Source organism: Pteropus vampyrus, unplaced genomic scaffold (assembly GCF_000151845.1).
Source record: "Pteropus vampyrus isolate Shadow unplaced genomic scaffold, Pvam_2.0 Scaffold339, whole genome shotgun sequence".
Taxonomy (NCBI): domain Eukaryota; kingdom Metazoa; phylum Chordata; class Mammalia; order Chiroptera; family Pteropodidae; genus Pteropus; species Pteropus vampyrus.
The window spans coordinates 1,998,043-2,063,206 of NW_011889120.1; the positions used below are offsets into that span (position 1 = coordinate 1,998,043).

At 37.5% G+C, this 65,164-nt stretch overlaps 3 protein-coding genes across 4 annotated transcripts in view; 2 read left to right on the forward strand and 1 right to left on the reverse strand.

The window, feature by feature from the left end:
* Positions 1-11,951: 11,951 nt before the first annotated feature.
* On the reverse strand, positions 11,952-43,177 carry KLHL15 (kelch like family member 15). Of its 2 annotated transcripts, XM_011378457.2 has the most exons (4): positions 42,972-43,052; positions 42,736-42,791; positions 30,819-31,530; positions 11,956-17,217 (listed from the first exon to the last, which is right to left on the reverse strand). In XM_011378457.2, exons 3-4 carry the CDS (start codon positions 31,521-31,523, stop codon positions 16,105-16,107), a joined length of 1,818 nt encoding a protein of 605 aa, XP_011376759.1. In that variant the 5' UTR covers positions 31,524-31,530; positions 42,736-42,791; positions 42,972-43,052; the 3' UTR covers positions 11,956-16,104. The 2 variants fall into 2 exon arrangements, with proteins under 2 accessions (XP_023378109.1, XP_011376759.1); XM_023522341.1 differs by lacking the exon at positions 42,736-42,791 and having other exon boundaries at positions 11,952-17,217; positions 42,972-43,177.
* On the forward strand, positions 42,731-43,654 carry LOC111730895 (translation initiation factor IF-2-like). The gene is made up of 2 exons (XM_023522334.1): positions 42,731-42,790; positions 42,971-43,654. The coding sequence occupies exons 1-2, from the start codon at positions 42,758-42,760 to the stop codon at positions 43,652-43,654; spliced, it is 717 nt and encodes a 238-aa protein (XP_023378102.1). The 5' UTR covers positions 42,731-42,757.
* A 9,244-nt stretch (positions 43,655-52,898) lies between these two features.
* The window catches only part of EIF2S3 (eukaryotic translation initiation factor 2 subunit gamma), a 16,076-nt gene continuing 3,810 nt past the window's right edge, over positions 52,899-65,164 (forward strand). Inside the window, exons 1-11 of the mRNA XM_011378459.2 lie at positions 52,899-53,226; positions 53,733-53,796; positions 54,747-54,874; positions 54,963-55,084; positions 56,940-57,034; positions 58,398-58,556; positions 59,521-59,655; positions 61,091-61,185; positions 61,692-61,836; positions 63,127-63,296; positions 63,711-63,883. Of these exons, the coding sequence (XP_011376761.1) occupies positions 53,158-53,226; positions 53,733-53,796; positions 54,747-54,874; positions 54,963-55,084; positions 56,940-57,034; positions 58,398-58,556; positions 59,521-59,655; positions 61,091-61,185; positions 61,692-61,836; positions 63,127-63,296; positions 63,711-63,883 (1,355 nt within the window). The 5' untranslated portion in view covers positions 52,899-53,157. The remainder of the gene's footprint in view (positions 53,227-53,732; positions 53,797-54,746; positions 54,875-54,962; positions 55,085-56,939; positions 57,035-58,397; positions 58,557-59,520; positions 59,656-61,090; positions 61,186-61,691; positions 61,837-63,126; positions 63,297-63,710; positions 63,884-65,164) is intronic.

Below are 65,164 nucleotides of genomic sequence, written 5' to 3' on the forward strand. Positions count from 1 at the left end.
TGCAAAGGATGTAATTTCTGGGCTGAGAGGATATACCTTTTTAAGGATTTCGATCCAGATTACCAAGAGGTACCTGAGAAAGATTCTACAAATTTATGTTTCCAGGAGCAGTTCATGAAGAGGCCTAGTCCCCCTAGATCCTTACTGACACTGGATATGAACATTCTTATTAATTTTCATCAAACTTATAGTCTAAAAAAAAAAAGCATCTTGTTTTAATTTGCATTTTGATTACTTCGTATTTATCATATTTATTCGTTTTTGTTTTTTTTTTTTGAATTGTGGTCCAAAAATAGGGTTTGTATGGTTTCGGCGTTTTAGAGATTACTGAGATAGATTTCTTGTTTTGCTATTGTGCTGTAAAGCTTAATAACGGCAGGTCTGCAATTAACCTGAGCTGTTTGGTTAAATTAAAGCTCCTGCCTGACACTGACTCCTGGTCAAAGCATGAAACAGTGATGTATAGTGTGTCTGTGTAACCACCAGTCCATAGAGTTTCAGGGGCGTTTGACCCAGTTTGTCAGCATTGTTTATTAATAACAATGAGATTGGAGGGGAGGGTTGCACCTGGTCTGGGTGCGATGCTCCTCAGCACCCGCCCCAGGGTCCTGCTGGGTCTGCAGCAGAGATAAGCCTAAGAGACCAGCAAAATATAAACAACCTCAGCAAAGACTTCATTTCTGTCTCCCTGGTTCCCTAGTATTCTGCGCACACCTCAGGGGTTCCCCATCCAGGAGACATCTGGCCTGGCCCTTACAGAAAGAGGACAATAGGAGCCTGCACCTGTCCTCTGCAGACCCCTGCTGTGAGTCACGTGCAGTGATGTATATTCTGACTTTCACAATTTTGCTGTAGTGTGTCCTTTCCCCGTAATAAACTGTACATTTGTAAGCTTTGTCGTTTTGGATCCCGTGAGTGTTCTTCAGCAATTGAACCCTGTTTAAGTGCCACTGTTCATGCAGCTATATATTCAATTTTTGTTAAGTGTTCTGTAGGCACTAGGAAAAAAAAGGTATATTGTCTAGTAGACATGCTTCTTCCCAGGAAGCAATTAAATAAAGCTCATTAATTGTATTATTAAGTGACTATCCTTATTTTGGTTTTATACATCTCAATGCCGTTTCATTCAGCTTTTTGTCTCAAATTCTACTAATTTAAGTACCTTGATCTTTGCTTCGCCTTCATCTATGTCTGTCTTGCATATTTTCCCCATTTTCTTACATTGATCTTCTTGTACCATTGTGCGATTCTTTTAAATATCATAGAATTGATTTTTTAAAATCCAGTCTGGGAAATTTTATTTTTAAACATAGGATTAGATTTCGTTTACATTTATCATTATAACTAATACATTTAGTTCATGTTCATTTTTTTAATGCCTCTTTGCCATTTCTTTTGTCTTATGATTTGTTTCTTATCAGTATTTTCCTTGGTTTTATCTTCTTCATCGCTTTGGAAGGCATATGTACACACCTTTTAGGACTGTAAATATAACCTTTAAGCATTCTGTGGGTCTGGGGAAGGACATAGAGAAGGTATTTTGATAGCAATAAAGCTTTCAGGTCATGGCCAAAGGACTCAGGAATCAACTTAAAGTTCCCACTACTCACAGTTGGCATAATTTGAGCATCAGTAAAGATAATTTCATGGATTAAACATGTCAAATAAGTTTGAATCTGTGAGTTCATATTACCAAAACAAAAAACAAAAAAAAAACCCTACCGTTTACCTTTAAAAAACAAACCTTATATTTCTGTAGGGGAGTTTGTGGTAGCAGCTATATTTAGAAAACTGCTAAATAAAATATTCACAAAGAACAACAATTTTAAAAGCATTCATTCTATGGCTTGTATTTCTTATATTATCAGAATTTCTGAACTGAAATGGTAATCATTTAGTTCCTTCTGATTCAGTCAAGGTGAGCTCACTTCTACTTTCCTTCTTCTCTTTGTTAATCTTAGATTTAGATACAGATGAATCATTTAGACTTAAAAACTATCTATAGTTTTCACACGATTATCTTATTTTTTGAACTTTTTTTTTTATCTCTTGTCATCATGGTGTACATTTTTATTAAATTGTTTTCAAGAAGTTGGCATTGATGATATGCTTTTGAACCCTGGCAGTATGGAAGAGCGATTCATAGCATGAGCTCAGAAGATCAGATAGCCTCGGCGCCATCCTGGCTCCTAGATAAGTTACCCCTCTGGGCTTCAGTTTTCTCAAAGTCTGTAAAAGGAGGATAATAACAATTCCTGAAGTGCATGATTCAATATATATGAAGCACTTAGAACAGTGCCTGTCACACAGTGTGTGTTTAATATTTGTTAACTGTTATTATGGAATTCGGCAGAGCTTACAAACCTTTGGTTATAGTCCTTTTCTCTAAAAAGTCTAGCCGTTGCCCCATTTTCTTCTGAAAGCTGATGTTGCAGAGAAGTCTGAAACCAAACTAACTTAGTTGTCTTATAGCATAGTGGTTGAGAGCTCTAGTCAGACTGCCTGGGTTTGTATTCTGGCTCCTCAATTTATACTGGATGTGTGATCTTGGGCAAGTTACTTGACCTCTCTAAAAGATCCTTCATTATGCATCTCTTGGCCAGGAACATGGAATACCTGTAATCTGGTGTTCATTGTCTGTTCATATCTCTCCTCCCTCTCATCATTTTCTGTCTCTGAACGTTGAGTGCCTGGGGGCGAGGACGTGGGTGATAGTGCTAATGCCGACAACTGTTGACTCTCTCCTTGTTCTTCTCCCAACCCTTCTGGGCCATATAATGTCCCCAAGGAGGACTCTAAGCCTCTTCCTGCTACAAGTCCAACTCCTTTATGTGAGAGGGTTTCTGAGGGAATGGGATTCTGCCATGTCCCTGGCCCATGTCCCATTTTCTTTCCAGCAGCGCTGCCGGCAGGGGCAGGTATTTGCGCTACAGAACTTCTCAGGGACAGACTTCAGGCAAAGTCCGAGGGAGGAGTAACAGCTCTGCAGATCTCAGAAGGCCCTGCCGAGTCAGCATTGCGCTGGAGCTTGTTGAAAATGCAGACAGACCCTCGGGCCCCATCCTGGACCCGCTGTATCAGAAGGAGCGGTTTCACAACATGCCCAGGGGATTTGTGTGCACAGTAAAGTTTGAGAGGCCCTGCTCCAGAGCTCAGCCTCAGTTTAACCCTTTTTATTCACAATCCGCTTTTTTTTTTTTTTTTTTTTGGTCTACTCACGAAGTCATTCTTTACAGCAAAAACCTTCCCAAACTCCTCACCAGACCAGACCATGTAATGCTCTCACCCTTTATTCCTTGCTCCATTTTCATGTGAATTTTCCTCAATATAATGTTGTTACCACAGAGTGGGGCCTCCATTGCCAGGGCACCGAGGAGTCATATGCACAATTCGCATTTTATCGAAATAGGTCTAGTTGCCCTCTCTCACTGTGTCCTCAGCTTGCCTCATCTTTGCAAGAATTCCAACATTTGCCATAGTTGTGTCAACAGCTTCTGTTTTCTTCTCTCCATAAAAGCGCAATGATTTGAATACTTTCTCCTGAGTTTAGAAACTTTATTTATTTCTACCCACTAAGCTTGATATATTTTCTTTCTCTAGTATTGGATCCATATTGTCCACCCCAAAATAACAGAATAATAACAGAATGGCTAACATTGGTTACTGCACACCGTTGACATGGTTAATCTCCTTTTATATTTTCACCAGGACTCCATGAGATCGGTTAGAATATTCCTATTTTTCCGATGAGGAAACTCAGACTAGAGAAATTGGGGTCTTTCTCTTTCTCTAGGAGACTTACCGTTCTCATGACAAAATATAATTTGGACTATGATGAGTATATAGACATTCAGTATGCTATTTTGTCTACTTTTGTGTATCTTTGAATATTTCCATAAAGAAAGGGTACATAAGACCCAGATAAATAAGTACTATCTGTAATAGTGGATGACCATCCAGTTCTGGCCTCTCTTCTGAGCTTCATCCAGATTTATATACCCAGCAACGTTTTTGACCTCTCCACTCTTGAGCACCTCACAAGCTGTTCCCTCCCCAAGTCATTCTACCCATATTTCCTATCATAATTAATGGCATCATCACATGCGCTATGTTCAAAATGGGCCCAGGAGTTGTTCTGGGCTATCCATTCTCCAGTGTCTCCTGTACCCGATTCACACCCAGGTTCTGCCCCTTGTCACCTCCAGCTCATGTCCTGACTTCATTCACTTCTCTGTCTGCAGTGTCAGCCACCATCGTTGTCCAAGTGATCATCACCCTTCACACTGCCCTGGCCCCCTCAGTGAGCTCGCCAGTTTCATCCTTACCCCACTTCAGGGACCAGACGATCTCTTAAAGCATAAATCACATCAGCCACCTACTTAGAACCCTTCAATAAGTTCCCATTTCCCTTAGGATAAAATACAAACTTTCCACGCAGCCTTAGGTGGCCTTGTGTGATCTGTCCCTGGTATCTCTCCCGTCACATCTTGCACCACATTCCACATCTTTCTCACCTCAGCCAGATGCCCTGGTCTTCTTTCAGTCTCTGCTGCTCCACATACTTTTCTGCTACGAGGCCACGTGCCCCTGCCCATCTTGTATTTTTTGGTTGTCTCCCATCCTGTACATCTCCAGCTACCTGTTCCTTCATTTGAGAGACCTTCCCTAACCACCCAATCAGAACTGGCTTCTGCAACACGGGCAATCCTTATTAGTGCCAGTTTTTAGTGGAGCGAACCTTCACAATTTGCAGTTATATGTTAATTTGTGTTTAAAGGTCTAATGGCTGCCTCTCACGCTCTGAGGATCGAGAATATGAAAGCCTTTAGAGCCAGCATCTAGCACAGTGACTGGCACATAGTAGGTGTTCGTGAAGCATGTGATGAGGAACCGAATCTCTGTCATTTTCATCTGCACTCTGGGAAAGCATCTCAAGGACGTCTTTCACATGAGCAGGTGAATTTTCTACACCGTCTTGTTTATTCTCTACTGACTGCATACAGATTTTAATTCTGCTGTTGCCGTTGGAATGTTCTTACAGTTTTTGAGTCAACTACCTTTTCAACTTTTGCCCTTCACCTACTTATGACCTTTTGCTTCTTGTACAATCTTTTGAAAATGCCTAATAGTTTGACTTTTTCTTCTGGCTCCAAAAGCCAATAATTTTCCAGAAATATCTTTCCTTTCTCTGAGTCTTCCAAGTATTTCTTTTACCCCATGGTATTTGTTTGTAGACCCCAATTTATTTTTTCTCTTAATGCATACACAAACGAGGGAAGACCCTTCCAGACTCACTGTGTCAACAGAACGTGTGGGTTGCCTTTAGTCCCAACTTCTATCCATTTGGGTAGTGGTCCCACCCCCTTGACAAGTCTGCAGCTGGAAAGGGGGTGAGTTGATGGGCACAGCGTCCAGTCCACATTTCAGCTTCTAATGGGCTTTCTGTTATTGTGCCTCTCTGTATGTACTCTGGTGGTTATCGTCCTCCTCTCATCATCTCCTTCTCTGGTACTGGAAGCCAATGGCAGTAAGTGAAATTGTTTGTCCTATGGCCGTGGTCACCTATAGTGAGTAATGGGGGAGGATATGCTTTATACAGTGGCCAGTCTGCCCTTACTTCCTGCCTAGTTGATTACTGGGGTTGTTCTGTTTCAATGTAAAAATGTAAAAAGACAGTGGGTAGACTGGGGGGGCGTGGTGAGGGCTGAGGGGTGAGAGGGAGGTGGAGGACGGGAGCTGAGAGGTTTCCAGGCAAGAAGCAAAATTCAGGAACAAAATCGCCTCCTCATAGTAGAACTCCTTGATCAGGAGAGATGAATACCCAAACCTCTGGCTAGTAAACTGAGTCAGGACACAGTTGGTGGAGCAAAAGCAACAATATACCTTTAAAAAAAAATCTTTCTCCACTTCCTCTTTCATGAAAGGAAGCCTGAGTATTCCATAAGGTAAAGAAGTGTGGATCTATTTTTTTAAAACTCCACTTCCCTTAAGATTATTTTCAAGGCTGCTTGCAATCGTATATTATGTTGTCTGTCAGTCTCTCATTTTAATGCATTTTTATTCTTTTCCTGTAAGGTCATGGGATATTTTAGCGAAAAGTTGTGAAGAGTTACACTGGAGGGCTGTAAGATCCAATTTTTCTCTTATCCTCTTTCAACAAAGAAATCTGCAGATCCACAGAATATTCATGAATATAATTTTTTTTTTTTTTTTTTTTTGCTTAACATCTGCTCCCATAGCTCTGTCAGTGAGGAATTCATCATTCCCAAAGCATTCCATATGCTTTTCCACTCTGCATTTACCCATGCAATTTCCCCTGGCACAAATCCTCTTCATTTTTTGGCCTCTAGCAAGTAAAGAACAGGATGTTTCGATCCTCCTCTTGTTTTGAGCCTGAGGACACTGCGACTCCACGTTTGCGAATAAAAACATTCTAATCAGAATCATGCCAGCATTGATGAAATTTTATGAAGAACATATTTTCCTGAGCAAATTCAAATCAATTTAATTCCTTGATATCAATTTACTATATAATTCAGGTAAAATGTTTCTAGTATTTTTATTTGCTTTTGTTTTACTGAAATCATTTTCATCTGGAAAATGTTTACCCATAAAAATGTCACCAAAAAGATTTGTTTTAAAATTTGTCCAAATAAAATTTTTTTAATTTTAATTTCTTACAAGTGAGTTTACTTTTATGGTAATTATGTCTACCAATTTCCTGCGGTGTAAATTTCATGGGACTTAATTTTGTCAAGAAGATGCGATTCTTCCAATAGCTTTGAGTCAATAACAAATGTAGCAGATAGTAGTGGTGGCCTACCCATGTCCCCTTGGCACTCATCCTTCAGTATGCAAGAATGATGGTTGGCTTCTGAATACAAACACCTGCAACTCCCCACCTGAGGGCTTTCTCTCAGCCAGATACCGAGGGCCAGAAGTGTTGGGAGTTAATGTGCCAATGACAGATGGCAGTTGGCGGATAAATACCCCAGCTTCCTCATCCTCTGGTGAGATGACTCTCAGGTATGTTCTACACCATTTTTCCCAGTTTCCTGAGGAGTGGGGATTGAACCCATTCACCCCCAGTGGTAAACTGCTCGATGATGTACCCTTTACTGTTCCTGTCTTCCCCCTCCCTACAGGTGCTTTCTGCAACGATCTCTCAAATAAATTACTTATGCTGTCATTCTTGTCTCCGAGTCAACTTCCAGGGAGCCCAACCTAAGACTACAAGTTTCATTGTATAAAGTTTTTGCTATTGTCAATTTTACTGTGTTGATTATGTTTACAGAGTCTAAATTTTCCATAGTCAGTGTTTCTTAAGTGATTTTTAGCTGCTTATGTTTCCTCATTATATTGAGAGCAGAGTAGATCTTGTTTTTTTTTTATTCCCATCTAACTTCATTCCCACTAATACACATAGCAGATATTCAATAAAAGTTTAAATGCATGTTTTCATTACAGAAGATGGAAGCCTACAAAGAAACTTCTCCTACCCCAGATCTCAGGAAACTGCTGTTAGCTTTTGAATAGGGTTTCTTTTCAATCTGTAACGTATACCATGCCTTTCTCAGTATCTTTATCAGTTTCTCCTCTCTCTTAAATACATTTGATTCTTAATCATTTTGCTCCATCAGTATAATACACTCCCATCCCTTTGGTTTTCTCTAAATTGTTTTATTCACTTTCCACATTTAATGAAATTTGATTGTACATTTTTTTAATCGCCCTAATAATTAAAGACACCTAGTCATCGTTTGGGATACTCAAGTGTGACAAATCATAGTTGATGAGGAATCCTTCCAAATCCATTATGAAACACCAAAATACCCTTGAAAATGCATAAATGACATGAACAGGAATTCACAGAACATATGTGGCAAATAGATGTGAAAAATTACCCAACATTATCATCAAAGAAATGAAAAATTAAAATACAACTTTCACCTAGTAGGTTGCTAATGATTTCTTTAAGTATAGGGTGTGATAATAAACTCATTCACTGCTGACTTGGTTCTAATATTGCATAATTTTCCTGGAGCTTAATCTAGCAATATTTGTTAAGAACTTTAAATAGTTCATTTTTTTATTCCATCTTTAGAAAACTACATTCAAGAAATAATCAGAAGTATAGATAATATGTTTTATAAATATATATGTATAGTTCTTTGATATATATATAAATCAAAGAACTACTTCGAAAATGTAGTTATGTCACAGTAGGGGCATGATTAGATAAATTATGATATAGCCATATTATGGAACACTAAGCAATCGCTAAAAATACTATTTTCAAAAAAATTTTAATGACTTCTGAAATCGTTTCTAATAAAATTTTGTGTGAAATACAGGATACAAAACTATATACTGTTCTCCATAACACTCTGATCCTTTAGAGAGTTTTCTATTGACTAATCTTCCTGGGTATGGGTCACATTTTCCTGGTTTTTTGTATGTTTCATAATTTTTTGTTGGAAACTTGACATTTTAGATAATATATTGTAGCAACTGTAGATTCCGTGTGGTTGCATTTGATGTGTGTGTGCGTGTGTGTGTGTGTGTGTGTGTGTGTGTGTGTGTGCGCGCGCTGCGTTTTAATGATTTGCCTGGACGAATTCTGTGGAATCTGTTCCCCACTCACTTCCTCCCTCCCCCACCCCGTGTACATCTGCTCAGTTTGGGTTAAAAATTCTTGTTATGTTTAAGCTTGGATTCACAGGGATCACCCAAGTCAGCATAGCTTAGTGGTCAGCTAATGATTGGTCAAAAGTTACACTTAAACACCTTGAGCCAATAAGGCTTCTACCCTGTCCTGATGAATGTGTGGCCTGAGGAATGCGTTCAAAGTTTGAGCAGTTTCCCAGTCCATTCCAGATTTTATTTTGTGTGTTTGCAAGGCCTCACATCGAGCCAGGGGCAAGTTCCTTGCTATGGCCCTCTTAGGTCTCCCCTTAGGTGCATATAGGCTTGTCCATGGGCACAGCTCTCCAGACCACCAGAGATGAAGTAGGCTGTCTCATTCCCAAGGTCTCCTGTTGAATTTCTGACTGTTTTGTGCGCTGGTCTACTGCTATACCCGATCACTATGGCTAGCTAGTGTCTGCCACAGTGACATATGGGATTCTCCACACTCCACTCCTAATATAGGCAGGCCCCTCCAGTGGCCCTGGCAGAACTTCTGTGGCACGTTGCTGGGGGGAGTTGGGATGAGAATAGTCCCAGGCAAAAATATTACGGTTCTAATTGAGGTTCTGTACATTTTCTTGAATAAATGCTTCTCAATTTTTATGCCTTTGGTCAAGTTCCAGTCTATTTCTTTGACAAATTTGTTCGGTTTTATCATTGCTTTTTAGGGGAGAGGATTTGCTGAGCTCCTTACTTGACCATTCTGGAAGTCCTGCTCTTTAAACTATACAAGATGTACAAATAATTATACAAATTCATCCTACTCCTGGGGAGAGAAGGTGCGACCTTGGGATGTGAAATCCCCAGGGTGATGTCACCTTAGCAAAATGTTAACTTCAGCCTTGAAACTAAGTGGATCTGCAGGATGAAGTCCTGTTTTGTAGAGCAGAGTACCTGGATTACTGGTGTTCTACACTTGTTTTCTTTCACACATTCCTTAGCCTTTTGCAAGAACACTCAAGGTCGAATGCTTGAGCTAAAGAAAATCAGAATGACTTAACATCGTGACTTCTCAGAGCCTTTAATATGCTGTTTGTTGAAATTCTCTAAGAAAAAGAAATTTTATGTAGTTTCTCAAGATTGTGACCACTTTTTTCTGCTATAGACCATTTCATGAGATTAATGATCCGCTGTTGGTCTGTTTCAATTAAAATTTTCAGCCTGGATTAGAAATACGGAGATGTTAAGGGAAGAAGAATCTTTTGACAAGTGTGATTGCTACATGCATCAACCTTCGAGACATGGGGAGCATTGGTAGTGGAAATGGAGAGAAATTCCTCGGGGAGGTCAATTTTGGCAGACGATCAAGCTAATACAGCTGCCCCTCACCAGGAGCATTTCATTGGTGACTTTACAAGTTTCTGGGTTCTGTTTTTAAGGACTTACTATGTGCCAGATGTTAGATCAGACTCATAGAAAATGAAAAGACACAGTATCTTCCCTAAGGAGTAAAGGGGTGGGATAGAGAAGACAGTTGTAGTCGTGTCAGAGGAGGTGAGGGTCTAGGTATCCACAAGGTGCTTTGGTAAGACCAAGGGCAGTTAGCCTGGCCCAAAGGGTTAGACTTGCAGAGGCCATGATGTCCAGGCTGGTTCTTGAAGGCCGAGAAAGGCTTAGCCAGGAAAGGAAGAAGAGCATGTACCAAGGTCGAGAGGCTGGAGAAAACATGGTGTATTCAGGGAACTCTGAGTAGCTTGCATAGCTAGAATATGGAGTATAAGAGACTGAACAGGTACAAAGGGAGCAAAACACGAAGGGCTTTGTGTAGATCCTTCTCAAGGTGAAGGGAGATTAGTAAAGGCTGTTATTCAGGATCAGATTTACTTTTGAAAGCTCCGACAGCAGTGCAGAAAATGGATCGTGGAGGTAGGCAGAAGGTCAGAAAGCAAGCTCCAGGAGGCTAGCAAGAATGACAAGGGCCTGAACGAGGACAGTATGGATGAAGGAGAAGGCAAGTAAAAGTTTAAACTGATAGGACTGGATGAACCAAGATGCTGGACTGAGGGGCTTAGAGGCTTTGATAGACAATTCCCAGGTTCCTGACTTAAACGAGTCCAGGCAATGGTAAAGCCACATCAGAATATAGGGACAGGACAAGGGGCAGGGTTTTTGGAAGGAGATACTATAATACTATATTCAGGTTTGCACTTGTTCAGTTTGAAATTTCAGTAAAACCTGTGTGAGATGTTCAGGAGATGGTTGGAACTCTCGGTTGAGAAATGCAGATTTGACAGGTATCGGAATAAAGGCTGTAGGTGAAGCTATAGGTATGGATGAGATTGGGCAAGGCGTGTGTAGACTGAGAAGAAAGTAGAGACAAAACCCCTGGGGAAATATCTCCCTCTCTTGAACGCCTCTAGCATCTGTCTGTAACTCACGTGGAATTTGTCGTATGCTGCAATAAACATTTAGAGCTGAGTGACTTTTATGTACAAAAAGTATAATGCTATATATGAGGATGGCAAAGAGGAATGAAAGAAGGTCCTTTCATCCAAGGAGACTATGATCTAGTTGTGGAGAAAGAATTACACCCAACTTTTATACAAAATGAAATAAGAGCTATAAATGTGCTGCGTGTAGAAGAGACAATTCAATGGGAGAGAACAGGTTGCTGGAGGGGAGGAGAGCATTTGAGTTGGGCTTTGCAAAATAATTGGATTTTGCAAGCAGGGAAAGGGGAAAGCAAGCAAGTAATTTGAGGCTGGAAATTAACACACGGAGATCGCAACAGCACGGAGTGTAGGAAGTGACAGTGAGAAAGAGGCTGGAAAGGTGGCTTGAGGCCAGGATCCAGGGAATCCTGCTGAGGTTTCTCAGGAGTCCATTTTAAAGGAGACACACACGTGTCTCTGTTATGTCCAAGTACTTGCGATGTAGCAGATTCATTCCTGCCTATTCCCTTATTTCAAAAATGCCTTTAAGAACGATGAATCGAAAAAATGCTAAAGGAAACCTAAAAATCACCAAACTAAGGCTTGAGGCTTATAAATTGCTTTCTCTCATTTCTATATTTCCATTCTGCAAAACTGTTAGTGGAACTTTAATTACTTGGCTTCATTATAAAATTTCCACTGCATGTAAGTGTAAATTCACTCTAATGTTCTCATTTGAATCTGTGGCTGAAAGCATCAGTAGAAATTACATTTTTGTGGCACTTCCTTGGCACGCTGAAGGAAAACGAAATGGATGCAGCTAATCAAGTCATGAGTGACTTTGAAAGTGGTAGATTATATAAAGATAGTAAATAATAAGAGATAAAGAAGTATATTTTAAAGATTAAAAATATTTTATTTAAACTTTTCTTCATAAACACTTTTAACATTTTTTTCAATTTAAAAACAGAATGGATAGCATAAACATGTTTGAATAGATTATATTCACGGCTTGGGAAAAATTACCTGACAAAAATGTAAAGGCTTTCAAAACAGGTATAAAAGGCAAACCTTAAATTATTCTAAGATTTTTAAATCGGCCCTAGGATTATTTGACTACTGGCCCAAAATGTACCTAAAGATCAAAATATTTTTCTATAGACAAAGTACGCCCAAGAGGTATAGGGCATATACAAGTTAGGTAGAAAATAACCTCTCCAATCACCTCACTGGAACATTCCTTCAGAAAGCAAACTCCTAATCCTTACTGATATACTGATTAATAAGGTTTTTAATGTAGTTGTTCCCAAAGATGTAAAAAGAAAATCCAAGAATATTAAGGGGGAACAAACAAAGATGATGGCATTCTCTCAATGTTACTTGTGTAATATCGAAGTTATACTGGTATACTGAAAGAAAAGGACTTCCATGAGTTTACCTATTCCGGTCTATGTCTACTGAATATTTGACTTTATAAACTCTCAATAAATTTTTCAGGACTTTAATTTTTAAGATAAATCTCTTTTTAGAAGATATTTATTCCCAAACCAACTCTAATCCGATTAAACATATGTATGATCCCTAAAAATGTTCAGAGTACAAAAAAAATCAAAAATGTGTAATAGGCAAATGAGAAAAATGGCACTAGCAGTTTTACTGCCATATAGCCCTCAATTATATCTAATTTACACTATCATCTATGTTGTGTTTTACTTCAGTCTAAAACCTTAAATTATGTATTCTCAAAAGAGCTAGTCTTTTTTGAGAGATAGCTTATAAACTGAAATAACAATTTATATTATAAACTGAAATGTTATGACCTACAACCACATATACATATATAAAAATAGTCCCACTGAACGTTTGACATGTTTAGATTATGCAGCTCAAATAATTTGTTATAAAATATTTTAAAGCTTAGTTTCATGTAATTAAGACAAAACTCTCAATTTTTACCACTTCTCCCACACAAATGTGTGTGTCCTTTACTATGACTCGAGCAGGCTTCCCAGAATGAGGTGTCCAAAGGTGCTGCTTAGAAAAGATAAGTGAAGGGCTCAGTCAGTATTTCACAAATTATAGTAACACTCACACAGAGCAGAGTAACGAGGACACAGAGAAAGCTGTCTCAAGAAAAGCTAATAATTCTATTAATTAAGCTTTGCTTTTTAAAAACCAGTAGTATTTCTTCCAATATAAAACTTTCAATGTGAGAACCTTGAATTTTATGAAAAGGTTGTAGTGCAAGGATTTTCTTTAAAAGGATTAAAATCAAAACTTAGGTCAAAGACATGGGAGAGAACTAACGTTTCTAATTAAGATGCAGTTAATGAAGATCAGCTACTTTTGTAAAGTCTGGCATTTAAAATGTAAAGTGAGTACCAACACACAAAGATCACAACAGTTGGACTGTATAGTTTCAAATTTCTTACTGAACTTTTTAAAAATGACTATTTTGAACACATATAATGTATATTTAAAAAAATGGTTCCAAATGAAGCACGCAAAAAAAACTTGAAAAAAAATTCTCTGAAAAATTTAACAAAATTTTGTTTAGTTTAACAAAAATAAATCTTTCAGCAATTAAACCATGGTTTGAAAAGGGAATGTAAGTTAATCATTAGCGCTACAGAATTTTCTCATACATTTGTGAAGAACCCAAGCAATAGCAACTATTCTTAAAGCTCAAAAGTGATCACAGCTAACATCAGGTCAGACATGACTTACGTGTGAAGGTGAACCCAGAGTTAGTTCAAGAAATCTTCCAAAACATGAACTTTGACCTTGGCCTTGTGTCTTTAGAATTGAAGACCAAGAATTTCGATTGTTTGCCCAGATCTTACCCTAACAAAGGCTATGAAGTCACATCAAAGCAATTAAAGAGAACCACCACTGGAGTGTAAAAGCCTAATGGGGTACCTGTCTCGGTCTTTGCCAGCAAAAGACAACAATGAGGAAAATGATGAAGACATTATCGTTACTTTCTTTAAAGCAAGACAGCACACATACGAAACACTAAACCAACTAATATATTAGAAAAAAAATTAACTAACATAATCCTACTTTTCATAAGTAAAATTAGAAATGATTTTTAAAATGTAGAAAAAAATTTTTCACCCATATTACCAAGAGAAATGGTATCAAATTTCACTTTTAGAAACAAAGTAAATGATAGAATCATTTAATAAAAATTTAAGTCTCATATACAAAAGAAGATTATTAACTTGATTTCTAAAACCAATGCCAATGTTTTTCTTTTTCAAAAACTACTCATGTACCTGACTGTTTCTTAAACTCAAACACCTCCAGTTTTGGAGTTTTAAAATCAGGTTTTTTCTTCTCATAGTTGTCTAATGTAATTGCAAAAAAAAACAAAAAATAAGTCTTCACATTTCCATGACTTCACTTTTCCATTTTATGTTCAGTGGTGCAGCAGCAAAAAAAAAAAAAAAAAAAAAAAAAAAAAGTGAAACTAGAAAATTTATACAACAGCCATACAGAGGGCATTGCAATATTGCACCAATATCTTAAGATCTGGCAAGTTTTGCCAGTGTAGATCTAATGTATATCAGATATAGGCTCTACTTCAGGAAAAAATGGCATCAATTTGAATGAGCCATTCCCTGGTTATTCTTGCTGAATTTTGTCAACTATGTTTGTCCTTCGAGTTCAAAGAGTTGAAAGGTGCGGCTAATCCTAAAACATTTACCAGAAATACTTTTAAACAGTTATTCTCGATCCATTCTGAACTTTGAGATTACTGTCCTTCATGCTAGTAGCTTTCAGTAAATAAAACAAAAGCTGAGGGCTTACATCCCCAGTGCCGCTAAGTATTTTGTACTAAATAAATGAGTAGATATGACCAGTTAAGATAATTCCATTCCTTACCTCCTCTAAGTCAAAACTGAGCTCAAATTTTCCACAAGTTGCTACTTTCCATTCAATAACAGATGCAGCAGCTTTATTGAATGTAAAGAATGGGAGTTGCACTTACTTTTAAGGGGCCTTTATTTAGGAGTCTGGTATTACCTAAATTCTCTTTAAAAGTGCTTTCACGCTGCAGGGCCAGGGCTTGTCATATACCACTGCGATTCTCACTAAAAACAGGTAACATTAAACAGACTGCAAAGAAAAACATTTTCAACAAGACATACATCGATAAGGAACACTAACGTTTACTTTTGAAAGTAAAATATAAAATGTTAGTTTTCCTAAATCCATACATGTTTCAGGAATATAAAGAGTTCAAATATTACTGAATCAGTATGGACTGAAGATAGGCTACTCTGATACCAAATGAGGACTCCAGTTATTTTAACTTTCTAAAAATGTTAATACATGAAAAGACATTACATCTAAAATTCAACAAGTATGGCAAACCGTGTGTGCAAGTGCACTAGCTTAAAAATATAGAATCCTAACCACGCATAAAAGGGGATGTGCCTTATATAGTCATAAGATGTATGCAAGTATGGATATGCTTTCACTAACACAATGCAGATAAGAGAAGGCAGCTTAGAAATAGTGTTTTGAATATAAAAAGTTAATTTTGTAGAAAATTTATATTTTTGCATTTCAGCAAAAAGCCATGCAAAAAGGTTGAGTTTTAAACTTAAACAGTAAAACCAAAAGGTCTAACGGACTGAAATATGCTGAAATAAATGTTCAAAAAGATTTCAGATCGAGATAGAAACTGAAATTACATCAAGTGACACTTATCAGGTCTTCTCTTAGAAGATGCATGACTCCTACGCTGACATCTGAAAGAAATGTTTAAAGCATAAAGTCAACTTCCCAGATAAGTGGATCGTTCGATTAAACTGCTTCTGGAAGTAGTTTCAAGAGCTAGCACTTTGAATTAACTTATTGCATGAGTTTGAGGCCACTAAAAAGAAAAAAAAAAAGGATGCTAGCACAGAATGAAACTTTTTTACGCTATTAGACCAATGGCTTTGATAGTAAAACTGGTGAGGTTTTTCTTTATGTTTTTTAATTAACTATTTTGTCACAAATTTTGTTTGGCTTTTCTTGAGGGAAAAAAAAGTCATTGATTGCAACGTCTGACCTCGTCCAGTATATATTCTGGAAAATGCAGATTGCATACTTGTAAACCATCCAGCTTGCAGGGCATCCGTGGATATTCATCTTCCTTCCATTTGTTTTCGTCGGGATCAAAAGTGAGAATGGAATCGCTGTAATGACCGTTGTAGCAAAGGCCTCCAAGAACCATTATTTGTTTGTCCAGCACAGTCACGCCATGGCCACTTCTTCCAATTGGCATGGATGCCAAGATGGTCCACTGATCAGTCTCTGGGTTGTACACTTCTGTGGAAGGGCAGCCCTGAGATTCAAAAGAGGCCCTCAAGATCACACAGACACCACCGAAGACATAAAGCTTGCCGTTGTAAGAAATCATCTTGTGAAAGCATCTTGCGTAATTCATTTTGCTCTTATTCTCCCAGCAGTTGGTAACTACTTGAGTTCTCCTGGTCCGTTGTTCTATGGTTCCTTCTTTACTGGGGTCGAACACGCACACTTGTTTGGAGGTGGAAGATGACGTGATTCCGCCGGTGATGAACAACTTGTTATTGAGCACTGTCCCTTCATGTCCATATTTGTTAACTGGATAAGGATCCACAAATTCCCATTTATCATTGGTGATGTCATATCTCTCTGTTGAATAGAAAGTCTCATCTCTGGTTCTTCCTGCTACAGCGTAAATAAACTTCCCAATAACACCAACTGCAAATTCTGAACGAGGTACAGACATGTCAGCCATCCGGAGCCAAGAGTTTTGTCTTGGGTCATACCTGAACACTTTGGAAGAAGCATGGAATTCGCCATCTGGGCCCAGTTCTTCCCCGCCCAACAAGAACACGAAGTTATTGACAATGGCAAGGCAGTCCGGGCGTAGAGGTACTTGGGGGCCTTCCAGTTCCCACCAGACTCTTGGTTTCTTCAGGAGTAGTATTTTACTGTTAACCATGCTATGTCCAATCATGCCTCGGAATACTGTAGTTTGGGGTTTGGCAGAGCGGATGCGGCTTGATTTCATATCTAACAAAGGCTGCTGGTGAACGTTCTGAAAGTAATGCAGTGCTTGGTCAACTTCATAGCGCAGCTGTCGGGAGTATCTATAAAATTCTGATGTCTTAACCTAAGAATATAAGTAAAAGAATTTAATCAAAAGAAAGAACATTGATGGCAAACAAAACATCAAAGCCCACTGATTAGTGTAAGATTTTAGGCATACTTTACTAAAACAGCTTTTCCTGTTAAGATCACAAGCTTTATTTTTTACAAAGCTTTATGTTTTTGCAATCTGTATCTTTAATAATCCATGCAGTCCCCAAGCTTTTTAAAGTAAACAGGTTACTTTCCAAGCACAAGCTAAACTTCTCTAACAAAATGTATTAATCACCTATTTTATGTCAGGCCCTGGGCTACAAGTGGTGGCTAAGAGGACAAATAGAGGTTTCACAGTAGAGAAAACCAAGACTATTGGTTTTCTTAAAGAACAGCCATGACTGAATAATTTAGGGAATTAAGTTAGTGAGTTAGTAAAAAAACATACACAAAATTCTCAGGTTTTTGACATAAAGACTTGGTCTGATATCAACTCCTACAAGTAACAATTCGATTGACAAGAAAAAGGTCAATTTTTTTTCCTTTTTGTTTTTGGAGCTGGAACTACCTAATCAAGATGATTACTAAGATCTTATGAAGCACTTTTAAGTGCTGTGCTAATGCTATAGGGATATTTAAAAAAAAATAAATATAAGATGTGGTCTGTTTCCTTAAAGAACTTAGAATATATTTGGGAAAATGAGAACAAATACACATTTATCAATAAGTAAATGAGTCAGCTGACGGTTAGGTGTGAGGCTGCACAGCGCATTTGTGAGTGCTGTGGAACTTTAGATAAAAAACATGTTGACCTGGCCTAAAACACTCGAGGGACACTCTGTGAAAGAGGTAGGAAGTTGAAGACCAAGCAGGACAAGCCTGTATCATAAAGACAAGGATGAGATAAGAGAGTCTTAAAATTGGATGATAGAAATTAGATATTGTAGAGATAAAGTCAACAGAAGTACATGACTGATTTGAAGTATGGATAGGATGAAAAAGTGAGGATTCAAATGTGATTCGAGGATTCAGACTCGAGGTGACAGGGAGAGTGGTGTTAATAACGGAAACGGCAGACGAAGTGGTTTGGGAGAGGCATTCTAGTTCACTGGTGATAAATGTGAATTGCTGGTAAGATGCTGAGGTGGAAAGCCTCTTGGAAATCTGAAATGACAGTTTGGGAGGAAGTCAAAACTAGACATATATACTTATGAACTTTTTGTCCTTCCCTTCCTTTTTTCTTCCTTCCTTCCTATCTTTCTCATTCACTCCCCATCTTAGTCCAAAAAAAAGTGTTTGAAACAGTAAGCATCACAAATTTTTAAGTATTTTGATAAATGTATTACAATATAATTGGTTTCCTTTGTAATCCTAAGCATTTTATTTTATGCATTTAAAATCATTCTTCTGAGAAGGGGTCCTTCCATGGGTTTCACCAGACTAGCAAAGGGGTAAACAGCACAAAAAAGGTTGAGAATTCCTTGCTTAACCAAGTAAAAGAGAGAAAACTGACATTACTGCATTGGGTGCTTTAAGTGTAACATCTCGTGTTAAAGTATTCCTTCCATGAGAGAGCAATAATCATCCCTGTTTTCCTGATGACAAGACCGAGGCTTAGAGTGTTAAGTCAACATGCCCAAATTGTTTGCACGACTAAAACCAGTAGAGCTGCAATCTATTGACCCAGGACAATCCTGCTCCAAAGCTCAATTTCCAACACAGCTTCCAATATTCTTTAGAAAACTCTTTAAATGACATACTCACTTATTAAAACAATATGTTTGATGAATTAGCCTAATGACCCCTTTCAAAGAAAAGGTAGTATAATTGTTCTAAATACAAAGAATCTATCATACGGATCATAGAATTCAAGTTTTCCAAAGGAAAATGAGAATCAATTCCAAGATCAGAAACTGTGTAAAGAAGCTTGAGAAGACTTGGAAGCTCTCAAAAGCATAATGCTCACTGCATAATTGCAAACACACTGATAAGGGGACGAAAAGGGGAAAGTATCTAAAAAATCTGATGTGCTGCACAGAGAGCTTTCTGGAATTCAGATGTTAAAAAACCACTTACAACAGATGGTAAAAAGAAAGAAAACAGGCACGTAAAACAAGAATTAGTGGAATGGAGCTGTAAGAATATTGTGAATGAGGCTAAAGCCCCAGGATGAACTGTGATTTTACAAAGTGCCAAATATTGAACAGCATTTTAGAGGCTAAAGTAAGAGGAAAAATTGAAGCACCTCTCCCCACAGGTTTAAATGTAATATTAACAAAGACAAAGAGAAATAGCCTTACTCCTATTTTATTTCCATTCTCAGCTAAGAATGTTTTATTCTTTCCAATCTGAAGATCAAATACAATGACTAAGAAGAAACTTAAACCCAAGATAGCTAAGAGAAAAAAAAGAAAAACCAGCTAGATATTCTCACAGAGTTCAAGTCATTTGATCTCACAAATCACATCCTGGGATCCTGAGAGGCTTCACAGATAAGGCTGTGTAATTGCTTTCCGTAATCTGTATGGAATCATGAAGAATGGGAAAGGAGTAGAAGCCAGACAAATTTCCCAACTACAAACTGGTTAGCCTGAGGATGATCCTGGATTGTTAAGAAATAGTTAGCACTTGCCAATAAGAAAGCACGACACACTAGGAGGCAGCACAGACTCGCCAAGTAAAGCCAAGACTGGCTGTTTCTAGTTTAATTTTTGACGATGTTATAGCACTGGTAGAGAGTGAGAGAACCTATGACTTCAACAGAGCAATCAACAAAGTCTAATCATAAACGAGAAAGGCTGGGGGCCCATGAATCACCTGAAGTTGCAGCAATAATTGTGTTAATGCATTTGAGGGGTCAGAGTGAAGTGGTGATAAGTCTACAGCTTTTGCCAGATGCTCCAGGGATCCACGAACTCCAAATGTCAAGCTTTAACTGACTCTATCCTCAATATGAACTAACGACGTGAAATGACAGCCTTAAAAGCTAATAAAAATCACGGACTGAATTAAAAGAAGAGACAATCCCATGCTTTCCATTCGGGTGAAACCACAACCAAGACAGCGTTCAGTTCCATCACTACATTCTAGACATTGACAAAATGGAACATATCTGGAAAAAAGATGGCAACTGTTTTCAGGACCTGTAAGCGGAAGTTAGGAGGAAGATTTTAGGCCAGTATAAGGAAAAGCTTTGTAATTAGAGCTGTCAAGATAATGGATGTTCATTGCATTATCTTTAAGAGCACAAAGACTGGGAACTCAAGTATCTATCAATAAGACGTCGGTTGAATAAACTTTAGTATATACCGTATGTAGTAGTCACTAAAAAGAATGAGGTTAATCCATATGCACTAACACAGACATTCAAAATGTCAAATGACAGAAACTGCAGAATAGTATATACAATATTCTCAAAAAATAAAAATGAACTATTTTAGTCGGCAGTAGATGCAGGGGAAAATGTATACATGGACAACACAGGTTATCAGTGAGCTTCTGGGGGACTTGCCCTTTTTAGGTTCCATAAGGGTCTATATTTAGCTTTTTTACAGAGACTACAGTATAAAACAAGTATAGGTACATATTTTCCCAAGTCAAGGACTGTCTACATCTGGAGTCAGTGAACATTCTACCATGGGAGGTAGTCCAGGTGTGACCATCTATCAGGAGCACTAGGACTAGGAAAATGACCTGTAATGACCTTCCATCTACCAACCCCCTGCTCTTGCAGATCCCATCAAACAGAGCCAGCTTAACTGCTTCTTAAGAGTCATTTTCCTATCTTTCATTTTATACCCAATCTTCAGGTCCCTTTGTCCTCTTCTCCATTCCACTGTGCTCTTTTGAAACCAAGGTTCCAAAGAGTTTCCAAAACTCATTTCAACTCTATGTTCAAGTCCAAATCAAAGCTACCTATCTGCATGCAGGCTGTTCAACCTCTAAGTCTCTGACAGTGGAAGCTGCGCCTCTTGAGATCACTAGTTATACCCTAAAAGACCTAACCGAAGAAACTGAACTCCTACTACTCTCTGCCAGGTTCATAAGTTCTAGATCTACCCTGCCCTTTTCCCAGAGCTACTTACTGCTGCAATTTTCCTCTAAAACCACACAATAGCAATAAGCATAACTAGTTTCTTCTTCCACTATAGAAATGGGAAATGAATGCCTCTCTGATAATCCTGGAAAAATTACAGATATACTCTGCTTAAAAACAAAAGGCGGAAGGCTGAAAAACCTATGTAAATGGAATGATTTAAAATGCATTAATGAAAAGAGCTGTCCAAAAATAAATGTGGGGCTCATCTTTTCATAGAGAAACCATTTCTCTCATCATTCGCTCCTCATGTAACAGTTAAACTATCTGTATATTGGGTGCTCTCAAAAGAAAGATATGGGAAGAATGACATTCCTTTCCTGTTCTGAACTACTTTCCTTATCTTTTCATAGGATTAAAAAAGCTGTCTTGTTTTAAAAATTGTATTATGAAAAGCATTTTATCTTATTCTGAATATAAAATGAAAGCATGTATTGCCTCTTAAAAAGTCATCTAAAAATTTTAAATTGGCCATTTCCTCCTTTAATCTTTTAATTTAATGTAATTATGTGCATGCACATATGCGTGTAAAGAAAATATGAAAAATTTTGATTACGGTTCCTGTAAACATATTAAGTCAAAGAAATAACAGCTAGCCATTACCACTGAGCAAAAATTCCATGTTTCTCCCTTCACTGTCAAAATAGTATATAATCCATTTATTAAATTTTTAACCTTTAAAGGTAATTTGTAAATTTTGAGAATTAAAATGGAACTGGCAATATAATTAAAACAAGCATTTCTACAGAGCTCACTACCTTTATTTGATTAAAAATCTGCAATTTTAAATATCTACTAAAATTGGCTAGTCTAAAATTATTTTAGGCTTTCGGTCAGCCAACGGAAGGTATTATCAGCTGTTTCACCTTTCAAAATGATTTGTAAATGCCCAATATACTAAACCAAAAAACCAAAATGCCTTTTATTAGTTTATCCATCAGTGGGGGAGGGCAGTACTGGGGGCAGAAATAACCCCAGAACTCAAGATCCCACATCTTAGGCCGTGGACAAGCCTCTAGTTTGGAGATTTCCTTTTGACAGGAGTCAGCTGCATAAACAGACTTCTCTGGCCCTTCCTACATTCAAAAATGCTAACTTAATTTTTGGAATGATGAGTATAAGGTATCATGGGGAAGAAAGACTGAGTACTGGCTGTCAGTTTTATCATCTCTTCTCCATGATCCAATCTCCTCAAAAGAAATATCCAGAAACAAAGCAGTTACTATCATGGGGCTTTAGTGTGAAAACAAATGCTATCTTTGGGAACTATAGCTACATTTGATAAAATTTTGATATTCAGTAAAATGTGGAGCAGTCGTTATATATGTTGTATTGCAAAAGCATCTACCCTGGTATGAGAAGTCTATTTATAAAACCATGCTCAGAACTGAAGCTCATATTAATTTATGTGAAACAAAATTATCACAAAAAAAGCTAAGTGCAAAATGCCTTTAATTAATCCCTTTGTCCTGAAAAACTGAGTTAATGACCAGAGATAAGGCTATTTAAAAAATCAGTTCCTGCTAAGCACAAATCCTCTCAGTAATACTCTAATTGCAGTCAAATACCAAATGGCAGAGACAAATTTTTAATAAGGATTTACCCATCCTCTCTTCTAGCAGGCCAGAGTTCAAAAACTTCAGAAGTTAAGCAACCAGGGTAAATGGAGGCAAGGGGGAGGCCCCCTCGGAACAATATTCTAATAAGAGTTTCAGCACAATTTGGTTAATCCTCTATCCCTTCAACTTTTCTATAGAGTAAAAAATATTTAATTCAAAAATAAATGTGCTTATTAGAAAGTCTAATTTCCTTCTAATTTTGGTGCAATAGTAATAGAGCACCACTGGAAATTAGAGTGCACAAACCTAAAAGGTAGAAAATAATTTTCAAAAAAACCTTAAGAACCATCTCATTATCTGATTATACTAATATTTACACAATACAACTAAATTTTAGAATTCTTTTCTGTTTATGGAAATACTCTCATTCATGTAAATATTTTATCTATAAATATGGTAAGGCAGAAAGAAAGCCAAATCAAAGGTTTAACCCTAAAACACTTCTGAATGACCAATGCTTACCTATGACAAATGTAACATTTTCCGGGTAAATTTTAAATTTGAGAATCAAACTTTAAAGCCTAAAAATATTAATATTTTCCTTTGTTCCTTTCCTAGTCCTAGCCTTTTCTCTAGTCATTTTCTGACTTCTCTGATCCTTTCCAATTTCCGCTTATCATTTGCTTTCTTTTTTACAATTTATTAAAAAGGTTTTCTTCTTTTACAATATAGCTGTCCCCATTCCATATCTTCCTTTCCTTTTATTTACTCCATAGTTAATTTCCAATTCTATGCTTTTGTTTTAATCACCCTTTTATTTAAAAGGAAAAATCATCAAGTAAGACTAAAATTTTAAACTCCTATTTGCAACAGGTTCCTGCCAGCTTAATATACCCTCTGAGATAATCTTTCTCAGGGATTCTAATAGCAGTCCACACCCTAGATTACCAGCACTCTCCAGGAACCTCTGTGTACCGGGAGTGAACGCAAGTCCAAGGTAAAAATTAAGAGTATTCTATTCTCCATCTATACATAAAAGGCAGAAAACCTGAGAAACACTTTGGGTGATTTTTAAAGAACTGCACATGTGTTAATTATAATCATGCAAGTCCATGGGGCTGGGGAGGCAAAAAGGAGACTGATGCAGAAAAAGACATAAGACATTAACTGAGAAAGGACGCTTACCCCATTGACCTAGTTTCCAGAAAACCTGCTAATCTCTGTGCCTTCATGCCAAGGGGCAAGTGAGCTGATGTTAATTTAAGCAATTTCAAGTTTATAGCTGTACAAGTTCCAGTTAATATACGAAGGGGATTTTAAACCTTTTCAAAAACAACTCAAGCTTATTAGAAATTCTAATCAAATTTCACATTTGAATCCCAAGTTACTGTCCTTCTAAAAAATATTTTGATTGTCAAATATAGCACTGCTTATGTTTCTCATGTACTTCAAAAATTGGGAGAGTTAGAGGGAAATTTCTGATTTTTCTTCTAGATCTGTCTGGCTATAGTTGAAGTTATTAGAAATAAATTTTCCAGTTTGTCACTAAACTGTGGTAACATTTCAGTTAATGGTTAATTCCTAGACAGAAATTTTGGATCAGTCAAGTGCTAGATTAGTTAAAACACATTACAATGCATAAGTGGAAGAATTCTGTAGGGTATGTGACACCTACATTTTACACAGAAGCAACGTAGCCAAGGCAATTTCATTAGGGGGTTGTGCCTCAATTAACTAGAATATTACACCACCCAGAATAAATTTCCTCATGGGTCGCAGTCATTGTTAATGCTATATAAATGGACAATGCTAAGAGAGAAAGTATTTGGAAGACTATCAGCATTTTGTGAAGACCAGTTCTGAGAGCTACTACATTCTTAGTAAGATATCCAAGGTATATTTGGATGCTTAATTTGTAATCTCTGAATTCTATCAGTTTCAAAGTAAGTCCAGGACACCTTATCCCCATTTTAAAAGGTAGCTTTTAAGGCCACAAATTCTGCTCCTTAAGTAAAAGACATTTATTTTTCTAAGTGTTAGAAAGCTTTTCAGAAGCATTAATTTTTACTCTGATTCTAGGATTTTCACTAGTAATAGAGTTATCTTTTTTAGGAGACTATCATTTTTATCTCAAAGTTTTAAATATCCTTTTTTAAGCTTAATAAATGCAAAATAAATATTTACTTAATATTATTAATAAACTTATAAAATGGGTATATAATTTGTTAAATCCAAATATGTTATCAGTGAAAGAGAATTAACATTCTTTTCATTAAAACATTAGCTTCGCTCTTTAAAAGTTATATAAATCCAATTTGGGGGGATATGGAGAATTACATTTAACAAATCACACTAGGGAGCTTGAATATCATGAGCTAGCTTATAAAACAAAATATATGGAATAAAGCAGAAAACATCTGTATAATCTGCTTCCTTAATAAACAGTCAATGAAAAATTAACTATAAAATCTTAAATACAAACTGAACAAATGTGTTTTTACCTTTACAGGATTCAGAATAGATTTTCTTCCCCTTTGAAAAACTGTAAGATTTTATGGTTACGAATAATACAATTTCTAAGGGTATAATTGGTACCCTGACTCTTATCTTATGCATATTTATGATACTGAAGATGCCCTGGGTTCAAGTTTTAAAATTCACTGTACAAAAGAATCAACATATGGCTATTTCAATGAATAATTTAACTAAAACTTTTGCTAAAAAGACCTTTTCTGCATAAAAGTCAAGTATATTATGCATTTTGCCAAATATACATTTACTTCATAAAAAAGTAATTGTTTTTTAAAAACCAAAAGACCAAGAGAGCAAAGTTTAAACTATTTAAATCTTCACATCACTGAAATTCAGAAAGACAAATGTCAGGCCTTATCTCTGTTAACAGAGGCAAAGACCAACAGAGCTAGAAAAAAATACATGCCACAGACATTTGCGTAAGTAAAAACTGAAACCAAAGTCTAGTTTTAAAACTGGGAATCCACTATAGATAAAACAAATCCTAAGAACTCTTAAACAACTATGTCAAAAGGGCAAGATCCTTAAATTTTCAGCTTTTATTATATGGTGAAAATCCTAGAATTGTGCTTTCACATCTTTTTCCCACATCTTACTTTTTTCAGTGCCATTAAATTTCTTAGGCTGCTTAGTTCATGCCGACACCTTAGAATTTTCACAACTCTATAACAACTTCTAAAACAACCCAAGCTGAGCCACAGGGTTAACTGCATGCTTCCTGCACCTCGGGGTCTTTTTCTCTACCCTGGCGGCTGTAACAGGAAGCCCTTGGACCAAGAGGCAAACAGACCTGGGTTCCAGTCTGGGCAGTGCCAGTTGTTCTGGGATAAGGTTCCTAACCTCTCTGAGCCTGTTTTCTTATCTATAAAATGGAGGTAGCCTGTAGAGTCTACCTATGTGTAAAGTACTCGTTACATGGCCTGGCATACATAAGGTGTTCAGATAAGGAGAATCACTGCCTCTAAGGAACTCAGTGAGGAAATCTGGAAGTCTGGAATATTCAGTACAAAAGTTAAGACAGTCTTGTTTTCAGCTGGGGAGAAAATCCAGTAGAGCACTACAGGAAAAGATATTGGAAAAAAACCCCCAAAGATTTCAGCATGGCTAGAGGCCATAATTCGGGTCCCTGCAATCAGTGGGGTCTATTCCTTGGGGAGAGGCAGAATGCCCCCTTCCCGCACTATGAAGCCACTGCTCACTCAGATCTGACGGTTACTACCAAAGGAAGAATTAAAATCTCCACAGGTTCCTTCACCAAGCTTTGTTCAATGGCTTTTCATGAGGCCAGGGAAAGGGTCCTGACCAAGAGATGCTATATACTCGTTATCTTCATCAGCCATTCCACAAGAATAGCTAGGTAGGTAAATTCATTTAACACTAAACTATACAGAACATTTCTAAAGGCTGGGAATCCAGGAGAGGGGTTAAAAATGAGAAAGGCTGTTTATTGTATAAATACTCAGAGTTTCTAAGGAACAACTCACTCCTTGAATTTCTAGAGCAGCGCTGTGCAACGGAAATACAATCTGAGCCACAAATGTGAGCCAAAGATGTCATTTTACACTTTCTAGTAGCCACATTTTAAAAAGTAAAAGAGTGAAATTGATTTTATTTTATTTAACCCAATAAATCCAAAATGTCATTTGAACATGTAATCAATATAAAAATTAGTAATAAGGTAATTTATATCTATTTGGTCTTCATAAGCTTTGAAATCTCAATTCAGACTTGTCACATTTCAAGTATTCGATAACCACAAATGGAGACCATATTGAACAGCGCAGTTCTAGAGTCACAGATACACACTAATTTTTGTATAAGAATAAATAATCTTTCTTCTACCTGAATCAATGCTTCCCTGAATAGCTACTCCTTTTTGGGGTCTCAAATAAATGCTTGTTGCCTCTCAAAAAAAATGAATAATCTTTTAATTTTGACACTTTAGCTAGTTTTGATCCTAATAAATTGAATGGAAAGGCTCTAAATTTTTTTTAAAAATGAGGGAAATTTTATAAATCTAAAAGAAACAACACGGAATACTATGAATAAAATCTTTTTTTGTGAATAAAATTCTTGATGATTTTAGTCATAGGATTGGGCTATTTATTTAGCCTTATACAAAAAAACAATGGTAAATTGTAAGTTTGATCAGTTGCTAAATGGTTTTCCAAGACTTTCTCTGGCATTGCAACAATATTTTCCTGTAATTGTTCCTGAAAAAACATGATGCTAAAAAGTGGATGTTAACAGGAAATATAAGGAATAGAGGAACTAAGTTAACACCAACACAAGGAAATAATCTGATAAGTCCAGAATGTGGAACACACTAAAATAATCAGTGATCTGATCTGTCTCCAAAAAAAAAAGGTGGGGGGCTGTTTTAGATTAAGAAAGATTAGACAGACATGATTACCAAAAGCAATGCATAAATCATGACTGGATTCTAGGGCAATTTAGAGACAACTGGAAAAACTTGAATATGAACTAGCTATTAGATGATATTAGGATCTTATTGTTAATTTTCTTTGTGGAATGGCATTAGACTTGAGTAGAAAAAAGTCCTTATTCTGAAGATAGGCATGTTAAGTATTTAGGAATGAGATGTCATGATGTTTGAAACTTATTTTCAAAGGTTCAGGAAAGAAAAAAGTCTACATAAAGCAAATATGGTAAAATGTTAACAGTTCTTGAATCAAGGTGACAGCTATATAGGCATTCATTATACTACTCTCAACTTTTTGTATGTTTGAACATCCTCATCATAAACAAGAAAAAGGAGAGATAATTCTAGATTAAGAGACCTAACCAAATGTGCTGTACATGAACCTTGATTAAATCCTAAAAAACAAAAAAACACACACAAAAAAAACAAAAAAAAAAACAAAAAACATTTTTGGGACAACTGAGAAAATCAGAAAATGGAGTAGATATTACATAATGTTAAGGAATGACTTAATTTCAACAATGGTATTATGGTTATGTAGATAAAATCCTCACTCTTGGGAGATGAGATGGACTTGTTGAAGTAGTTAAGAACAAAGCTTCATAACGTCTAGAACTTTCTTTGAAATGGTTTAGCAAAAAAACAAAAACTTTACATAAAGGCATACACACCCTCTACCTATCCAGCTAGCTCAAGCTAATGTGGCAGAACGGTAACAACTATTAACCTACAAGGTATGTTTAACGGGTTATTACTTTACCATTCTTGTGGCTTTTTTGTATGTTTAGAAAGTCTCATAATACAAAGCTTTAAAAAAAATTAAAGCTAAAAAGTACTTATCAATATTCCATTTTTCTAAATTTCAGCAAATAGGATAATTATCACAAATCAAAACTACCTACCCTTTTGCCCACAGATTCTCATACTAAAAAAGAACCAGCACTGATGTAACAGGTCTTTACTTCTGTGCCCTTTCTGGCACTGAGCATATATAATGGATATTAAAATGGCCTTGAGACCTGCAGTGTGCTGAGCACAGGAAAAATAGATGGGTCCCATTTTCAAGGAGCTCAAAATAGTATGGTGTAAAATAGTCCAAATTCTTATTTTCCAAGCAAAATTTCCATTTTAGTTTGGTTTCTGAAGTTTTATTTCTAGAGATCAGGTCTCAAATCTGACTTAGTGTTTCTCAACATTTAGAAAGCCATAGATTCCTTTGATAAACATTAACTCTTGTACACTGCAAAGACAAGAATCACTAACTACCTTCCATTTATCTTACCAGTATTATTAAAATCAAACTGAAAGATTTCTCTGTGGCCAGGGCCTTATTAAGTTTTCCTAAGAAATTAATTCAAGAAGGAAGCCTTAACAACATTTTCATTCTGATGAGATTCACAATACCTGGCCAATGGGTAATAATCACCTCCTATGCTGTGTATGCAAACAATCCATCAGAAGATACAATCAATGTTTTTGTACCATTTACAAAACTACCCAATGGTATTAACTTTCAGCCCAGCTGCTGTCACTATTGACTACCCTAAACTGATAATTGGAATATAAAAAGGCTCTGCAGCTCAGTACTTAAAAGTCATTTACTGCTATCAATTATCCACCTTATTGTCCCACTAGAGGGGAAATTTTATTTTCTATTTCACACGTACTTCCATCTAGTTGGAGGGTTTTTGTTTGTTTTAGTAATGGAAAAGCATTTGCATTCAATGTATAAAGACAAAACAGGATTCCCCGGGGAAATAGAGCAATAAAAACAGTAGAAGGAAAAAAAATCAAAACAGACAAATGATTTACATAGTGTGGAGCTGACTATCACTGAACAAAAATAATTAAGAAATGTATTTTTTAGTTTCAATTATTTCTGCCTTATCAGTACATTTTGAGACTAAAGATAAAATCCCATAAAATTGAGTTCTCTATTAAATGTATACGTTAATGGTATTTCACAGTATTTCAGAGGGGAAAAAAACATGTCAGGCTGCTGAGTGTTATTCGAAGGCGCAAATTTGTTTATTTTTCAGATGGTATAAACACCCCTCCTTTGCAAATATTATATTTTTATCACCAGATCTAGTAACTAAAGATGAAGAACTGTTTAACATGAAGGGTGTCGACCAAAGCTTTAAGTGTGCTTTCTAGAAAGAAGAAAAGATGCAAGAGGTAAACAGAGCCCCAGAGGTAACCACGTGATTAGAAACCAATTAAGTTATGCAATTACTGAAACTGCTTTCTCTCCTTTGGGCAAGAAAGGATCACAAGTGAGACTGATACAAAAATGAAAAATTATTACATGTAAAAACGCCAAAGTTGTTTTGGAAAAAGACTATTTTAAAGATAGCAGAACTGTTACATGGTAAAATGTTCAGAGATGTTTGATCAATGTAAATAGAGGATTTATAGTGTATTTGTTTAGAAATGCCAAAATGACAGGTTTAGACATAAACAGAGTTTTCATGGTTAAATTTAGTTAGTGTGCTCAAACAGGGGGAAAAACAGAACTAGGTAAGAGCAGGGAAGAAAGTCACCACTTGGGTCTCTTGGTTTTCAAGAGCTATTTTGTTTCCTTACTACATTTTAGAGGAATATGAAACTATTAATGCTTATCATTCAGAACTATAAAATTCCTCAACTCTAATTTCAGCATGTGGTACTTAACTTTTTAAAAAAGAGAACCAGCCTGACCCAGTTCAGATTTAATTACTTTGTGAAAAGCTAAACCAAACTTCTAATATTTTAGGCTAAATAAGTATGCTTCACAATTAAAATCAAACTATTCCACTACCTACCTGGTTTATCTCTCGCCCAGAAAATGTGTTTTAAAAAAGCTAAATGAATCTACAACAAATTAGACTTCTTATACATAAACCATTCTTATAAACTATTCATTCTTTTTGGCCCCTTACCCCGCCTAACAATCTTATCTATAAAGACATATTGCTTTAACTCAATGATGAATCCTGTCTATTGCTTTCAAATGCACTAACCTTCTCAAAAACACTGGATGGGGTCATCAAACAAAACCTGATGTTCTGAATGATGGTATCGGTATGTCTCCAGCGTCTTCTATCATGCCGCAGCCAAGACTGCACAGCCTCGTACAGCTCTATCTCTGGGAACCTGTTCAGATGATCATTATCCAAATAAGACATGAGCTTCTCAAAGCTCAGATAAGACAGGAAGTCGGGCCTGGACATGAGTGGCACAAAATTGTCTAGCAGAAAGGCGTCCAGCTTCTCCCTGACTCCCTCGATGTTTACACCGAAATCATCTAAGAGTCTCATAATTTCTGCACAATTCCCTAAGCAGATTTTCGCTAATAGAAAAGAGCAGCAGAACTTCACCACTTCTATAAGTTGAACATACATGGCAGCCTGAAGAATCTCATGAACAGTATTCATACTCAGTTCTATAGTTCCATAGTACATAAACTGAAGAACGTGGCTGAAACCAGTAGCAGTTAGACCTTTCAAATGAATTTTGTCCTGATCTCGTTCCCTCATGTCTGCAGTAAACATAATTCTGAAGTAATCACTCTGGGTGGCCAAGAGTGCTTTATGAGCCTGGAACTGATGATCTTCAATAACCAGAGTGACATCAAGAAGCAATCCCTCCTCATACAGTGCCCTGAACCCAGCAGAGACACTGGTGTCATGAATGGACGAACAGAATCCTTCCATGTCCCCTGCCATGAATCACCTGGAAAAAAAGTAATCAAAGAAAACTGTGTTAATCATTTCTATGCATTCTGAAGACATCATTAACTTAGAGCTTAAACAATTTTTATAATTATCTCAATTCCACTGCCTAAGTCCTAAATGCACAATCCCCTTGGGAGAAGAGAACCTAAAGATTTGCAAGCTAATGCTTTTGGTTTACCTACCTGGGGGGAAAATCTATTAAATATCTATCAATAAATGGAAAATTGTTAACTTACAAACATTATACACCTATCTCAATGATTTTCCGCTGTTTACCAAATATGTTTAAACATGTCCCCAAATTATCAACACAAAAAGGATTTTTCAGTCAAATACTAAATTATGAAAAACAAAAAAGAAATGAAACCAAAAGTACACTATTGACCTTGAAAACTCCTAGAAATGTACCCAAATGAAAGAATCAGATAAATATGCCAAGTTGTACACACAGGTTTTTCTTTCTAGCCTTATTCATAATAAAAAAAAATAGAAAGTATTCAAAAGCCCAATAATAGATTATTAACTAAATATGGTGCAGTCCTATAATGGATTACTATAACAACTAAAAATGATGGCAGCAATCTACCTATTCTGACAAAGGATATCTATTAGGTATTGTTATATTTTTTTTAAAAGCAGGCAACTAACTGCAGTATACGCAGTATATTTTCAAAAATTAAATAAACATAAATATGTTTAAATGAGAAAAAGTCTGGAGGAATATATACCAAAAAATGATGTCCCTGGGTAGTGGGATTTCAAGAAATTTTGAGGTTTATTGTTCCCATTTTACTTAGTAACCTTATTTTAAAAAATGATCATGTACTGCTTACATATTTAAAAAAGAATGTAATTTTGAAAAAAATTAAATCACATTTTTGCATATCTGAGAAATGAAGCCAAGATAGTGAAATTATAATTAGATCTCTTAAGTAAAGCAGAATAAACTAATTCAGTCCATGAGATGTTTATGAAGTAATTTTCTCCTTTTCACACAACTCCATCCTAGGCCATCTAGCCTCTCAATTCTCATCCTCACACAGCTCTGAGCCTCCTCCCCAACAACCCATCCTCTCATCTGTGAATTCTGTCCCAACCCTTTCCACTGTTCCCAGTGGAACTTTGACCTTCACTGTAAACAGATTCCCATACAGGCTCATGCTGGTCACAGAAAGTTTTCTCAGCAGCCTGATTTAAATAAGAAAAATACTCTTCTATATTCTTCAGAGAACAAAATACTCTTCTATTGCTTATACACCTACATTCTAAACCTTATCTTTCCACTGTCCTTTTTTTAAAACATGGCTTTTCACTCAGATAAAACTCCATCATCTGTTTCTCCTTGTCACTTAGGATATACACACATCCTGATCAGTCTCCCATATTCCCTGACAACTTTTGGCACCTGGCTAAGTGTCATCTTCTCTACCTCTTCAGTGCTCACCTAAGATCACTCATCCAAAAAGGAAGAATCAAAGTTCTCTGACTTCAACCCCTATAACCTCCTTTACTCCATTTTAAAACTGCATTTCCAACCCTGTTGGCCCTCGCCACAATCCAGAAGCGGTCTACATTTGAAATCTTAACTGTCACTTTGCCCTCTCTGGCTTAACCTTTTCCTCTCTTTTCACTTGGTCCATCATTCTCCAAACTTTACCTCTGTCCTTCTCCAGCTTAGACCTTCTGGTATGAGACCCAATTTCCCAAGCTCTTTCCTTTCCCTAGCTGGGTGTTTGGATGGACCATGAGCCTTCTGGTGAAGCAACTGGCATCACTGTCACCTGCTTAACCTCCTTCCTCAGGGAAGCTGTTGCTGTCAATCTCACCACTCTATCATCAATGCCTCCTCCTTTAGTGACTAAAAGAAGAGCATCTCTATGTGCCAGGCACTATGTTAGGTATGGAGGTGTGTGCCTTTCAGTAATCTCTGTACCCTGGATTTGGCAGAGCTTTCAGTTACTGAGAGTGAAAAGGCAGCTTCCACTGACACGCTAAAGGCACCACTTCTCCACTCCTGTGAGTAGGCTATCACTAAATTCTACTACTCTGTTTCATCACTATGTTGCCTATGACATCCTGTACTTAATTTCTTGACATATTAATTGATGTAAGTGAGTAGTTATCTCAATCTGGGGTCATCTCAAAAAAAAAAAAAACAACTTTCATTAATTAAAAAAAAAATAAGTCTGAAAGGATAATATACCAAAATGTTAAAAATGGTTACCTTGGGATGGTAGAATATCAGGCAGTTCTTTTTTTTTTTTTTTTTTTTTTTTTTTTTTGCTAATCTGTTTTCTCTAATCTATCTGGAATTAAAGTATATATTTTTTTTAAAGTTCATAGTTTAAAAAAACCTAAAACAAACAAACAAAAAAAACCTACCCTAACTGCCGAATTCAATGGTTACATCCTAGTCCCAATTTCTCAGACCCTTCTTCGTGACATACTCCCTTGGCTCTTCTCTCTCTCAGTTTCATGACACTACTTTCCTGATTCTCTTCCTACTCCCGGGCTGCTTATTTCTCATTCTCCTCCCTGGGCTTTTTTCTCGAGCTACCCTTAAACATTGGTGTTCCACAGAAATTCTGTTCTTGCACCTTTTCTTGTCTCATCTAAGTACTGTGTCTCCCTACCTGGTCACTCTCATCTAAATCCATAGTTTTCACTAACACCTATCTTTACCATTACCTTGACAATCTGTCCAGATCTCTGTCCTTACACCAGTACTCTATATAGTGTATTGCCTGACACTTCTGGATGCCCCACAGGGATCTCGAAATCATCAATCATCATCTAAACAGAATCGTAATTTTACCCTCCTCTCCCCCAATCAGTTATTTCTTTTGTGTTCCCCGTCTTATCAAGAGGCATTCTAAGTGCCTCTTTCTCCCCATTTGTCCCTAACTTACCTTTAAGTCTTATTGATTGTACATCATATGTTCACTTACCTAAGACAGCAAAGTATGCACTAGATGAAATTAATATCAAATTTTTTTATTAGTACTCCATTAATCCAAAAGCTATATACTTTCATTTTTGGAAAGGCAGAGCACAAGAGAGCTGTCTATAATTTGGAAAACAGATATAACATGTTTTAGACATTGTAATCAATGCTTGGCAGAACTACTTTACTAACACACTCGAGATTAAAGCAAGTTATCAGGTTTTTTTCTTGCATTATTTTTAAAGGTAAAATTAATGAGCTTAGAGTGATATGAGGCATATGTACACAAACGCATAGTGGGAACAAAAGGAACATCATACAGCATGGTGTCTGAATAATCAAACATTCTATTTAGTAGAGGGCTATCAACATCACACTAATTATCAATTTTCAAAATAAAAAAATGTAACAAATTAAACTGGATGAAAAATCTGATATTTCATTATCTTTCTGAGGATCATTATGGACACCAATTATCCCTCTGACTCGTCAAGATGTACTGGTCACATTTCCTGGAGATTTAATAATAGAAGGCTGCACATATACTTGAGAGTAGACTGCTTTGTGTTTCATTAATGTTATTCTGACAGTACCTAAAATACTATATACGTCACTTCTTATCAAAATAACCCCCTCTGTTCAACAATTATCACTATCTGAATAAAGTCTCAAACAGCTAATATTCACTTTTTCTTAAAACATTCCATCTAAGGAAAATTTTTAAAAAGAGATACTGTTTTTTTTAAAAGAAAAAAAGCAATCTAGGTTCTAGATACCTACTATGGTGGAAACATCATAGGGCAAAGCAGCAAGAAGAAAAAAGAGGAGGATTAGCAAGCTGTGTCAAAAGACAGCACCAGCTCTCCTCTGGGCGCCCACAGCCCACCAAAGGAAATTCCCAGCAAGCAGGCTTCTACTCTGTAATCCTGTCCCCAGTCACGTATGGTCAGACCCATGTGGGAAATATGAACCAAGATGAACATTCTTTTGTCGAGAATGTAGAGGAGAGAAAGGAAGGGAAAAAGAGAGATATGCACTGACTGTGCATGACTGGACCTGGAACATATCAAAGAGCAACTGTGGGAACCAACTTCTGTCTGCTATGCAGGCTGAGGATCAGAGAAAGCCAGTCAACTGAGAAGGAAAAATAAAGCCAAGTCGAAAGGACAGGCAGTGCTCCCTAACACCTTCGTTTTTCCAGTTCTTAGGTCCAGCTCTATTTCTGCTCTTGGGTTCTGAGAGAAATCCTTACATTCTTAGAATAAAATCTCCTTTTTTACTACCTTAGGTGGGTTCCCTACATATAACCAAGGTCCCTACCTAACAGAGTTTTAGAAATAGCTATACTTTGATTAAATTACTAAAACTTTCTTGGTCTTATCTCTGAAACTGTAAAATGAGAGCATTCAACATGATCTCTAAAAATTTTTAATCGTAAAATTCTCATTTATTCTATATTTTACAGATGTGCAATGTACTTGTATAGATATGCAGAGTAAATAAACTATAGCTATTTTTTCAAGTCTTAGCAATGTATCAAGTTTACCTGATGTAAATTGACTTCTAAAACTAATCTGTGATAGCTGGGACATACACAGTAATAACTTCTTTTCTACACTAAAGTTTGGTGCATCTATGAGACTAACAGCTTTAGAGCAATAGCAGTATTTTACACTTTCATGGGAAGAATGTGTAAATCAAAAGTGATAAAATACTCAGTGATTAACTAACCAACATGGTATATCTGTAAATGGAAACAGTGAGTTAAAGGTACATGTCTGGAGTCAGGTACCTATATTTGAATCCCAGTTCCACCTCCTATTAGCTCTGTGACCTTGGGGGAAGCTACTTAGCCTATCTGTGTTCTACTGTCCTTATCTGTAAAAAGAGAATAGTAGTATTAATAGAATCTACTTTATAGGTTGCTGTGAGAATTAAATGAGTTAATACATGTAATAAAGACTTAGGATAGTATATAGCCCATAAGTATACACCATAACATTAGGGCTTATTATTACACCACTTCACTTGGTGCCACTGGAACCAATATAATGAACCTAATCCATTAACAGTTCAGTTAACTCTGGAGAAATCCTTCTTGCTAGCAGTAGCACTTTGAACCCCAGCCCATCTTCCCAGTAAAGTTTCTAAGGACCCAGGTCGACTATAACTAGATAGATGAAGACACTAAAGTCTACAGGTGAAATTTTCTTTAAGGTCGTACAACTTTTTAGAAATAAAGACTAGAATCTAACTTGCAAAAAAAAAAATAGTTTGGTTAGAAAGAGCAAAACCTTTAAAATAAAAGAACTTACTAGTATTTATCACCTGTGTGACCTGGAGAAATTTAGTTAACTTCCTGACCTCAGTTTCTATCCATATATTAGGAAAAATCATTATCATCTTATTGAGTTGGGGTGGAAATTAAATGAATTAACCTAAGTTAAATGTCTAGCCCAGAGCGAGGCACCCCACCAGAGGTCGATCAATGCTGGTTTCTCTCGTCCAACTCTTGCCTAATGCTCCTTATAACCCACAAGACCATGGGAGCTTGACACCCCTCCAACACCTTTCTATAGGCCTCACACCTCCCTACAATTTATCACAATGCAAGTCTATAACAGGAGATGTACTGGTAGTCAAAACATGACCTCATTTTGCAGTGACATTGTTTTCCATTTTTTTCTCATCATACAAGTATAATTTTCTGGCTTTTCTGGACTCCTTAGGCTTTTCTGCCCTAACCAGAGTAGCTTCTCTCCTCTATGTCTGTGCTGTTCAACATGGAAGTCACCAGCCTTGGGGCTATTGAGCACTTGAAATGTGACTAGACCAAATTGAAATGTGCTGTAAGTATAAAATGGACACCAGATTTTGAAGACTCAGAACAAAAAAAAAATGTAAAATATCTCATTATTCAAATTTCTACTGAATACATCTTGAAACAATATTTTGGATATACTAGGTTATATAAAACATATTAAAATTAACCTCACCTGTTTTTTACTTTTTTTTAACTGTGGCTATGAGAAAATTTAAAACTACATATGTGGCTTCCATTTTATTCTGTTGAACAGCATGGATCTAGAACATCAATGTTTAAGACATCAAACAACCAAACTTACAAATGAATACATGAAAGAAAAATCAACTTGTTTACTATCCATACCCTGGAAGCTACAAAGAAAAAAAAAAGTGAGGCTTAAAATAAAACAACACAACACACACATATAAGCAAATAAAAAACTAGAAAAAGTATAATACAAAAAAAAATATATAAAACCTCATGCATAAGAATTCTCTAAATAAAGAATTATAGTAATTTAAGGAATTCATGATTATAAAAAGTAATCACTGTAAAATGAAAGAAAATCAAAAAAGAACTATAAGTGAGGACTGGGGGGAAAATCCATTAAGGAACTTTGAGAAAAGATATTTAATGACATACAAAATGGTCAACATACAGAAATTTTGTGTATCTACTTTTCAAAACATCAAATTAAGAAAAATCATGGTTTACAAACTTGTACATGTATACATTCTACATTTGGCCTTCGAAATTTGAAGTGGTAGGTTTTTTCAAAAGGAGAACCAACTCAAACTAAATGACAAGGTATACTTATATTACTAGGAAAGAAATACTGAAGAGTTTGTCTTTTTCATAAACTTGGCACTCACTGAAGAAAAAAAGAGTCTTGCATTTTCTATGTATAAGAACGATTAATACAGTGATTCTCAAAGTGCGTTCCAGGGACAACTGGGGTTCTCTTCTCCTAAAAGGACTTCGCAAGGTCAAAACTATTTCCATAACTATAATTTTAAAAGTTATTTATCTTTTTCACTTATTCTCATTTTTTTCCAGAGGCTACATGTGTGATACCTTAACAGACTGAATGCAGAAGCAGATAAGCCCATTGTCTTTCATTAAGCCAGACATTAAAGAGATTTGCAAAAATGTAAAACAATGCCACTCTTCTCACCAAGTTTTTCATTCTTTTGGAAAAATTATTTTTCATAAAAAAGATTAATGTGTAATGAGTTTTTAAAAATGAATTACAAATTTTTTTTTAATTTCCCAGTTTAAATTTCTATTATGAGAACTATAAATAGATACGACCTGCAAACACAAAAACTCCTTGGAATATCAATAATTTTTAAGTGTATAACAAGGTCCTGAGACCAAAAGTTTTGAATACCACTGATGGTACAATGATAAGAGATAAATGACAACACACACATACACCGAACTACTGCTATTTATATCACAGAAATTTCTAACAGTTCAAATTCTTTGGTAACCAGTAAAGGAAGAAATCTGATGGGGGTAAAACTGGACAGGAAACTAAAGGCAAGGAAATTAAATGCTTCCTTTCAGTTTTAGAAGGCTGCCATTCTGATTTGAAGGCAAAATTCTAGGCAATTAAATAGATGTTTCAAAATTAACTACCCTCCATGTTTATGCCATAAGCAATAATTTAATGCTTTCAGTCTCCCACAGCTGCTTGAAAATTCATATAAAACCCTAAGTTATTCAGTACAAAATCTAGATTCTCAGAGGTTGTTATACTTATCGCCAATGAAAAATTTAAATTATTTCATGATACCTATATCCTCAAACTGTTAGCCTACTCGAGTTGATGCCTATGCAAAAAATGCCATACTTGCATACTAAAAAGAAAATGCAAGGCTTACTACAGATAAAAATAGAATTAATTTCTGAGTCATGAAATTTCTCACAATTTCTGTAACCCATAAAGTAAAAATTTTAAATTCAACAATCTCAAAGCGGCTAATTTCTCAAACTAAAAGGAAAGAAAAATTAGAAAACAGACTAACTTTATTAGCCCTATTAGCAGTCATTTTACCCTCAGATACACTACTCAACTTCAGAAATAGCTTAGTATGGGAGGAAAGGCTATGTAAGTTAACTTAAATTTGCTTAATACTGGAAATTCTTCCTTGTCCATCAAAATGTTTTTATAACTCAGTACCAAATTGCAAATGACCATTTAAGCTTTTAGGAAGGCTCTGGGTCCTCCAGCCTCCAGGTTGGCAACTATTATCCAAATTACTTCACTTTTCAGGTATGTTCAGCATTTAGCCGTCCTATAATACACAAATCCTTGTAAGAAAAAAAAAAAAAACACTCCTGCTTCAATGCTATTTTTTCATCAGAAGATTTTAATTTAATGCTCCTCTGCTCATTCCTCACTACAAGTAGAAGTAATCCAAGGGTGATGTCATGGAAAACAGCTTCCCTAGCCTTTAGAGATTGGATCCAGTGAGAATTCTAGGAAAAACCTCTATTGGGGAATAAAACCCCAAATCTTCTAAGTTACACCCTAACCTGAAATCATCGAAACTGTAATTTTATCATTTTAGTTCTCCACAAGAATTAAATCTTTTGGAAGGTCTTGATGTTATGACATGGATTTCCCGCAAATTTTTAAATGATGCAGAATCATTAACGAAATTCAATAAACCTTATCAGAGACAACGAATAAATTTTCTATCTCTTCTTACTTGCTTCAATGATTCAGCCAGATGAGCTGTAGAGGTCTTATATTAAAAAGAAAATCTGAGGAAATAATCTTGCTTTTTCTAGTTTCTTTATTCCAAAATTAAAATTTCTAATTCTGAAAGGCCTTCCACTTTTGGACCCGCAACAACACAACATATACCCACGGCAAAGATGAACCATGAGGGTCCCCTCAATGATTTTTAAAAGATCATTAAAAATTATCTCCTCCTTGTTCAACCTGCCCCAGACACACTGGCCTCTGCTGTTTCTTGAAAACTAGCCACAAGCCCACCTTAAAGCCTCTGCACTTAGTGTTCCCTCTACCTGGATCACTCCAACCCCAGAAATATATGGCTTCCTTCAGGTCTTCATTCCAGTGTCATCTCAGTGAAGCCTTCCTCAAACCCCCTCTTTAAAATCGAAAACCCCACACACGCCCCATCCACTTTTTCTGCTTAGTATTTTCTCTGTAGTATATTAAATGGAGATATAGGGATCTTTTCCTTATTTAGTTTACTTTTTTGTTTGGGGTTTTTTTTGTTTTTGTTTTTTGTTTGTTTGTTTGTTTTTGGTTCTGTTTCACTGACTATTGTGAACCTAGGAAAAAAATAGCACTTGGCATATAACAAGTGCTTAATAAACACTGTTGGATGACTAGATAAATTTAATCCTCACAACCCTCCTGGTTCTGTAACCATTCCTGATTTAAAGATGAGAAAAATCAAAGCCCAGAGGTTAAGTAAATTGCCCGAGGCTGTGATTCTTAATTAGTGGTAGAGTTAGGGTCTGCCTGACTTCAGAGCCTTTTCGTTTAACCAACTATCCTACAATGCTTCACCAAGGCATCTTTCATTTCTCTTCAATAAAAAATCCCACAGGAGGTACAGCATTCCAATTCAGCTGAAATACATGCAAGTAAATTAATCCAACCCCTCATAAGCTAAAGATTCATTCTCCTCACAGTTAAAAGTTATTCACTCTCAAAACATTTACAATGAGAAATGGCAACCTTGATAATTGGCCAGCTATATAATTTTCGGGGCCCAGGGCAAAATGAAAACGCGGGGCCCCTTGTTCAAAAGCAGGAAAAAAGTGTCATTAAAGGTACTAAAACATAAAGCTTTCTCCTTTCTTCTGAGGTCTCTCTTGACTTGTCGTGTTTTTTTTATTTGCTGTTTAATTCGTTCTACGTAAAGAAAAATTTAAATTTAAATTATTAGTATGAATTTTACGACTCACCTTTATGTTATACGATGCCAGTTTTACACGCAGATTATTAAACCAAGTTCGGAGCCCATGTGAACACCTATGAAGCCCTGGTTCCAAGATATTAGCCCCATAAAACCCTAATCAAGGCAGAGAGATCAAACCTTAAAATTCCCAATATAGCAGTGATTTGTTTTATTGGGAATTTTACCTTCAGGATAAGCGATAAATAAAACTTGCCAAAATTTTACCTTCAGGACAAGTCCAATGTATGAAAGCTAGCATGTTAAAGTAGGCTCTTCCTTTGCTAATTTAATCCTGCCCGCCTTAAATTATTCTGCCTTTTTACAAAACACAAAAGCATACTCTGAAAGATAACTGGTATTAGATTATAAATTTAACATCTCAAAAAAACTCAGAAAACCATTTGTTAGCTAAAAAGAATATACTAAAAAAAATGCTTCTCTTTCACTTTTTTGTAGACCATTTTTAAAGCCAAACCATATTACATTTTTGATGTGTCGAGTAATGATCCCATACTGGTCTGTTACACATATATATCATAAATTCTGACAAGTCCAATTTTCAAACCACGAATATTTACTATCCTATTATCCCTCCAAGTTAATCAGCAATAAAGAGTGCAAATTAACATCTTTTACCACTGAAAAACTGATTCTAAGCAAGTAAATGTCATTTAAAAAAAAATTACATATTACATTGTCAAAAAGTTGAAATTTTCTATACATTTCTAGATCTATTAAGAATACAGAAATCTGAATGATTTACAAGCTCTTCAGAAACAATTTTCACATTAGTAGAAATATTGAGGCATCCTGTCCCCTAGATATGAAAAACGAGCATTAAAATTAAGGTATCTATCTTAACAGCATTTTCTGAATTACGATTTAATCAGATTAACAAAAGAAAATATAAATTCGGAAAATATAAAAGACTAAACAAATGTAAGGTGTTAAATAAATATTGTGAGTAAGAAAAAGGACACATGAGGCCTAGAAAATTGAAAAACAAAGCACTACAGTAACGTTAAATTTGAATTAAAGAATACCGTTATTTAAATAAGCAGTTAACATTTCGTAGGAAGAAAGCCAAGCAATGTGACTATTATATATCTAGTCGATTTTCACAGCACTGCTTCAATATTCCAGACTTATCACTTATACTCATAATATAGAAATAAAGAGGCAGCAACAGTTAGCCCCTACAACATTAACCACTCTGGCAAAGGTTACTTAAAAAATTGCCTTGCATTTTTACAATACTTTACAGCTATAGATTATGTTCATATATATGGCTTCATACAGTCCTCACTATCCTGTGATGTGGCTATTACTGACTAGATTTCACAGATAAGAAACCAAGGCTCGCTAAGCGATTTTCTCAGTCACCCAGTCGAACCCAGACCTTCTGATTCCACGTTTTATGCCTCGCATTTCGCATAGCTCTATTTCAAGCATAAATAGAAATTTTTAAAGGAAAGGAACGAGTTAGGGAGAAAATAATCATGGTACCTGCGGCTGTGTGCTGCAAAAAATGGCTGAATTATGCTTCTTCCTTTTTTTTCCTCCTAGAAAAAAATTAAATTTCAAACGATTTAAGTAAACTCAAAGATAAATTAGGTCCCGGCGTCTACTAAATGTTTTTGAGTCGGGTCTGTACAGAAAGGGCTACCGAATTGGTGCCGACCGCGGAGCCGCGGCCGAAGCCCGGGCTCCCACAGGCCGGAGGGCCAGGGGCGGCTACGCACCTCGGGGGTCTGTCCAGTCTCTAGTAGACGGCAGTCTGCATCAGGAAGAAGCGGGCCGGCAGCCGGGCGGTGGGCGGTCGGGCGCCGGGACGGCACTCGGCAGGCTTCTCCAACGAGCGTCTACAAGGGGCCGCTCCCGGGCCGGGGCAGGGCGCTCCGGCGGGGGGCGAGTCTGCGCGCCTGCGATCCCCTCCAAATCAGTCCTGGGAAAGAAGACAGCGCTGAGTCGCGAGTCAAGACAGTCGGGCTCGGCGGGAGGCGGCGCGGCGTCGGGGCCGGACCCGGCCTTGCCAACACCAGGGGCCTCACGGCGCCTGGCGGGGCTTGGCGGGAGGACCGACTCGAAGCCGCGGGCGGGGAAAGGGGCCTGGGGGCCGCGGGTAGCGGCAGAAAAGCCAGCAGTGGCGACGTCGACGACGGCGTCTCCGGGCTTCTGCCGCGAAGCGCGCCGAGCCTCAGGATCACCCACGCCGGGGGTGGAGGAAGGCGGGAAAGGGGCGGGAGAGGGGCGGGGTCTATGGGGCCACGAGCCAGGGGCCGCTCCAGGCCGCGCGCCCCCTGTGGGCCGCGGGAGCCGCCCGGGGCCCGCCCAGGGAGGCGGGGCCCGCCGGCAGGAGGCTCTGTGCGCCGTCGTCGCAACGCGGAAGCCTGCCACGCGGGTAGGGAGGTCGAAGGGTGGGTAGCTGTGAGGAGCAGATCAGGCTCTGGAGGCGCCCTCAGCCCCCGCCGGCGCCTCAAGGGGGCCCTCGTGCGGGCGGGGGCCCGGAGGGTGTTTACCTTCCCCCTGGTCGAAAGCCAATGCCGCCATCTTTCAGCTAGCACGCGTCACTTCCGGCTCCGCGGGAGCGGGAGCGAGTGTGGGAGTGGAGTGGGGGCAGGGCTGTCCCACGCCCGCGGGGCCCCACGTACCCGCTGGCCATGCCAGCGGGCCCCGCCAAGGGGATCTGGCGGCCCCGCGCTGCTGCTGCGGCGAGCTCGGCCCCATGCGGTTTCCCTGGCCGTCGGGGCTGGGAACGCTTGGCTGTGCCAGTCCCCTCGCAAACATACCTCTTCGTCTGCACGAGCGGTGGGCTTGAGCCACTGCGGTGCGCCCACCCTCGACAAGTTTAGGGTTAGGAAGCCCGGAAAATGCCTTTTGGCATCTTGCTCTCGGTGGGGGGTGGGGGAATTGGGGACGACGCGGAGGGAGCTTTGCTATATCTACCTGTGTTATGGAAGTGACTACATCTGCGCCAAATGACATCATTTTTGTATGGCAACTTGCAGGGTATTATTGCGTCACAGTTGACTAGGCTTGTTGCACAACACGTTTCAGAAATACATTTCCAGAAGTGGGAAAATTCATAGAAAACGGCATGTCTGCACCACACAGAAATGCCAGATCTAAAAACGCCGTTCTCTTTCTATTTGTGTCAAAATAAGATGACAAGAATGTTCAGAGGACAGTGATTGGGGGGGGGGGTTCATTTTTAACAAATCGGCTGTAGAAGTCTAGCTAATGCTTTTTAAATATCGCCTTTTCCTGATTTAGAATATAAAACTACATTATAGGACTTTTGTAAATTTATTGTTGTGAAATCTCTTTGTGGGAAAAGTGTAGATGACAAATACACAGTTGGAGGCCAGTGGTGCTACAACTAACCTTAAATCATCCATCGCCCATTTCTGAATCTAAACTGAGGAATTTCTTCTACCCCCACCCCCACCCCCACCCCCACCCCCCGCCGCCATTTTCTCTCTAGACCAATATCCCGATTTACTTTGAGATGTGTGGCTAAAAGCGATCATTATCGCTTTCTAGCAAACTTGAACTTGTCATGTTTCCCAAGAGGCCAAAACAGCACACGGTGTACTATTTTGCTAAAGTAAACTACTTCATGGGAAAAAATAGAGAAACACCTTAATCTTCTGGAAATAGGGAAATAAGCGTCCCTTTTCCCATTTAAACTATAAAACAAGCTTTAAAAAAGTGTCAACCATAAAATAAACTTTAAAATGGCATACATTCAACTTTGAATATTTGAGTTTTCATACATTGTTCCTGAGCATCTAAAAGCAATGAATTTTGATTTTTGTACATTAGCTAACATTTTGAGCTATACATGACATAGTGTGGCATTAAACTGTAGAGAAATGTCAGTTCTTGATTCGATCAGGAACTGAAATGTGTCCTGTGTAGCACGAATACATACATACCTACAGCGATGTCATGAGCCACTGTGATCAGTACACCCTTATTGTGACATCATATGGTCTCATATGCGGCATTTCATGATCCAAAATGTACTTTTTTATACTTTACTGATTCTGAAACTGGGCTGCGTCTATATATTTACTATGTAGAGCCCACCCCTGAAAAATGTTATTTTAAATCACTGATGCCGCTTTCACCCTCATTTAAAAAAAAAAAAAAGTGTTTTACAGAAAAGTCTGGTAGAGTAAGAAGCATTCTGCTTCTCCAAAACCAAGCAAAGTAAAACCGGGTCATTTAAATAAGTGAACTATAGGTAATTCCTGTCTTCAGTTACTTTTCCCACCAATTACTGGAATAATGGAAGCTCCTAAATACCTTGAGGACATCCTTTCACACTGGTAGAGCCCCTTGGAGCAGATGGAAGCTGTCTTTTCCTAACCCTCTAGCTTAAGTATTTCAGAATATAGTCCTTAAATCCCATATCTAGCAGGCCCAGCTGTCCGGAGGCAGGCTAGAGACTTGGGACTGGGAGTGGTAGTGGAATTGGAAGGAGGTTCCTACCCTGAGTTCTGAGGATTTAGGGTACTGTATACCCTCCCCGCTCCTTTTAAAAAAGAAGTTGAGGCTTTTCGGAAATCCAGAGTCTGTGGTAATTATCTTGGAAATCGCCATTCATGTAATTAGCCCCCACCCCAATCTCTAGGAATTGAAAAGTTATATCGTCAGCAAACTCTAATAAAGCTGCATATGCATTCTTTCTTCTCTTGAAAACTATTTTGCCATGCACTCTATAGTTGTTCAGGGTTTTTAAGGCATCTTGTGGGGTCCAATCTATCTCTGCCTCAGGGTCCATCGGTATCTCCCAAATGAGTACTAACTTCTGCGGGTACACACCAAGACCTGTACACTGGCACATTCCAAAAAGGATGGTGGCTGTTGTCTTAAGCATTATTTCCTGATCCCTATCCCACAGGGAGCCTTCAAAATGCAATTTGAGGGTCCCCAAATTTTCCAGGCTTTCAAATTTAACAGGCAAATAGAATAATCGTGAGTATTGTAAGATTCCTGGCTAATGCTCACACATCTTGGTCATCGTTGGTCACTTGTCACTTGGAATGGCTCCTCTTAGCTTCTCTCCTATTACTGCTGACTTTCTGATCTGTCACTGCCTCTCCACTTTTCTCCAGCTCGCGCTCTCTGCACTTCCCGACTCACAAACTTGACTCTCCCTCCACTTCCGTAGCAAAGCAAAAACCTAAAGCTATATCACAAGGAAACATCAAACCCTTTAAACAAATCATGGCTTCTAGAGATCTCTACACAGGGATGTCCTTTCTGGTCATCTCTAAGGCAGATCTGTAATCGTTTGGTGAGAACCCTTTCCTGACCATATCACTGTTTCTCCCATCTCCTCCCTTCCCCAGTCTCATGAACCCCCAAACCCATCCCCTGGGCCCAGGGGAATACCAAATCCCTAAGCATCATAAAGTGATGTGGGTGCAAAAACAAAAACCCTTCAAAGGGCACGCCCTCCATGAAACAGAGTTTGTCTATTTACATTTGTGTTATTTCACTAATGTGGGAGATACCTCAAGAAAATGAATTGACAATGTGACTTGTATCTACACAGCCAAGAGCAGGGGTCCCCAACCCCCCAGGCCGCGGACCTGTCCCTGGCCTGTTAGGAACCAGGCCGCACAGCAGGAGGTGAGCAGCAGGCAAGCAAGCGAAGCTTCATCTGTATTTGCAGCCGCTCCCCAGCGCTAGCATCACCTCACCACCTCAGCTCCCCCTCAGATCATCAGGACTTAGATTCTTATAGGAGCTCCGGCCCCTGGTGCCAAAAAGGTTAGGGACCGCTGGCCAAGAGGACTCAACAATGTGATTCTTCCTGGAATCAAACGCTTTTTCCCCATTTCACTTCCACTCTTAAAGCCCTGCTGGCAGTTCTTAGAATAACTGCTTTGTGCCTGGGGCCAGCCAGTAAGGGTTCAGAAACATTCGGTTTGGTCTCAGAGTCCCCAACACATTATGACAGTTTTAGACAACATAGGGTGCTATGAGCAAGCACAAAGTGGGGGATGTAATCTGGGCTTGGGAGGGTCAAGCAGAGCTTCTCAGAGGCAGTGATCTCTAAGTTCAGTCCAAAGGGAAGAAGGAAAGAAAAGAGTAAAGGATACCCACAGGGCAGTGTGTTCCAGGCCTGGGGGAGGCAGCAAGGCGCCTTTATTTAGAGAACTGCTGATAATTTAGGAGGGATACAGTATAGGATACAAGAAGGGGAGAGGAAAAAGAAGCAAAAATCAGGAAGCCTGCTGAGTATAATCGGTGGCAGTCAGGGCTTTTTCCCTCCTGTGTTGCCTTTCACCCCAAACTTTTTCCACCGTACCATGTTATTATAGTGATTAACGTATTAAATGATCTTCACACTGTTGCATTTTTTTTTACTTCTACTTAATTCCATAAATTGTTCATTTGTAATCTACTATACTAATTTACTTATTCATGTCATAAATATTTATAAGTACCTACTACGTACCAAGTCCTGTTCTAAGCACGAGGAATCTATCAATGACGAAAACATATAAACATCCTTGCCTTCTTACAGATTACTTAAATTAGGTAATCACCAAAATAAATAAATAAATGCTATGGCCTATTAGAATGTGCAATGGGAAAGAATAGAGCAGGATAAAGAGATTCGGAGTATCCAGGGGGAAGGGTGTCATTTGAATCTTGACTTGAAGGAGACTAGGAACCAGACTGTGTAAAGCCTTGTAGGCCACTGTGAGATCTTTGGGCTTTGAGGAATTGGGAAGGTTTTGAGAAGAGGAGCAATATTAATACTCAGGCTGCTATGTAAATAATAGAATTAGGCATAATGTACAACACAATGACTATAAACACTACTGTAGGGTTTATTTGAAAGTTGCTAAGGAAATAGATCCTAAAAGCCCTCATCACAAGGAAAAAAACTTTTATTTTTCTGTATGAGATGACAGATTTTAATAAGACTTATTGTGGTAATCATTTCACTATATATTAGTCAAATCATTATGCTATACACCTTAAACTATATAGTACTGTATGTCAATTATATCTCAATAAAACCGAAAGAAAAAACACAGGAAATATTACACAAAAAAATAAAATGGGCTGTTGAAAAAAAGAATTTAGGCAGACATGGGGAAGCAGGAAGCTGGGTAAGATTATTCCACCAATGGGGTGGAATGGAGGCTACAGTGGAGACAGAAATGGCCAGTCTCTGAAAATATTCTGAAAGAAGAGCAAATAGGATTTCCTGGATGTAGGAAGAAAGGAAAGAGAGGTGTCAAGGTTTCTGGCCTGAGCAATTGGAAGGATGGAATTGGCATTTCTTGAGATCTGGAAGACTTCAAGAGGAGCAGGTTTGAAGTTGGGAGCAGGGAGGAGAAGATGCAAGGACTGGGCCCCAGGGTGTGCCAAGGGTAGGGAGCCATCCAGGAGAACATAAGGGACTGGTCCAGAAGGCCAGAGTTATGCTGGTATGCTATACACTGAAGAGACAGGTACTATAAGTTGCCAAACATCCACCATCAATAAAAGATGCAGTGAACATTGCCATTTTTAACTGAATATATTTACCTTGAAATACAGTGCAGATAATGCACCATTAAAAATGAAAACATTAAAAACAATTTTTGTAAAGTTAATTTTTGTGCTCCTTATAAACCAATGAATAATAATACTGTGCTTCAGAAGTTTCAATATGCGAGCCACATATTCCTGTGATGAGATTGGCACATCAAAGAGTCAGAAGATAGAGAACTATCAAGGCTACAGAGAGGAGTAGCCAGTGAGATAAGAGTAAAAGAGTGTGGGTATCTAGCTAAGCTGGATAGAAAAGTACTGTGTGTTAAACATCCCTATCAAAAAGTGAAATTAACATTACCATTTTAATGGAATATATTTACTTTGAAACACAATATGGACAATGCCCCCCTTGTAACTGAAAATGTTAAAAAGAACAAATTCCCCCCAAAAGTTAATCATTTTTATGTTCTTTATGAAGCAATGAAAAGCAACACTATACTTTAGAAGCCTCAAGACACAAGCCACATATTCATAAGTACTGCATTTCAGTAGATGTGCACGCAAACACACACATCCTAAGTGTGAGCGCCAGAGCTGAGGTGAGTGGGAGCAATGAAGAGCTACTATATGGTGTTTGCACGATGAAGGAAGTGAAAAAAAAGCCTCCAGTAATTACTGTTGCCAGAAACACAGCTTTAGGGTTTGGGGACTGTGGTTAAGGATAGAGACGGGATTGAATCTAGGCTCTGAAGTTATTTATTAGTTCTAAAACTAAGTTCTTAAAAAAAAAAAAAAAAACAGTGATCGCATCGCTCTCAGGACAAAATGTCTTTGTCCTGATTCAGGGCAGAGAGGGACTTTAGGTAAGTCAGTTCTGGCCGCCTAAGCTCGGGGCTGGGTAGCTGAAGTGGAAGCAAGGGAAGCACACGTGAACAGCAGGGGATCAGACCTGGCTGCAAGGACCGGTGAGCTTCAAGCTGTCCAGAGAACTGGGAAAAGAGCAGCACTGTCTTCTGTGGGTGTTGGAATGCTAAGCACAGGTAAGGCAGAATGGCCCTCTGGGATTGGAAATCTCAACATCAAGTTGGTGATTCTCCTGAAATTGATCTACAGATTCAAAACAACCCCTAGCAAAAACCCAGCAGGCTTTTAGGAAGAAATTGACAAGCTGATCCTAAAATTTGTATGGAAATGAGACTTTAGAAGAGCCAACACAATTTTGAAAAAGAATAAAAGAATGTAGTTAAAGAACTTACGCTTTCCTATTTCAAATGTACCATTAAACTACAGAAATCAAGACACTGTGGTACTGGCATAAGGATAGAGATATAGATCAATGGAACGGGGTCCAGAAATAAACGCTCTTATGACCAATTTATGGTCAATTTATTTTTAAGAAAGGTGACAAGGCAATTCAATAGGGAGAGGATTCTTTTCAACAAATACTGGTGGATCAATTAAATATGCACACACGAAAGGATGCAGTTAAACCCTTACTTCACACTATACACAAAAATTAACTCAAAATAGATCATAGGCCTAAATATAAGAGCTAAAACTATAAACCTTTAAGAAGAAAACAGGAGTAAATCTTTGTGACCTTGGGTTAGATAAAGTGTTCTTAAATATACCAAAAGCATGATTCATAAAAATAAATAAATTGGACTTCATCAACATTAAAAACTTTTGCTCTTCAAAAACACCATTAAGAAAAGGAAAAGACAAGCTACAGACTGGGAGAAAACATTTGCAAATCATGTATCTGATAGACTTGTGTCCAGAATATTTTAAAACTCTTGCAACTCAAAACAACCCAATTTAAAATGGGTTTGAATAGATATTTTACCAAAGAAGAGATACTAATGGCTAATACGTACATAAAAAGATGCTCAATATCATTTGTCATTAAAGAAATGCAAATTTAAACCACATCTACTAGAATGTCTATAATAAAAAAAAAAATCAAGCTGTGATATGGTGATAGTGTGATATCTAGTTGGTGAAGATGTGGAGAAACTGCAGCCCTTATGCATTGTTGGTGGAAATGTAAAATACTGCAGCCACTTTGGAAAAGTTTGTTCCTCAAAAGGTTAACATAGGAAGCATTTCCTCAGTCTATTGAGATCTCGCTTCTAGACATACCCTCTGTTTGGCTCAAATAAATTTTTATAAAAATTCAATTAAAAAAGTTAAATATAAACATGCATTTACCATGGGACTCAGCAATTGCACAACTAGATATTTACCAAAAGAAATGAAAACATGTTTTTATAAAAACTTGTACACAAATGTTCACAGCAGCATTATTCATAAATAACAAAAATGTGTATACAAATGTTTATAGCACTAGTATTCACAATAGCCAAAAAGTGGAAACAATCCAAATATCTATCAACTGGTGAATGGATCAACAAAATGTGGTAAGTCCATACAATGGAATTATGTTCAGCAATAGAGGAATGAACAACTATGGATAGAAGCTACAACATGGATAAACCTCAAAACCATTATGCTAAGTGAAAGAAGCCAGAATCAAAAGACCATATATGTATGAGCCCATTTATATAAAATGTCCAGAAAAGGCAAATCTATGGAGACAGACCATTAGTGGTTGCCTGGGGACACAGAAAGAAACTGTAAATGGACACCTTGGGATCTCTTTGGGGGTGATAGAAATATTCAAAATCTGGATTGTGGTGATGATTGCACAACTCTGTAAACTCACTAAAAATCACTTAATTGTACACTTACAATGGGTGAATTTTATGGTATGCAAATTTTACTTCAATAAACCGATTTTTTTTTAAAAAAAGCATACTTGTTATTGCCTATGAATTCTAGCTGTGCTACTTATCGTGGATATGCTATTCAATTTTTTAGGACTGTTTCTTCACCTGTAAAATGGTAATCATAATATATACCTCATCAGATTGTTGTAAAGATTAAATAAAGTCAATACTTGTTAAGTTGGTGCCAATGTTTAACTACTATTATTATTTCTTGTGACGTTTCTATTGCCAAAAGTTTCTGACAGTGAAGTATATTGTTCTATTTATTAACAGACTTTTATATTGAGATATAATTCACATACCATAAGACCTATCCTTTTAAGCTGCACAATTCACGGGTTTTTAGTATATTCACAAAGTTGTGCAACCATTACCACTAATTCCACATTCTTATCACCTCATTGGGTTTTATGAGTTGACTGGTACAATTATTTACAATGAAAAATAAATTCTAAATTTATAAACTTTAAGTTCCTAAATTTAGAAATGCCTCCACCCAAATACAATATATTGTAGTTTCTACCATTACATAACCAATTAATGCATTTATTGAAACATAACTTCCTATTTTAGGTATACTGTTGTACCTAAAATTTATGATAGAAAACATTTTTAATTTTACTTAAGTATTCAATGAACACAGGTAACCTAAATTCTTATTCTCTTCTTAACTTTTTCTGACTAGAAACGATTACCTGTTCATGACAGAAAATTTGTAAAGCATATAAATGAATGGGGAGAAACAAAACTCCCTCGAATTTTTTTAAAACTCGATGAAAAAGGTTAAGAAAGTCTCAACACATTTAAGTTTTAAAATACCGATTTATTGGTAATGTTTCCATTAAAGAAGCGGGTTTCCTTGGGTCAGCTTTTTAAAAAACCTCTTTGGCCGCTCTAAACGACACCTAGTTTCTATCCTAAGTTAACTCCATTTTGTGTGCACTCTACCGCCACCAAGGATCACCTCCCAGGCTCTAGAAACCTCTCCTCTCCCAGAACAAGTTAGACTTTGCTTTTGCCATCCCTGGGCCGCCGAACCTCCGCGCGAGGGCGCCCTCTCCGCCGCTCGCCAGGTGGCGCGAGCCGCCGCAAGCATGGCCTGCTCAGGGCGTGGCCCCCTCCCGACCAAGAGCCTCGTCACAGGTGGGCCGGACCCGAGCCGACTTCGGCTTATTAAATTAGAGAACTCAGCAAAGAAGGAGGTTCCCACTGCCGGTTCTCACACTCAGAGTAACATTCCCAGGTTCCGGGAAACCCTTCCGGCCATCCCCACGAGAAACGGAAATGACTTCTCCTTCGCCAGCGCGCGCGACGTTAGTTTCACCCGCCTAGCAAGGGGCCTTTTACAGGGCTGACCTCAGCGCTGCCTGCGCGAATAACCAATATATCTGCGACGAATAGATCCCGAAACTTTACCTCGTGTTTTCCAGTCAGCCTGCTGGCAGGTACTATATGAATCCAAGCGGAAAGAAGTGCAAGCAGCGAGACCCTTCTGCAGCGGTCACCTTCCTTTCCCAGGCCTGGGCCCCAGTCGGCCTACCCGCCTTCGCTCCTCCCCGCCTCCTTCGCACTAGAGGGCCTGCGTACGATCAGGCAGTTGCAGGGGCGACTTGCTTCCTCTTCAGGCAAGATGGCGGGAGGCGAGGCTGGAGTGACTCTCGGGCAACCGCATCTTTCTCGCCAGGATCTTGCCACCTTGGTAAGGTTTCGCTCTGGGAGGATGCGGAGTGAGCTCAGGAGTGGGGATGACAGGGCCTCCCAGGAGGCGTTCAGATGAGACAGTGCCGGGCTGTCGGGAGCATGGTTGACTCCGGAGCCGCGCGGGCGCCGCCGCCGGCACCTCGGCAGTGCGTGAGCTGGGCAGGGGGTTGTGAGATCGTGGGATCTCGAAGTAGTGTTAAATGTCAGTAAGGTTTTCACTGGGAAGGGAGTGTTTACACTGTCCTCAGTGATAATTGCGGTCAAAGTCGGGTGTCCACGGACCTCCACATCTCCAACAGTGAGTGGAGGTGTAGTTTCGTGTAACGATGAAGGACTCAGGGCTTTCCAGTCATCAGAATACAAGATTGCTTATACAGGAAAAGCGCTTTAGAAGTAGAAGAGAGCTGTTCACATGGCGGCGAGCTGTAGATCAAATGTAAAATCAAAGGAAAATTTGTGATTTGCCTTACGTACAGCGAATTAAAAATAAATGTTTGATTGCAGGATGTTACCAAATTGACCCCACTTTCACACGAAGTTATCAGCAGACAAGCCACAATTAATATAGGTAAGATAAGAAAAACTTCTTGGAGACTTGACTTGCTTGATCTCAAATAATTTTAACCTCTCCTTTTGTGTGATTACATGAATTATATGAGAATGTGGATATTCAAGAAATAGACGTTGAGCTCTTGTGAGCAAAGCACCTGCTAGATTTTGGGGGAGAAGCACGTTGCCCATGTCTACCTTACAGACTAGGTGAGAAGAAAAGATAGAGACATGAGAAGGTTAATAGCATAAGGCGATGTGTAGTTACGTAGCACTTTAAGGAAGAGGTAAAAATGTGGCCGTATTTGCCACACAGAGTTATTGCAAGGGCAGAGTTTTTGAAAGTTTTATTTGCTATATAAGCTATTATTAAGTAGAATTTTTTTTTAACTTAATTGATACCTAGAACTGAATGTCAATTTTGTGTTTTGGAGAGTCTATACAAACAGCACAGTAAAACCTAATTAAAAGCAAAGCTCTACCATCAGGCTATTAAAAAGTTATGATACATGCTACCTTTAACAGCATTACCATAATTAAACCTGGATTTTCTCATTTTCATACATTTCTTTTGGTTGTGTCAAGGCTCATCATACCTATTTATTTCACTCTGGAAATGCTGGAAAGTTTCTTAATATACAAGATATTTATGTATTTTTCAGTTGAGCATTTATTTTAAATGAAGGCGGTCTTTTCTGCGATTAAGAACATAAGATGAATAGCTTTTAGTATGCTGAGTATGGTTTTTGAACAAGGTTGTCAGTTACATGGAAAGTTCTCTTCAACCCATATTAGAATGTTTTAGTCAAAAAGAATATGTAGGAGCAAAAATTGAAGTCACTGTTGGTTTTATGTTGATATTTATAGTTAGTTAGTTATGGATTTGAGTTTTCTACTCTAACACTACTTGAAAAAATATTTGGTGTAATTGGAATGTACGTGAATTCATTTTTTGTACTTTCTCTGTAGGTACAATTGGTCATGTAGCTCATGGGAAATCCACAGTTGTAAAAGCTATTTCTGGAGTTCACACTGTCAGGTTCAAAAATGAGCTAGAGAGAAATATTACAATCAAGCTTGGATATGCTAATGCTAAGGTGAGCTCTGTACTGTGGAACTGGAAACAAACTTTAATTGGAATATGCAGATAACAAGTCCAAATCTTTTTTTTATTGAAATCTTTAGATTTATAAACTTGATGACCCAAGTTGTCCTCGGCCAGAATGTTATAAATCCTGTGGAAGTAGTACACCTGATGAGTTTCCTACAGACATTCCGGGGACCAAAGGGAACTTCAAATTAGTCAGGTGACCTCTTTTGTGCTAAAAAACACTTTATACTTCATATTGTATTGTCTCGTTGATTGGTGCTTTTTGAAATATTTAACTGACATATTAAACGATGAACCTAATTGCTGAATGATTTTGTCATTTTTCTATTATTTTATTGTCTATAGTGACAATAATTTGAAAAGTCAAGTATTTAAACTTAAGATACATGCAAGTTCTCTAAAGAAAGAGTACCACATAAGCAGAATGGAATGGAAGGAAACACAGCTCATTGGATTTAAGAGATTCTTTTTGTCAAGCTTCCTAAATTTCTTTTAAACAGTGTTGTTTCTGTTGTTATTCATCTATTTTCTGAATATGATTCATATCTTAGTTCTTCATCAGAGATTACTGACATCCACCTAGTGATGTTTATGGGGTTTGGAGATGCACTACAAGGAAATTTTAAATCAGAAACAGGGCTGGGACTAAAGAGAGATAAGTGAGGCCCTTGCCTTGGGCCCAGAGTTTAAGGGGGTGGGGGAGGCTACAAACAAAAAACCCTCAGTAGTTAAGTAGTATTTGGGGCAGTGTTTTTAGAAATTAATGCAAAAAAATCATGATAAATAGAATGTCATTGGTTTAAATAAAGATAGGCTCAAAATTACTGATTTTTTTTTTCCCCCTTGCTTCAGTATCACTTTTCTTTCTGGCTTGTTTTTGGCTCAGCATGGCATTATTACTGATCCTTTTTTTTTTCCTTCATTTAAAATTTTGATGTTTATTATGGATTTTTGCATTAATTTTGTTTTTTTAAAATATTAAATTTAAATTTTAATTATCTCGATTTTTTTTTTTTCGTTTTTTGACACCTCCTTAAATTTTGTACCCCAGGCAAGTGCTTCACTTGCCTCACCCTAGTTTTGGCCCCAATCAGAGATCAAACTTTTTCTATAAAGGGCCAGATAGTAAATATTTATGGCTTTGCAGGCCATGAGTTCTCTATTTTAGCTACTCAGCTCTGCTCTTGTGTTCTGAAAGCAGGCATAGACTGTATGTGCATGAGCGGGTATGGCAGTGGGCCAGATTTGGCCTAAGGGCCATAGTTTGCTGACCCCTATTTTAGATCATGACAGTGTGAGCACACACTTTTTAAAAGTAATGATTCTTATTGAGTAGCATAGGTTTGTTAAAATAGTGCTGCCATCTCCACTACAGATTGGCAGTTCAACTTTTCCAGGTGTTAGAGAAATTTTTGGCACTTTATTTTTTCTGATGGCAATGCCCATTTTGTTAACACTATTTTTGGCTTTGAAATCGATGACATTCCCAATATACACTCTATACTAGGGGTCCCCAAATCCTGGGGCATGGACCGGTACCGGTCTGTGGTATGTTAGGAACTGGGCCACACAGCAGGAGGTGAGGGGTGGGCGAGCAAGCGAAGCTTCATTTGTATTTGCAGCTACTCCCCAGCGCTAGCATCACCGCCTCAGCTCCATCTCAGGTCATCAGGCATTAGATTCTCATAGGAGCACTGGTCCCTGGTGCCAAAAAGGTAGGGGACTGCTGCTCTATACTGTATTTATTTTCATCGGATTTGAGAGTTTCTGGCTCTTCAGTTATTTCTACACATAGCTAATTTTATTTGCTTTATAATGCTGTGCAGTGTTCACTCTTAGCCAGTAGGTAATCTTATTTCCAGGATCTAGAAACACCAAGTCCTGTAGCCACTTGACTTTATAGCAATAAGAATTATTTCCATATTTTTATTCCATATTCATATGTAATATTCACATTCTACATTTAAAGTGATTTGATTTTAGGAAATCTATAAGTTGCATCTTAAAGTATTGATTGATCTTAGCGCTGATTGTTATTTTTCCATTATTAGACATGTTTCCTTTGTTGACTGTCCTGGCCACGATATTTTGATGGCTACTATGCTGAACGGTGCAGCCGTGATGGATGCAGCTCTTTTGTTGATAGGTAAATACATCAGAATTGGTTTGGACAATGTAGAGCAAATCCAAGGTGGAATATTTAAGGGAGAACTAAGACCTTTAAGGGCTATATCCATTACCTAAGTGTGACACAAATGGAAACCAACATGTCTGACACAAATGGAAACAAACATGTCATCCAGAATGACATCGCTGCCAACCAGCGATCACAAAATATTAAAACAAGATAGACCCAAGGCTGATGTCTAGTGAGAATTCTTATGGTAATGTATATTTTAAAAAGTAAATAGTGCATTTTTCCCACTTAGATCACATGAAATAATTTCATTTTAAATTTACATGTAAAAGTATATGTATTTTTGTCTCACTTTCCACTGCAACACTGGTGTATAATGTTTTGGTTTAGATGCAGATCTCATAATTTAAGTGCTGAAGTCTAGACTTGAATTGGGGTTTTCAAGGCTAGGGTTGTGCTACCTTCCTTATGTGAGCTGTCGAGAGATTTTGTTGCTATGGGCTATAATTTTTAAAAATATGCCAAATAAACATAGTACAGGACATCTGAACATCACTGCTTGGGGAGGATCATCATATCTCTAATACTAGTCAGAATATCTCTAATAGTGGGTAGAGCCTTATGCCTGAGCAGAAGCTGAGGGCAGACCCCGAGATGCCAAACTTGCTGATTCCAAGCTTCTTGCTTAGGACCAGTAATGAAAGCCAAATGATTGGGAGGCTTCAGTGAATGCACACACACAGGGGAAGCAGGGGCAAAAGTTGGACACTTGGCAGTAATATCTAGGACTTTTTCCTTGAGTGGAGCTAGGGTGTTCAAACAATTCTTTTATTAGATACTAAGGTTTTTTTGTTTGTTTGTTTTTGGTAAAATACACATGACATGAAATTTAACCATTTTAGCTATTTAAAGTGTAAAATTCAGTGACATTAAGTACATTGACAGTGTTGTACAAGCATCACCACTGTCTAGTTCCAGAATATCTTCATTATCTCAAAAGGAAATGCTGTTCTTATTAAGGGGTCTCCAACCCCTGGGCCACGGACCAGTAGCAGTCTGTGGCCTGTTAGGAACTGGGCCACACAGTAGGAGTGAACAGTGGAAGAACGAAGCTTCATCTGTATTTACAGCCACTCCCCAGCACTAGTATCACCACCTCAACCCCACCTTAGGTCATCAGGCATTAAATTCTCATAGGAGCACTGGTCCCTGGTGCCAAAAAGGTTGGGGACCGCTGTATTAAGCAGTCACTGTTTCACCCTTTCCAAGCCCCTGGCAGCCTTAATCTGCTTTCTGTGTCTCGTGGATTTGCTTTTCCTGGAAAATATTTTTAGCTGATGCTCATGCATCTTTTTTTTTCTTCATTATCTAGCTGGTAATGAGTCTTGTCCTCAGCCTCAGACATCTGAACACCTGGCTGCTATAGAAATCATGAAACTGAAGCATATTTTGATTCTACAAAATAAAATTGATTTGGTAAAAGAAAGCCAGGCTAAAGAACAGTATGAACAGATCCTTGCATTTGTACAAGGTAAGAAGCCATAATATCTAATGCATCTGTGAATTACTTTGAGAGGCAATCCAGATACCAGATGTTAAATTAACTCCAGATTATCTAAATTTATAGGTCTTAAGCCTTATTTTTCTCTACCTTCTACTTGTTAGCTACTTGATGCAACTTGTGAAATCTGTGTTTCTGAATTTGATAGACTATTTGATAGTATATTTTTGCTGGCTGAAAGATAGAACCGAAGTATTCTAGAAACTATCAGATTAAAAAAAACACTTCAGTGATAATAAAATGTTTTTTAAAAAAACAAGTCTTACTGAATAGCTACTTTGAGAATTGGAACTGACAGTCATTTATTTAATCTTTATAGTCCATTTCTGACAGTGTAGTGTTTTTCATTTCAGGGAAGACATGATGAATCTTATTGTTGACATTTGATTCTCTCTCCGCCTTGTTTTTCTTGTTAGGTTGACTTCCCATGGACCCAGTTCTATCATAATGAGAAAGAATAAGTCATATTGATTAAAATCTAATTACGTTCCATTTCTTCGACCAGCCTATTTGATATATAATTAATAAAGAGCAAACATTATATATGCAGCAATCTTCGATTAGCAAAGAGTCTGTAATTTTATATTGACATTTATTGGGAGGTTAATTACATGTTATTGGAAATCTTTCAACTAGTAAAGTGCTCTTTCCCAGGAGTGTTAGTATTTTATTTCTTAAGCACTTTTATTATTTTAGTATCTTATTAATATATTTTAACATTTTTCCCTTAACGGGAATAATATTCATTTTCAGGAGTAAAAACAAACAATACAGCCATGTTTCTAAACAGGATTATCACTTTCTACCTGTTGCAGGCATTTGTGTGGGGATATTTAGGCATCTATTTTAGTAATCTTAATTGTTTCATGTAACATGTATAGAACAAGTTTTATAAAACTGAAGAATTTTGATTATTCTGAATTTTGTCATATAGGTACAGTAGCAGAAGGAGCTCCTATTATTCCAATTTCTGCTCAGCTGAAATACAATATTGAAGTTGTCTGTGAGTACATAGTAAAGAAAATTCCAGTACCCCCAAGAGACTTTACTTCAGAACCCCGACTCATTGGTAAGTGATAGGATTTATCTTTAACTCTTTTTAAATAATATTATAAAAATGTATTTTTTAATATTATAAAAGTATATTTCATATCCTGATTTCTTGAGGTTTTAACTCTTCATGGGATCTTTTCCACACTGATGGTTCACCCTTAAGGGTGTTTATTACTATTTCCTCTTTCTGCAGAGGTGTTAATAAATTACACAATCTCCATAAAATTTTTTTGTAATCGATGAATTCTGAGATTGTATTGGTAGTACTAGATTTCATTACTGGATGAGAAACAGAGTCCTGAATGGAGAAGTAACTTTTAACCTTATGCTCAATATATGGAATGTGATCAGGATGGAGTAATACAGTATTCTCTATGGAATTATAATATTTTAGTAAGGAACAGGATATGAGAACTTCCATTCAATTGATTTCCTTGTACCATTAACGAAGACTTTCATGTTCTTTCACTTTAAGTTTATAGTGCCAATATTGGTATAATTTGATCATCTGAGTTTGTGATTCCTACACAGAGATGTAGGAGCCTTTTCAAAACAGACTCATTTGATCCCCTCTGGGCCTTCACCTGGGGTCCCCCTAATAGTTGTGGGAAGTGTTCTCTTGGGTGATTATGATGGCATACCTCTTGTTAGGGTCGCTGCTCTCAGGACCTAAGTGAAGGTCACATAGTCCTAGAGTTGTTTTGTAGTTTTAAAACTAAATTTTTATTATAGAAGTCATATAATATAAAGCAGGGGACCCTAACCCCCAGTAGTGTTCCGTGGCCTGTTAGGAGTTGGGCCACACAGCAGATGAGTGGGAGGTGAGCAGCGGGCGAGCGAGCAAAGCATCTGTATTTGCAGCCACTCCCCAGTGCTAGCATCACCGCCTCAGCTCTACCTCAGATCATCAGGCATTACATACTCATAGGAGCACCAGTCCCTGATAGAGGCATATAAAGAGGTGCCTCCCACTTGTCTCCCTTAGCCCTGAAGTAACCAAAGTTAACGGTTGTGTATTATTCCCGTATCCCTCTTTGTTCATATCATCATGTGTAAACATATGTTTCTTGGTTTAGTTTTTTCTGGTGTGGAAGTGGGGTCATATATGCATGTTATTTTTGTAACTAGTTTTTTTTTTATCCTTAACAGTATATGAGGGTTATCATTCCAGATTATTACAGACAGCGCTAACATTCTTTTTTAGTAGCTGCGTGATACTCCAATAGTATTGATGTACCATAATATGCCTCCTATCAATGAACTTTTAAGTTATTTCCACTTTTCCATCATAAGTAAGGCTGCAGTGCAGTAAGTTAGATTTTGTCACAAAGTCATCCCTTTGGTGTAAATTTTATGTGTCTACTATTTGAAGAAAATTAACTTAGAAAATAATATTTCTTTGAAAGTTAAAATGAACAGAATTGGCTTTAATTTGTTTTGCTTTCTTTTAGTTATTAGGTCCTTCGATGTCAACAAACCTGGCTGTGAAGTTGATGACCTTAAGGGGGGTGTAGCTGGTGGTAGTATTCTAAAAGGAGTGTTAAAGGTAAACTGGGTTTTGGTTGTTTTGTTTTTCTTGTTTTAATTGAGATAACATTGGTTAATAACATAAATTTCAGGTTTACAACTTCATAATACAACAACGGTATAGTCCACTGTATGTTCACCATCCAGTCTAGTGGTCGTTGCATTCTTGTTTTGTTTTTCTCTTGTCTTAATCGGGAAAATAGTATGGATACTCCATGTTGAAAAAAAATTTTTTTTATAGTGTCTAGTGCTTGTTATAGATGTCTGTGTATTATTATGTTTTATAAGTGTATCTGACATCTATGGGTTCCTCATGAGTATGGAACACATTTTATATGGGGATAGGTTTGTGTGTTAGGTGCTCAGAAACAGTTGGACAGTTGGATGGTTCTGGTTTTGAAGATCTCTTTCACATTTTTTTTTTTTTAATAGTGATCTTTGAAATAGAGAAAGGATTGCCTTTTTAGTTTTGTGGTCTTCCTGTTGCCCCACAGTAATTCTAATGACTAATTTATATTTTTACAGGTGGGCCAGGAGATAGAAGTCAGACCTGGTATTGTTTCCAAAGATAGCGAAGGAAAACTCATGTGTAAACCAATCTTTTCCAAAATTGTATCACTGTTTGCGGAACATAATGATCTTCAGTATGCTGCTCCAGGAGGTCTTATCGGTAAGGATTTCCCCCTCATCCCTGCACTTTTCATTTGTGAATATTCTTGGAAAATAGATTACCCAAAAAGATAGAGATTTTTTAATTGGATATTTGAATAATTGAATGGGATGGGGGAATATATATATGATTAAGCTGTTGATTTTAGGTCATGAGTTGGTTTCATGTGTTTGTAAAAATTATAAGCATAAAGAAAAATTTTGATTTAGTATATAAAATAGCTCCTTTTTAGCAATAACACAATAAGTTTCATGACCCAGTGTTTAAAATACTTAACTGCACCTTTTTGTTGTTGTTCTACACAGTTTTGGGGTTAGAGAGGTTGATTTTTATGTATGTTTTGCAAATAGAAAGTTACCCACACAAATGTAAGTTGAATCATGTCATCATATTTACACTGAGGTAGAAATAAAAGAAGATAACTTCCATTGTGTAGTAATTAGATAATTTATGGATTTCCTGGGCCCTTACAACTTAGTGTATTATCGGCTATCCTTAAAAAGGCAAGATTCAGTGAGATTTAGTCAGAGGTATTAAGCCTTTGGATAAAAGAAAAAAATGTTTGATGAAGAAGGATTTTGTCTTTTGATTCTCTAGTTTTGGGCTATATAATTCATTTTTCTACTTTATCCTATAATCAGGAATTTACTGTATACGATTTTTTTTCTTAATAAACAAGGAAACTCCAGAAAAGTTTTTAAAAATTTAACTTAATGGAACTTTTCAAACATAAAAGTAGAGAATGGTTTAATGATAACTTTTGCGTAGCCACCACCCAGCTTCAGCAATTATCCATACTTTACCAATTGTACTTCATCTTTCTATCTTCTTCCCTGTCGTCCTCGAAAGACACACTGCTAAAGTATTTTTAAGTGGATCCCAAGAGTCATATATGAAATCTTTAAACTATCTTTTTGATCAGCTTTCCAGGGGAGAAATAGCAGGCAAATATTCTGCAGACTACTCATGAATTTTGTATTTTTTCAACCTTCATTAAGGATATTCAGACTCATTTTTGAGTTAGGCTATTATCTCTGTTTGCCCTTTGTTTAGAATTTAAATCAAGAGTCTTTTCTCAATGTCCAACTAACCTGTGAGTTTACAATTCCGTTTCTTCAGATAAAAACAGGTATTTTCTCACACCTATGTAGCTGTTACGTGACTATGAAAATATAAGTGTGTATTAAAATGTATAGACATGTGCTGTACTTGTTTGACTAAGTTTTGGGGTAAACAGCTTTATGGGGGAAAAAATTGGATTCTATGTACATATATCTTATTTTATATCAGGAGTTGGAACAAAAATTGACCCCACTTTGTGCCGGGCTGACAGAATGGTGGGGCAGGTACTCGGTGCAGTTGGAGCTTTACCTGAGATCTTCACAGAATTGGAAATATCCTATTTCTTGCTTAGACGGCTTCTAGGTGTACGCACTGAAGGAGATAAAAAAGCAGCAAAGGTAAGTGCTTTCTGTAATTCCTCTTTCAAAAAAAGTGACAGTGATGTTAAGACCAGTTTTGAGGTTCATTTCACAGTTAACATGGGATTAAGAAAAAAAAGGTGAAAAAGAAAAATACTTTATTGCTGAAAAACTGCTAAGAAAAAAAAGGCGAATAAATTTGACTTCCTGAACATCGAGAACCAAATGGCAGTAAAGTGAAACAAAACAGGGAAAAGTATGTCAACGTATGACGATGACATGGCATTTTTATTATCCACATGATATTTTTAAAAGTCTCAGTGAGATTGGGTTAGCAGAGATGGAAAAATTGCTGACCTCTGTTGTTGGCAAGGAGATAGGAAAATAAGCAGTCATTTTTGGAACGCATTTTCTCAATTTGGGGGTTTATTTTTCCCCAATTTATTTCCTTAGGTGCAAAAGTTGTCTAAGAACGAAGTGCTCATGGTGAACATAGGATCACTGTCGACAGGAGGAAGAGTTAGTGCAGTCAAGGCTGATCTGGGTAAAATCGTTTTGACTAATCCTGTGTGCACAGAAGTAGGAGAAAAAATTGCCCTTAGCCGAAGAGTTGAAAAACACTGGCGGTAAGTTTATTAGCCTTCATCACTGTCTAATAAGATACAGTCGATTTTCTTAAGTTCTTGGTGGTATACACACACTTTTCCTTGAATGCAACAGTTATTGTGGCTTTAACTTTTAGCTATTTGGATAACTTCGAAATCTGTATTTCTAGCCCTGATTTGTAATAGACACAACTTATGCAAAACCCAGTGAGTTCGTTTCAGTATTTCCCTTGTCTTTGGTTTTTTAAAACTTTTTACTTGGAAATAATTTCAAATTTAACAGGAAAGTTACAAGAATACACACAGAACTCCTGTCTTCCCTTTTCCCAGATACACAATTTATTTGTATATGTATATATTTTTATATGTATATAAACTTTTTTGAGCCGTTCAAAGAGTAGGTTGTATAAATCATGTCCCTCGATCTCTTAATACTTCAGTATATATTTCCTAAAAACAAGGATATTCTCTTATAAAACCACTTAAGTTTAACATTGATAAAATACTGAAATATACAGTCCCCATTCCAGTTTTATCCCTTGTCCCAATAATGTCCTCTATTTCCCTCCAGTCTGGGATCATGCATTCCATTTGATTTTCAATCTCTAATCTGGTACTTCCGATCTCTAATCTGGAACTTCCTCTGCCTTTCTTTTGTCTTAACGTTGACAACTTTGAAAGATAGAAGCTAGTTACTTTATAGATCGTTTCTCAGTTTGGGTTTATCTGATGTTTCCTAAGATTAGATTCAGGTATGTATTCTTGGCTCTTGGCTGCGGTACTCGCATAGGTGGTGATGTCTCCTCAGGGAATCACAGCCAGAGGCACATGATATCTGACAGCGCCTCCTTGTTGAAGTTGGTTTTGATCATGCATTCCAGGTGTTGTCCAGTTTTCCACTATATAATTAATCTTTTCACCCTTGCAACTCATAAGAATTCTATGGGGAGCTCTGAAACTATGCCAATAGTCTGCTCCTCATCAAATCCTACCCCCCTCGATTTAGCATCCACAGATGATTCTTGTCTGAATTGAGCCTGATTGTAGTGATTTTGAAATAGTAATCACCCCACCTCCAACTCCATCACTCCTTATATCAGTTGACATTTTTTCCCCCTATTGTTTATTTATCTAGTTATAATATGGACTCTCGGAGTACTACTTTATTTAGTAGGTTATGATTTGTTACTGTTCATATTATTTTGATGCCCAGATTGTCCAGGATTTGTCCAGTAGAGACCTTTCAAACTGGCTCCTGTGTCCTTTTGACATGTCCCTATCAGTTTTTTGTTTTTGTTTTTG

Bases quoted from the DNA above. Each gene is read 5' to 3' on its own strand.
- KLHL15 (XM_023522341.1), bottom strand. From the start codon at position 31,523: ATGGCAGGGGACATGGAAGGATTCTGTTCGTCCATTCATGACACCAGT. The intron at 17,218-30,818 runs GTTAGTGCATTT...TTATATTCTTAG, and splicing joins CATCCAGTGTTTTTGAGAAG to GTTAAGACATCAGAATTTTA.
- LOC111730895 (XM_023522334.1), top strand. From the start codon at position 42,758: ATGGCTGAATTATGCTTCTTCCTTTTTTTTCCT. The intron at 42,791-42,970 runs CCTAGAAAAAAA...GGCGGCTACGCA, and splicing joins GCTTCTTCCTTTTTTTTCCT to CCTCGGGGGTCTGTCCAGTC.